This window comes from Mirounga leonina, unplaced genomic scaffold (genome assembly GCF_011800145.1).
Source record: "Mirounga leonina isolate KUSES-001 unplaced genomic scaffold, KU_Mleo_1.0 Mir_177, whole genome shotgun sequence".
Taxonomy (NCBI): Eukaryota; Metazoa; Chordata; class Mammalia; order Carnivora; family Phocidae; genus Mirounga; species Mirounga leonina.
In genome coordinates, this window is record NW_023270459.1 from 6,183,616 (window position 1) to 6,243,179 (window position 59,564).

At 54.6% G+C, this 59,564-nt stretch overlaps 1 protein-coding gene and 2 long non-coding RNA genes across 6 annotated transcripts; all 3 read left to right on the top strand.

The window, feature by feature from the left end:
* The first annotated feature begins 16,511 nt into the window (after positions 1-16,511).
* On the top strand, positions 16,512-19,101 carry CEBPA (CCAAT enhancer binding protein alpha). The gene has a single exon (XM_035023502.1). The coding sequence runs from the start codon at positions 16,652-16,654 to the stop codon at positions 17,720-17,722; it is 1,071 nt and encodes a 356-aa protein (XP_034879393.1). The 5' UTR covers positions 16,512-16,651; the 3' UTR covers positions 17,723-19,101.
* Positions 19,102-21,172: 2,071 nt separating this feature from the next.
* On the top strand, positions 21,173-24,917 carry LOC118022729. Its single transcript, XR_004682557.1, has 3 exons — positions 21,173-21,255; positions 22,982-23,259; positions 23,548-24,917. It is a non-coding gene; the product is annotated as an uncharacterized LOC118022729 (long non-coding RNA).
* Positions 24,918-32,993: 8,076 nt separating this feature from the next.
* On the top strand, positions 32,994-52,865 carry LOC118022728. Of its 4 annotated transcripts, none has more exons than XR_004682555.1 (3): positions 32,994-33,139; positions 44,701-44,807; positions 47,862-52,865. It is a non-coding gene; the product is annotated as an uncharacterized LOC118022728 (long non-coding RNA). The 4 variants fall into 4 exon arrangements; XR_004682553.1 differs by lacking the exon at positions 32,994-33,139 and adding an exon at positions 36,555-36,803; XR_004682556.1 differs by lacking the exon at positions 32,994-33,139 and adding an exon at positions 39,342-39,590.
* Positions 52,866-59,564: the final 6,699 nt, after the last annotated feature.

A 59,564-nucleotide genomic window follows, 5' to 3' on the forward strand; every position in this document is an offset into this window, starting at 1 on the left:
AGTGGTTAAGAGTCTGCCTTTGGCTCAGGTCATGATCCCAGGGTCCTGGGATCAAGTCCCACACGGGGCTCCGTGCTCATGCAGGGAGTCTGCTTCTCCCTCTTCCTCTGCCCCTCCCCCTGCTCGTGCACATTCTCTCTCTCTCAAATAAATAAATAAAATCTTTAAAAAAATATTCTTTTTTTTTTTAAAGATTTTGTTTATTTATTTGAGAGAGAGAGCACATGAGAGGGGGGAGGGTCAGAGGGAGAAGCAGACTCCCCGCTGAGCAGGGAGCCCGACGCGGGACTCGATCCCGGGACTCCAGGATCATGACCTGAGCTGAAGGCAGTCGGTTAACCAACTGAGCCACCCAGGCACCCTAAAAAAATATTCATGCTAACACTTACTATCTGCCTTTTTGATTATAGCCATCCTAATGGTTTTAGGATCTGATTTCTCATCTAGGTTTTTATTTGTATTTCTTTGGTAATTAATAATATTGAACATCTTTTCACATACACATTGGCCATTTGTATACCTTTTATAGAGAAATGTTTATTCAGTTCACTAGCCCATTTTTAATGTATTAATTTATTGAGTTCTAAGAGGTTTTTTTAATATATTCTAGATACAAGTCCCTTATCAGATACTGATCTGCACATATTTTCTCCATCATGTAAGTTGTCTTTTCACTTTTTTTTTTTTAAGATTTTATTTATTTGACAGAGAGACACAGTGAGAGAGGGAACACAAGCAGGGGGAGTGGGGGAGGGAGAAGCAGGCTTCCCGCTGAGCAGGGAGCCAGATGTGGGGCTTGATCCCAGGACCCTGGGACCATGACCTGAGCCAAAGGCAGACACTTAACGACTGAGCCACCCAGGCGCCCCTCTTTTCACTTTCTTTTTTTTTTTTTTAAAGATTTTATTTATTTGAGAGAGAGAGAGCACATGAGAGGGGGGAGGGTCAGAGGGAGAAGCAGACTCCGGGCTGAGCAGGGAACCTGACGCGGGACTCGACTTTCTTAATAGTGTCATTTAAAGCACAATTTTTAAAACTTTGATGAAGTCAAATTTATCAATTTTTTATTTTGTTGCTTGTGCTTTTAGTGCCATATCTGAGAAATCATTGCCTAATCCAAGGTCATGAAGATTCACGCCTGTGGGTTTTTTTTTCATTTTTTATAGTTTTTGCTCTTTCATTTAGGTGTTGGATCTGTTCTGAGTTAATATTTGTATATGGTATGAGGTTGGGGTATAACTTCATTCTTTTGCATATAGATATCCAACTGTCCCACCATTTGTTGAAGAGACTATTCTTTCCCCCACTGAATAGTCTTGTCACCCTTGTCAAAAAATCAATTTTCCGGGCACCTGGGTGGCTCAGTTGGTTAAGCGACTGCCTTCGGCTCAGGTCATGATCCTGGAGTCCCGGGATCGAGTCCCGCATCAGGCCCTGCTCAGCAGGGAGCCTGCTTCTCCCTCTGACCCTCCCCCCTCTCATGTGCTCTCTCTCATTCTCTCTCTCTCAAATAAATAAATAAAATCTTTAAAAAAAAAACAAAACAATTTTCCACAGATACATGGGCTTTTTACTGGGCTCTCAATTTTATTTTATTAATCTATCAATCCTCATGCCAGGACCACACTGTCTCAATTACTTTTGCTTTATAGTAAGTTTTGAAATCAGACAATGTAAGTCTTCTAAATATTATTTTTCTTTTCAAGATTGTTTTGGCTACTCTCGGTTCCTTAAGTTTCAGATAAATTTTAGGATCAGTGCATCAACTTCTACAAAGAAGCCAGCTGAGATTCTGATAGGGGTTGTATTGAATAAAACAAACTTTAAATGGTATATTAATTACTATGTTGTTATTAATATTTTATGGGAAATGGGAATAAAGTAGCATTCACCAAGAGGCTTCATAACACAACTTTGAGAGTTAATAGATGTCAGTGTGTGTCATTATCTGGATCCAGAATTGCCAAATTCTCACTGTATTGCTTCTGAAGGAACCTTTCAAAACAATACTTTCTTCTCCATCTATGTTCTGCTCTCCCAGTTTAGGCCCCTAGCATTTCTAGTCTGCATTACTGAAGGATCATCCAGAAGTTACTCTGCCCTTACTCTGGTCTCCTCTAACCCATCCTCCAGTGTGAAGTCAGAATCATCTGTCTGAAACTCAAATGTGATCCTCATGATCCTCTTTCCTCCTTTTTTTTTTCTCTTGGTTCTCTCCTTTTTGAAAACACCTCAGTGACAATCCATGGCCATCAAGATAAAGCTCAAATTCCTTAACATACTTATAAGGCTCTTCTAAGTCTGGCTTCTACTCATCGGCTGCTTATCTTTTATCCCTCCTCAGTAATACCAACCCAACTCTATATTTCAGGCATGCCAAAAATCTATGGTCCCAGAATACACCAGGCGCTCTTACACCTCCCTGCGCTGGCACATACATGACCTTTGTCTGGAATGCCTTTCCCTCTCATCTCTCTGGAAATCTCTGATGATGGTGATGATGATGCTAGAACAGGCATGTATTTGGTATTAAAATTTAAACCACAAGAAGTATATAAAACTGAAATTTAAAAAATCCCCTACCCTCAACCTCCAGTCACATCCTTTTGTTCTATCAAGTTTTACTTTATGTATTTTGAGGCTCTATTTTCAGGCACATACACATTTATGATAATCATATCTTCATAATGTATTGACCTTTATATCATATGGAACATCTTTTCTGATCATACTCTTTGCCTTTAATACTATTTTATTGATGTTTTTATAATCACTCTAACCATCTTATGTTTAAGGTTCTTACATGATATATCTTTTCCCGTCCATTGATTTTTCAACCTGTTTGAGTCTTTATATTTACAGTGCTTTGCTTCTAGACAGCATATAATTGGGCCTTGCATTTTTATCCATTCTGACAGCCTCTGCCTTTTAATTAGAATACTAATCCTTTTTATTTAATATAATTATTTATATAGTTAGATTTAGGCCTATAATTTTACTATTTGTTTTCTGTTCACCCCTTCTGTTTCTTTTCCTGTTTCTGTTCCTTCCTTTTGAGTAACTGAATATATTTTAGAATTCCATTTTCACTTGTTTCATAGCTATATCTCTTTGCTTTGTTTTTTAGTTATTGCTCTAGGATTACAATATATATCCTTAATTTTTCATAGTCTGCTAAGAGTTTATATTGCACCACTTCACATAAAATGTAGAAAGCTTGCAATCATATAGGTCCATTTATAGCCCTTAAACTTTATGCTCTAATTGTTATAATTATTACATCCACATACATTATAAACTCCATAATACCATGTTACTTTTTTTTTTGCTTTAAACAATTATTTATATTTTAAAGAAACTGAGGACAAAAACTGTATTTTATAGTTCTCCATGTATTTATCATTTCCAATGATGTTCATTTCATCTTACAGATCTGGGTTTCCATCTGGTTTCACTTTCCTTCAGTGTGACAAACTTTCTTTACCATTTCTTATAGTACAGGTCGGCTGCTGACAAATTCTCTTAGCTTTCCTTTAATCTAAAAATATCTTTATTTCACCTTTATTCTTGAAGGATATATTCATCGGATATAGATTTCTGGGTTGACTTTTTTTGCTTTCCAGTACTTTAAAGATATTGTTCCACTGCCTTCCATACTCCTTCGTTTCTGATAGAAGTCCCAGGTTATTTGAATGTTTGCTCCCCTGTATGAAATGTGTCATCTTATCTGACTACTTTCAAGATTTTGTTTTCATCCAGTTTTCAGCAATTTGACTACAATGTCCTAGGTATGTTGTTGTTTTCAAGATCCCGCTTTGGAGTTTTCTGAGCTTTTTGAATCTGGAAATTTATGCCTTTATCAAATCTAGCCATTTCTTTTCTTTTTTTTTTTTTAAAGATTTTATTTATTTATTTGACAGAGAGAGACACAGCGAGAGAGGGAACACAAGCAGGGGGAGTGGGAGAGGGAGAAGCAGGCTTCCCACGGAACAGGGAGCCTGATGCGGGGCTCAATCCCAGGACCCTGGGATCATGACCTGAGTTGAAGGCAGATGCTTAATGACTGAGCCACCCAGGCACCCCAAATCTAGCCATTTCTTTAAACTATTTCTTCAAACATTTTCTGTCCCATTTTTTTCTCTCCTTCTAGGACTCCAGTTACATGTATGTTAAATCTTCTGGTATTGTCCCACAGGTCTTTGAGGCGCTGCTCATTTTTTCCCAGTCTTTTTAAAAAATGTGATCTTCAGGATGGATAACTTCTATTGATTTTTCTTTAATTTCACTGAATATTTCCTTTGTCATTCCTTTTCTTCTCTTAAAGCCATCAAGTGGATTTTAAAATTTCTGATGTTGAAATTTTCATTTCTAATATTGGCTTTTTTATTTCTAGAATTTCTATTTGGTCCTTCTTTATAATTTATATTCTATTGAAATTTTCTATTATTCTATTTATAGCAAACATGTTTCCTATATAGCCTTGGGCATAGTTATAATAGCCACCTTAAAATATTTGTCTGTTGTTCCAGGGGTGACTGGATGGTTCAGTTGGGTAAGCCTCCACCTCTTGATCTCAACTCAGGTCTTGATCTCAGGGTCGTGAGTTCAAGCCCTGTGCTGGGAGTGGAGCCTATTTTTAAAAAAATAAATAAAAATAATAAATAATAAATATAAAAATAAAATCCTTGTCTGCTATTCCAGTATCTGAAACATGTTGGAGTTGGTCTCCATTGGTTGTCTTTTTTTTTTTTTTAATGAGTGATGTTTTCTTGTTTTTTGGTATGTTAGAGAATTTTGATTATATCTTAGACATTGTGAATGACACCCATTGTAGAATCTCTGGATTCTGTTATATTCCTCTGAAAAAAATTGATTTAGATTTTAGCTTGTGGTAAATTTGACTAAATTCACACTAAATTTTGTCTCCCCTGTGGTGTGTGGCCTTAGCTGGGTGCTTGGTGTCTGTCCCATGCATGTGGAGCTTAGGAGTCAATCAGAGATTTGGGTAGAGTTTATGCACAGAATTTGGGCACCACCCCTCCTTTCTTGGATCCCTTTCCCCACTTTCCAGTGACTGTTGTTGTCCTAAACTGTGTCCTCAGTTCATCAAGCCAATAATATTGCAGGTTTCCTATCAGAATTTAGCTGCCCTGCATGCACAGACTGGGGCCTGCCTTTAAGCTTCCTTAAAAGAAAGAAACTCTCTCTGTGATGTTCTTTTCTTCTAAGTGTCAACCTTCCTCCAGCATCTGCCTGCTTTTTTCATTCTCTAGTATCTCTGGTAGTTGATTTCTTATCTCCAGTAGTTGATTTTTAGATTTTGTCCAGAGCTTATAGTTGGATATATCTTCTTATTTTTGTTGACTGATTCTAAAGAGGTCCATGGCCAGAAAAAAAAAAAAAATGCTAGGAATCCCTGATCTTATTGTGAAAGGGATTTTGATTTTTAGTACTTATAATAAGAACTTTTCTAACATCCCACATTAGTCTGATTTTGTACCCTTACTGGGAAAGTTGATCCTCAACAGTTAAGCGCTCTTAATGGCTTATTGTATAACTCCTCTGTCGGGCCAAGATGGCTTTATTACCCCATTTTAGAGATGATAAAACTGAGCAATAAAGGTTAAGCTGCTTGTCAAAGTCACTGTGCATGGATGGCATTCAAACCAGCCACTTATTCCACATTGTCTTTCTTCATCTGGCTATGAGACATGGCTTGGAAAGAGGGCAAGGTACCAGGACCAAGCCATAGCTGGAAGAGAGAAGGTGGAAAGAGCCATCTGCGACTTGGTCTTGGCCCAGTTCTCGTTAGTCATCCAAGGCAGAGACTTATCCCAGCTGGGCATAACCAACAGAATCCATGCTAACTAGCTAAAGAGAATGAAATTAAAGAAGAGTTCAAGAAAATGTTAGGAAGTTGGCAACATCTCTAGTAGGACCAGAGGATCCAGAATAGAAGCTGTGTGATCAGCTTCCATGCCCATTGCCCCCCAGACACTCTTGGTCACACCCTCCCAGAGTGAGGTCCAGCAGCACCCATTCCTTCACACCCCTCAGTCATGCCATTGGCTCTCATCAGTGTGTATGTTGTCAACTCTTCTTCACAGGCCTCATCCCAGCTGTGAGAGGGCGGTTCTGGCTTCTGCGTGGGGAGGTGGGACATCCCCGGATGTTGGAAGGGTGTTCAAATGGTGCTGAGCAACCAAAGAATTCAATCAATGTGCACATTCCATGTCAGTGAGCCATTGGGCAGATCCCGTGTGACCTGCTTTTCTTATAATAATTTCTCCCAGTAAGAGGCCAGAACAACCCCTTTCTATGCTGCCTGACTTTGAGTTTCCCTCGTTTAGAGAAAAGCCAAACTCTGTAAGCAGACAGTTTTATAGGAGTATGACTCATGCTGGTTTTTGTTTAACTGTTATTGCACCTTGACTATGATAAAATGACTGCATTTGGAATGTAAGCTGGATTTTCTGATCAATTATAATAAAAAATCAAGTTCTAAAGATATACTTGTTGAAACTCTCCATTTGTTCAGGGTCACCTCCAATTATTGACCAACTGGACAAGGCTTGGTAACAGCATTCCCCTGGTTCCCAAGACTCTGCGCTGGGATCTGGGCCGCGGGGGGTTATCTAGCCAAAAAGGAGTGTCCGGACAGCTTAGTGGGTTATGTGCTTTCTAAGTGACCTTTGGAATTTTGACTGAAAATGGCAGAGACAGAACCAATTGGAGGGATAGGAAGGTATAACCTGGCCCCGCCCGCAGTCCCTGAACTGCTTAAATCAATATGGACAGGAAGCTCAGTCCCATATTTGGGGTAAATGAGTTCATGTTGCATGAAAGAACTTTACTGTAACTTACTGGTTTATAGATTTTCTTGGGGGAAAAAAGCTCTTGTTTGAGAGCTCTTGTTTAGTTCTGTTCAATTATGTAAAAGCTAAATTAAACTTCCTTCTTATTATCCCAAAACTAATGTTTTTAGGGAATATTCAGCAATCATGTTTTGCAATTTTTGGAGCAATCCCAATTCCTTATTATGTAATTATTGTTTAATTCTTTTATATTTCTTAATGTATAATAAAAATTTCTCACCCACTTGCAAGTCCTTCTCTAGTTTCCCTGTTTACGTGTCCTTCCTGAGACGTTCTAGGCTGAGATAAGCATGTAGGTAGACCCTCCCCCTTCTTTTTACACAAATGGAGATATACCCATTCTCTGCACTGTATATGTAAATGTATATATTCATATTCATATGTGCGTATGTGTATTTTATATGGATCTATTATGTATGCCCATATGTATTTTATGTATATGTATTATATGTATGTATAAATGAATGTATCAGCGTTTTCCCATATGTGTTCATATAGATTTTCATCCTTTTTAACAGAGACACAGGATAATTAGCCAGCTGTCTGTGGTTACTTAACCAGTCTCCTGTTATTTTTTTTTTTTAAGATTTATTTATTTATTTTAGAGAAAGAGGGAGAAAGAGAGCGAGCATGAGCAGGGGGAGGGGTAGGGGGAGAGGGAAAGAAATCCTCAAGCAAACTTCCCACTGAGTGCAGAGCCCTGACATGGGGCTGGATCCCAGAACCCTGAGATCAAGAGTCGGACGCTTAACTGACTGAGCCACCCAGGTGCCCCTAACCAGTCTCCTGTTAATAGACAGACATTCTGTTGTTTCCAGCCTTTTGCAATTATAAACAGTGTTTTGGTCAATATCCATGTAGGTACATATGAGAGTTTATGGGATTAAATTTCTATAAGTGGAATTGTTAAGTGAAAGGAAATGACACTTTCAAATTAGATAGGCATTTTTAAACCGTCCTCCAAAGAGGCTGGATCAATAGATCATCCTACCTGTTTGCTCCATGTATCTGCACAGCGCATTATCAAGCGTTTTTCTCTTTACCCAACTGACTGGTGTAGCTTTAATTTGTATATCTTTTATTCAGAAAATTAGTATTTTTAAACACATTTAAAATGCATTTGCTTTTTTTAATTTATAAACTCTCTGTATATGCCCATTTTCTTTTGGATTGGATTCTTCATCACATGGATTTATAGAAGTTCTTTATATACAAATACGTGCGCTTTTCTCATTTAAGATAAATCTGACTTGTGAAAAATAGAACTAAATGTGATTTGGGGTCTGTGACTAGGTATGGTTCTCCCTATGAGCAAAGTCACAGATCAGACCATAATTTATGCTTAGAGCACATGTCCGGATTTCTCAATTTGGAAAATAGGGCCATTAAAAAGCATTTTGATGGTATTTACAAAACTCTGCAATCCATTATGGCATTATATATTTGTAGAGCAAATTAAGATGACTTTAAAACATTTTATAGTTTATAAAACTATAAAAATTATAAAACTGTAAAATTAAGGTGACTTAAAATATTTTTATAGTTTATAAAACTATAAAAGTAATAAATACATACTCCTTTGTTTAAAAAGTCCCATATACACAAGTGTATAAACGAAAAAGAACAAGTTCTCTCCCGTGTTCTACTAAGGCAACACCACTGTTAACAGCTTGGTGTGTATTTCTCCTAACGTCTTCCTTCTTTCTGTACACTGACTACGTATGGATATTTAAATAATTTTTTCCCCCAGAGAAGGGGAAGCTGCATGCTGTCCCCCACCTTGCTTTTTTTTCAGGTAAGGATTAATCCTGGGTGTCAACAAGGGTAATCTTTGCAACTTCTTCTTTAACTCTGGAAGCGGACAGTACGTCACCACAGCGTGAGCAGGGCCTGATCATGGCTTCCTTGGGGAATCATCTAGTGGGCTAGGATGGATGGGGCCTTTGGAGACACTGGGTAGCCCCACCATGTGCAACTTGCTTCTCCTGTTAATTCAGTGTCAGTTTTGCCCACAGTGCGGAGAGGCTCAGACCTGGGGGGAGCAGAGTAATAACCATAAGGAAAGAGGACTAGAATTGAAGCCTTCATGAGCCAGCACCTACAATCTCTGGCTTTGATTTTCAAAAGATTTGGTGTCTCACCTCATGTAAGTGTTTGTCTGTTTGTTTGTGTTTAGAAATGCACCTTGAAGCTGATCCTTGGAACCAGCAAGCAGAAGGAGCGGGGTCAAAGAGGTAGGTGCATGGGAGTGCGAGGGAAGTGTACCCCATCTCCTGAGCATTGCGGTTCCGCCAGATCTACACGCCGAAGTAGCCCCTGTCTTCCATGTGAGCCTGCAGGGGGGAAGGCCTGTTTTCCCAGGTGGATCTGATGTCCAGTCATGCCCAAGGATGAAGCCTTGCTCTCCTGGGTCACCCACCCCACAGTGCCCTACAGACGGAGAGTGCTCTGGAGCCAAGGTGGAGGGGTGCCCCAGGGCTGTCTTGCAGGGCTGAGCGCTTGCACTACACAGACGAGCCCAATCCAGGAGGCCTCCATGCACCAAGCCTTGTGTCCTGGCTGGGCTGCATCTCTCCAGAGAAATGGGCCCTTTTCCCTCCTGGCAAAGGTACTTTCTGCTCAGCCAAGCCCCTGGGGGCCACATCTGCCTGAGGGGGTTTCTTTTGAGTTAGCCCAGAGGCACTATGCAGACTCTCCAGGCCCTGGCAGTCTTGCCTGGCACGGCTTCAGGAGGATCTGGATGGGTCTGTCCTGGGGGAGCCCTGACTTAGGGGGTTGGGTCTTCCCAAGTATCTTTGGGGGCCACCCTCGAGCTGCCCTCCTAGTCTTGGGAATGAACCGATTTCTGGGAGGGTGGCCGCGTAGCAGTTTTCTTGAATAGAATCCATTCTGTGTTCATTCGACAAATATTTGAGGCTCTCCCATATGCCAAGGCCTGTTCTAGCTCTGGAAATAGGCAGAACAGGACAGACAAGGTCCTGTCTTTGTGGAGCTGGCATTCTAGTGGGGGGGGAAGCCAGACAGGGAACAAGTAAAATAAGTAAACAAGACCATTTTCCAGAGAGTGCGAGGAGGAAATGAGAATGCACAGTGGCCTTGGGAGGGACGTGGGTGGGGGGGCGGGTAGGGCTTGGCTCTGGGTCACTCTCCATACCTCAGAGGAATCTCTTGGAGAAGGTGAGACTCGGATGACAGGAAAGGAGTTGCTCCAACATTGGGAAGAAGCTTCCAGGGAGCCAGGAGAGCAAAGTGCAATGCCCGGAGGCTGGGAGATGCTCAGCTTGGCAAACAGCGCAGTGGGGAGCCAGGGGGAGCCCGAGGCATGAGGAGAGGAGGTGAGAGCCAATTTCTGCAGGGCCTTGCGGCCAGGTTGAGACATTCATTGCCTGTCTTCTCCCACATGCAGTGGGCAGGCACAGGGGTTGACCAAGGTGAGTGACATGAACCAAGTGCCTGTCTAATGGGGAATTCAGGCTGCTTTGGGTGGGGGGAGTTAGGGGTCAAGGAAGCATGGAGGGCAGCAGGGAGATCAGTTAGAGGCTACCTCGGTGGGGACGAGTGTGGAACCAGGATAATCTGAGGACGGAAGGAAGGGATGAACTGGGGACACGGGTTTGGAATTATTGCTGACATGTCTTCCCCCAGAAGCAGGGCCGGGGGTCTCCAGACAAGGCCGCACGCACTGGGGTCACTGCCCTCCTGCTCACATGGAAGGAGTGTGGCCTCACCATGGTGCTGGGACTACCACTCTTAGACTCAGGAAAGAGGGCCCCGCTCATGCCCTCCTCTTGCTGCTCCCTTCCCTCGGGGTGAGAAGGCTACTGGGCCAAGAAATGCTCTGCCCACTGAGCCGAGAGCCAGCTGCCTGAGCCCACTTGGGCTGCTTCACCAGGCACTTGGCAGTGGGCATGCCCCTCATCCAATGGGTGACAGGAGGGCAGCGATTTTCAGGGGGTACGGGCAGGGTTGGAGCCTGTGTTGGGAACCTACTCCCACACAGTGAAGGACCCTTCCAGTGGGGGATGGCACAGAGGGTGGGAAGAGAAGGGGATGGTTGGTTCTCCTGGCACTATCATGTCCCAGGGTCAAATTCTAAATTTAATCCCGGTCTTCTAGGACAGGACAGAGATTTATTTGTCAAGCCAAAAAGGTAGAACATATTTGATCAAACAGTTCGTTCGTCTGACTGATAACTTTTAGTGTTTAAACAGATGGTATGAGGGCTACCAATCGTATTCTTGTCCCGAATCCCACAAAAACGTGGAGTGGGCCGGCCTACATCATCCACTGCTTGCTTTCTGGAGTGTTCTCCGAATGCTGGATGGGGAGGTCTGGGGTCCATCATCTACCAAAGGCGTTTTCTAACAAAACAGAATACGAGACTTTGCCCGATTTGCTAAACAGCACTAAGATAATGGATAGAATTCTCTGAATTTTAAATTTCGGCTCAGTTTTCTCTTTCTAAAATGTTTGGTATCAGTCAGCAGTGGCAAGCAAATGAGATAAACAAACAAGGGGAAAAAAAAAAAACCCATACACATATCACAGTCGATGAAAATTAAGAGAAAACTGGAAACCAGTTGATTCTCCAAACCTGACAGTATGGATCTTTTACGGATCTGAATCCTCATGGTTATGATTTCATATGGTGTACATATAATACAGTTACATTTCCTAATAGCTCAATAATTTCTGGCTCATGCTGATACAGTCAATTCTGCCTTGTGTGACTTCTGTGTGCTTTGCCCTAGAACAAGCTGAGAAATGCACAACAATGAATTATTGTCCCCTGTGTACAGAAAAGAAGACGGAGGCTCAGAGACATTCAACTTGCCCAAGGTCACCCAGCTAAATGATGAAGGAGGGGTTTTAACAGGTCTGAAGGATCCCCCATATCACTAGGGACAGGGGGGACAGGATGTATAATCTAATGAGGGATAAAGATGCCTTCTCCAAGTTGCCCAAACGCTGTTGGTAAGAAACACTAGACCCTTGGTTGACTGTCCGTTGAGTTCATACACTGTACCTGCCAATATCTAAAACAAAATGACTTAGTGTAAAACTCATTAACCCCGTGCGTTTGTCATAAAGAGTTACTCGGGTTTTGTTTTGCGTGTGTCTACGTTTTAGGAAGATCTTTGGGGTTATTTTATTGAATCACTGTGTTAGACATATTGTATGAGATACTCATGGCCCCTAGTCAGAGCACAAAGCTTTCGATAAAAGTAATCAGAAGGGTTGGTTCCAGTCTTGCTCTTCAGAATTTGATTAAGTTTCACACTTACATATGAATTCTTTTTTGTGTGCTGCATTAGGAAGGTTGACTCGGAGTCAAACAAAAACTTCGCAGGGCTCTGGTTGTCTTCTCAGAATGCTCAGCGCTGTGAATGACCCTGGACTCGGGCTCCGTCCCAGAGCACCCAAAACTCGGTACCACACTATGCATGGAGGGAGGGCTCCTCTCTTCCCACCTGGCCCTACCTCCCCCAGCTGGGCAGAGCCTCCTCTTCTGACCTGCCGGGAGCACAATTCACACCTACGAAAAAGGCATTTTCCCCTCTGCTGCTGATTTCCTCCTTTGTAAAAAGGAGAGCCAGAGCCAGAGAATGCCTCTTCTCTCCTCTGGCCCCTGCGGTGGCAGAAGTCAGGCCAGGCGAGCCTGCCGAGCCTGCCGCCGGTCCCATTTGGGCTGGGTCCCTGTCCCCCGGCCCTGCCTGCTGAGCATATCCAGGCCAAAGCACACTGGAGAGTTCTCCCTCGGGTTTCTCCTCAGGAGCTGCCAAGTGTCATCGATTAAGACAAAAAAGAATAGTAAAGAATGGTCTGAGGATTTAGGGGCGGCTCTGTCTCCATTGTGCCTGAGCCACGCAGCCATCTCCCTCCCCAGGGATTCCAGCCAAATGCTGACTGCGCACTCGTCCTATCAGGCCCCAAACCCCTGCCAGCCGTGGGCACCTCCCGTGCAAAGCGGCTCCGCCAGCCCTGGGGTCTCACCCCGCAGCGGCAGCCAGTTCTTGAGTCAGGGCTTGGACAGCTCCAAGACTCTCCCGCTCCAGGCTCCTGCACGCTCCCACACCTCAGCCCCGCAGACCACAGCTGGCTTCCTCCTATCCCCACGTGTTCTCTTAGACCTCAAAGGGAAAACTAGAATATGGCAGGTAGACGCTGGAGGCCGTTCTTGGGCGACTGTCCCCTTCTCCAGAGCCACAAAGCAGACAGGCAGGTGTCCTGCAGAAGATGAGACCCTGTGACCCCGAGGGGCTTTGGAGCAGACCCTCTATGTTCCCTGCATTACATATGTTGGGGGATGGTACTCCCAGCCAGAAGCCAGGCCTTCAGCCTCCACCCAGATTCTAAGTCTTGACATTCAAATCCATCCCTGTCCTCTACCCTCCCCTGGGGCCTCCCGTCTCCGTTGTTTTTCATGTGGTCCACCCTCCTCTCTCCAGCCCCTACTACAGTGGCCTTTCAGGAACCCAAACTGGATCACAGTGCTCACCTGCTAAGAGCTGGACAGCAAAAGCCTTTGAGATAGGTTCTGTCCTTACCAGGAGCGGCCTTGGCCGTGAACCCAGCCCTGTCTGTGGATCCAGTCTTATCTAGGCCCCTCCCCAGCAATCCCTGCACTCCAGCCCGCCACACATTTTGTCCTTTGTTACCAGAACATGCCATGCACTCGCAGCCTCTCCACCTTTGCACCTGCCGTTCTGTCTGCCCATCCTTCCAGCAAATTCCTGCTCATCCTTCAAGGTGCAGCTCAAAGGTCTACTCCTGCATGAAGCCCTCTCTAACCCACCTGTCTTAGCTCAGGCTGCCATCACCAAATACCACAGACAGGAGGACTTAAACAACAGACATTAATTTTCTCACGGTTCTGGAGGCTGGAAGTCTGGGATCAGGGTGCCAGCACGGTCAGGTTCTGGTGGGAGCTCTCTTCCTGGCTTACACCCTCTGCCTTCTCCCTGCCCTCACATGGCAGAGGGAGGAAGGGAGGCAGTGGGGGACAGAGAGAGAGAGAGAGAGAAAGAAATATCTCCTTCTTTTCCTCTTCTTATAAGGCCATGACTCCTATCAGATTAGGACCCCAACCTTACGACCTCCTAAAAACCGCATCTCAGAATACAGTCATACTGTATGAATGAATTTGGGGGGGGCACAATTTAGCCCAGGGTACCTCCCCAGACAAAGGTGGTTGCTGCCTCCCCTCAGAGCCCTGTATTCACCAGGGGAGGGTGTCCCTTTCTTAGAGCACCCGCATTCCTCATCCCCATTTGTGTCTCCTGAACTAAAGGACCAAGTGCTCTCTGCCCCGTCCCATCCCCTGCTCTTTTGGGGTCACCCCCTCTGTGGGAAGGCCACTGTCTCCTAGCAGACTTTGTGTGCTGACCTGTCCGTCTCCCCAGCTGTGCCCAGAGCTCTGAGAGGGCAGGGCCCCCTCTCACTCATCTGTGGGCGCTGAGCAGGCCTCATGTGGAGAATTCTGGTTCCACTGTGGGAGAACCCATGGGGTGCTGGGTGTGGGTCCCACTTGGTGCCTCTGCCCACCCCCCACCACCACCACACTCCCTTATTACAGAGGCCTTATTCCTCCCTAGCCCCAGAGCCTCTGCAGCGTCCTCCTGTCCTAAGAGGAGACATTCTGGCTGCCTGTCCTGGCAACAGCAGCCCTGGGGGGCAGACCAGGTGTGCATACAGGCACGGGACACCTTCAGGAGCCTCTGCTTTCTTAATACCCTGCGACGGGGCCGTTAGTTTTTGCATCGCAGGGAAAAAATGAAAATTCCACTGAGCGTTTACGGGTTTCCCTCCAGGTCCCCACGGGGGCATGGCGCAGAAATGAGTCCTGCCTCTGGCCCAGAGAGCGGCTCTGGGCACACAAAAGTTATTTATTTAATATATTTACTTTTACTCCCAGGCCAAAAGCTTAAAATATCTCGCGTATGAGCTCTGGACCAAAAAAAAAAAAAAAAAAAGAAGAAAAAGAAGAAGAAGAAGCAGTTGGGCCATTAATCATTGAGAATATTTTGAATAGGAACTTGATTAAAGCACAGTATGTGTTCCCCAGCCGAAGTTGCTTCTTTGCAGTGACCACAGTGGAAGCCCGGCCTCCCGGGGCCGGCTGTGCCTTTGCGGGGCGCCTCTTCGAGGGCTCCCGGGCGGGCTCTGGCGCCTTGCCAGGCTTGGGACGGCCGCAGGCCGGGAGGGGGTCTTGACCTGTGCAGCCCGGCTTTTCTCAAGCAGGCACACCTCCCACCGGCACCCAGGCGGTGTCGGGCTTCAGCGCACAAAGTCGAAAGGGGCGGTGGGGGCGACCTGCGGGCCCGGGAGGCCCCACGGGAGCCCGGCGGCGGCCCCCAGCCCCCACCCGCGATCCCGGGATAGAACCGCGAGGCGCCACGTGGCTGGGGAGACGCGCTGCCTTAAACCCCTTCCCCCGGCGGCAGTGAATGCGGAGGCGGCGGCCAAGGGGCACCCGGGCCTGGCCACCTTGTTCCCCAAGATCCCGGGAACCAAGAGCCCTTCGAACCATCGGCAGGGTTCTCCCAGTAGGTGCTCGGATTCTGGGACGCCCCGGCTCCCTTGGCACCCCCGTTCCCACCAGAATGGGCGGGGAGTGGGGGGAGACGGTGGATCCTGGTCCCGTTGACCGCCAACCCCGCTTTGGGATCGCCGTCCCGAGTCAAGTTCGCCCCCTCCCTCTATGCGCCCCACCTCGCCCCGGTACCCCAGCCCTGGAATCCAGCTGGGCCCGTCCCGCAGGAAAGAATTGGCGGCCCAGGGCCGGGTGGCAGCGCCAGCCCCGCGCGCCTAGCAGCCCTAGCGCTACGGCTAGGAGAAGTAATCAAAAAGAAAAAGTTTTCCAGCCCAAGCGGATGGACCGGCCGGGTGCTCCAAGCTCCCCCGCCGCAGCCGCCTCCCATTCCCTCCGCTCCTCGCAGGGTCCTAGCGCCCGGCGGTGCAGAGCCCGCGGGACCCCAGAGGACTGTGAGAGGCGGAGCGGGGGAGAGGTACTTCTGCGAGGAATCAGTGGGGTCGCCTGGAGATCAGAGATAAAGACGCAAAATCACCGCGCTCCAGCACGCTTCCCTCGGCCTCTCCGTGCCGCTGTGTGCACTGGGCCACACGTCCCAAACTGTTCCCTGCCTCCCACCCCCGGCTCCGGCCCCTTCTGCACGCCACCGCCTAGCAGAGACGCGGCTCCCGAACAGGACTAGTTCTAGCTTTTAAAGCGAGTCCGCGCCGCAGTAGCTCAGAGACCAAGACTGGCCCTCCACCAGCCCCCCGCCAGCTCGTCCCCCCCGGCCCCGCCCCGCCCCGCGCAGCGTCTGGGTGCTCCCGGACTCCCCGACCGTTGGCTGGAAGTGGGTGCCTTGGGGAAGCTAGAGGAGGGGGCCCAGTCACCGACCACGTGTGTGCGGGGGCGACAGCCCGGCCCAGGGTGGGGCATCGCGCGCGCGTCCGGGTCCGGCTGGCGGGGCAGGGGGTTAGTGGGCGTTGCGCCGGGGCCTCTCGCGGCCCGCGCCGCGCTCCGGCCCCACTCACCACCCCCTCCGGAAGGCAGGCGCTAAGACCCAGGAGGCGCCGCTCCGCCGTCGGACTCTAAAGGGCGACGCCCCCGGTATAAATGCTGGGCCCGCGCGGGCCTGGCCATTCGCGACCTGGAGCTGCGCGGGCGCGAGGGAGTTGGGGCTCCGGGTGGGCGGTGGCAGCATTGGCACCCCGCGCAGGCTGGAGGCCGCCGAGGCTCGCCATGCCGGGAGGACTGTAGCTCCCCCATGGAGTCGGCCGACTTCTACGAGGCGGAGCCGCGGCCCCCGATGAGCAGCCACCTCCAGAGTCCCCCGCACGCGCCCAGCAGCGCCGCCTTCGGCTTTCCCCGGGGCGCGGGCTCCGCGCAACCCCCCGCCCCACCTGCCGCCCCGGAGCCGCTGGGCGGCATCTGCGAACACGAGACGTCCATCGACATCAGCGCCTACATCGACCCGGCCGCCTTCAACGACGAGTTCCTGGCCGACCTGTTCCAGCACAGCCGGCAGCAGGAGAAGGCCAAGGCGGCCGCGGCCCCCGCAGGAGCCGGCGGCGGCGACTTTGACTACGCGGGCGCCCCCGGGGGCCCCGGCGGCGCCGTGATGCCCGGAGGGGCGCACGGGCCCCCTCCTGGCTACGGCTGCGCGGCGGCCGGCTACCTGGACGGCAGGCTGGAGCCCCTGTACGAGCGCGTCGGGGCGCCGGCGCTGCGGCCGCTGGTGATCAAGCAGGAGCCGCGCGAGGAGGACGAGGCGAAGCAGCTGGCGCTGGCCGGCCTCTTCCCCTACCAGCCGCCGCCGCCGCCGCCCCCGCCGCACCCGCACCCGCACCCGCCGCCCGCGCACCTGGCCGCCCCGCACCTGCAGTTCCAGATCGCGCACTGCGGCCAGACCACCATGCACCTGCAGCCCGGCCACCCCACGCCGCCGCCCACGCCCGTGCCCAGCCCTCACCCAGCGCCGGCTCTCGGCCCCGCTGGCTTGCCAGGCCCTGGCGGCGCGCTCAAGGGGCTCGCCGCTGCGCACCCCGACCTCCGCGCGGGCGGCGGCGGCGCGGGCAAAGTCAAGAAGTCGGTGGACAAGAACAGCAACGAGTACCGGGTGCGGCGCGAGCGCAACAACATCGCCGTGCGCAAGAGCCGGGACAAGGCCAAGCAGCGCAACGTGGAGACACAGCAGAAGGTGCTGGAGCTGACCAGTGACAATGACCGCCTGCGCAAGCGGGTGGAACAGCTGAGCCGCGAACTGGACACGCTGCGGGGTATATTCCGCCAGCTGCCCGAGAGCTCCCTGGTCAAGGCCATGGGCAACTGCGCGTGAGGCGCGGGGCGGCGGGACCGCCCTGGGCCGGCCGCCGGCTGCGACCCAGGGAATGGTTTCGGGTCTCCGGATCTCAAGACTGGCCCAGCGGCGCAAGCCGGGACTAGGGGATTCCGGTGCCGCCAGAAAGCCTGGCCTACCGCGCGCGCCCCTTGCCTTCCTCCGCGCCAGATTCGGTGCGTCTAAGATGAGGGGTCAGGCGATGGTTTCTCCCTGCAGGAGAGGAGAAGTGCTGTGGGGCTGAGCCGGGAGCCCCGGCAACTCTAGTATTAAGGAATAACCTTGTGCCTTGGAAACGCAAACTCACCGCTCCGATTCCTACCGAGTAGGGGGAGCAAATATGTGCCTTGTCATTTTATCTGGAGGGTTCCTGCCTCATTTCTGAGGCTGCAGGCCCCCAGGAGAGAAGGCAATGTGCAGGCCCACGGCAGGAGGAAGGTTCAGGGAGCAGAGATCCCGACAAGCCAGCCCTAGCCGCTCCTCCAGCGCCTGTCCTTGGAAGGGAGGAAATACAGGGACTTGGAAGGTTGTTCCCCCAGTTCTACACGAAGGTGGAGGGTCCCTAGTTCCTTGCTTCTAATCTCCCAGCCTGCAACAGGGAGGCACTTAGATGGGGGTCACTGGGTGACCGGTGGGAGCCCCCTGCCCCCAGTCAGACCAGAAAGCTAGGACAGGGGTTAGTTCTCCGGACATGTGTTCATGGGAGTGGCGGCCTGGTGGCGCAGGGACACCTAGAGCTCTGGTCCAGGGGGGGGGGGGGGGGGGTGAAGGGACCCTGGGACCATCAGCCTTGTACTGTATGTTGCCAGCATTGCCATACAAACATGAAGCACAATCTGTCCATCCCAGAGGGACCGAAGTTATGAGAAGCTTTCCAAATATTTTGCTTTATCAGCCGATATCAACACTTGTATCTGGCCTCTCTGTCCCAGCGGTGCCTTGTGCAATGTGAATGTGCACGTCTATGTTAAACCACCATTTTATTTGGTTTTTGTTTTGTTTTGGTTTTGCTCAGATACTTGCCAAAATGAGACTCTTTGTCAGCAGCTGCAGGGAGGGTCTGCGGCTCTCTTTCCTTTTGGTTTTGGGGGATTGCTTTTGCTCCCAGGGGAACCAAAGAGGTGAGGTGGGCTTCCTCTTTCCCTGGGGGGTGGGGGGGCTGTGGGCCTCGGTGCCCTCCGGCCTGGGCCGCCCACAGGCCTGTCCCCCAGAGGCCCTGGCTCCTGGTCTGGAAGGGAGGCGGCCTCCAGCCAGCATGCATAGATTGCTGGGGCTGGGAGCAGGGAAGGACAGCTTGGTTCTCTCCTTTGGGGAGAACGTAGAGTTTCATGCTAGATGTTTTATGTATTATATCTATAATATAAACATATCAAAGTAAATTTTGGTGTCTTTTTAAAACCAGAAAAGCTACTTCCAATGTTTTCTGTGGGCCAGGTCACATTTGTAAATAATCACTGCGTATTCTCTGGCTGAGATCCTGACTTTCATTAGCTCTCCCATCCTGAGCCCCTCTTTACATTAAGGGGGTGACTTCTCCCAACCAAGGCAAATAAACGGCAGAAGGAGGGCAGGCTCCAAGCTGAGAAAGCCCAAAGCCTGAGGCAAGAGTGTCCCGGGGGGCGAGTTTGAGGGGGGTTCACAGGGCCTTGGTGTGGCCTCTCCTGGGCCCCTGAGAGGAGCAGAGGGACTCAGAGAAGGACCCCTCTGCCTGACCTTGCCACGGGCTCTCTGGGACTTGAACAGGTCTGGCTGGTGGCTCCAGGCTCCGGGGGCCCTTCGGCCACGTTTGCTTCTAGATCACTCACAGCTCTAGCTCTGTAGAAGCCTTGCTCATACCCGCCCTGCCTTCCCCACCAGCAGGACCCTGGGAGAGCAGGGGGAGGCCTCAAGCAGGAGGCCTCTCTGCCCCTCCCCACTTGCTCTGGGTTGTATGGCTGTAGCCTACCCCAGCAGGGCCCCGAAGGGCAGCCTGAAGGCCGAGCACCCCTCCGCCCCACCTTCCATGCCTGCCCTGCCCCAGCCAACCCCCCGGAAGGGGACCCGCATTGAGTATGTGGTCCTTGACCCATACCACCTGGCAAGGAGCCAGCACCAGTACGCACTCTCCCCACTGTGCCCACCCTGGACCACGTCCCCACTCAGACGACTGCCCTAGGAGGACAGGCACCCCGGCAACCCCTCAGCAGCAGTGATAGCCAACCAGAGGGGCCCACACTCACGCCTGATAGAATCAGGCCTGGCAGGAAGTAGCACAGGAGGCTGGCTGGGCTTTCAGAGTTTACTCTCGCTGAGGGTAAAAGGCAGACACTCTTTAGCTTCTATTTTCACCCCGGGAGGATTCACTGGAGCAGCTTACCACGTATGCCAATGTGGGCTGAGACAGTTTCAAGAAATTACACACTCCTTTTCGACTCTGAAAACTTTAGTTTTTCCTGCCCCGTGTGGTTAACAGGGGTACCTTGCCCCCTTCCCGCCCCGGCCCCCGCCCTCTCTGTCCTGTGTCTTGCTGCCTCCTTGCCCATGGCCGCTCTTGGCCGAGGAAAGGCCACGAGCCCAGTGTGGAGGCAGCTGCCTGCCCCACCGCCCTGGGAACCAAAGAGGCAGAGCCCCACTGCCTGCCTAAGGCCTAGGGCAGGCCACGGCTTGCTAGGCCCCAGCAAACCCTCTCTGAGTTCAGTGCTAATTCCAGTTTTTCTTGTTTGAGGGGGCCAAACCTCAGCCTCCCCCTTTGCCCCCAGAACAGATCCCAGGATGAGCAGGGGAGGGCCACCCCTCCTGCCTGCCCTCCTCCCTCTCCCCTCCCACTGCCTCATCTCCCGGGTTTCCTCTTTCAAAGCTGTCAGCCTACAAAGGGGCACCCCTCCTACTGTAGACCCTGAGGTCCAGGGCAGACTTTGTTGGGGACAAGACACATCCAACCAAAGCCAACCCTAGGGAAGGTATGGGGCCAGCAGGGGCCCCCAGGGGACAGAGCAATTGGCCAAGGGGAGGGGGCAGTGTGGGGTGAACCTACCCGGCATGTGCTCTGTGCCTGGCCAGAGGGGCCCCCGGGGAAGAGCTGCTCCTTGCCACCCACTGCTTCCTGCAGGGCCCCCATGGTTCCCCTCCTGACTGCAGCCTTTGTGAAGAACCACTCCAAGAGCCTGGCACTGAACACACCCCAAGTATTTATTGGAAGTCTACTGGGTGCCAGGGCCTGTGCCAAGGATGGGTCACTCAGCTGGAGACAAACAGACTTGGCTCCTACTCTCCGTAGCTCACAGTCTTGTGGTCCCAAGATGTAGTTTAAGGGTGACAAGTGCAATAAAGGGAAGCTCAAAGTGTGTCTAGACGCCACCAGGGAAGGCTTCCTGGAGGCAGCGGTCTGATCCAAGACCTGGTCATGGACCCAGTCCAACATGCCTGGATGCCTCTGCCTTGTACTCTCTCAGGAGAGGTAGGAGGGACCTCGCCCCCTCGGTGGGCCACCTGAGCCTGGTGGCCCCTGAGATCAGCGCTGCTCAGAGGAGCCAGCCTCCAGGGAAGAAGCAAAGGTAAAAGGGAGAGAGGGAGGTTCTCCTTTGCTGCCAGATGCCTCCTGATGGTTTAGCACCGTCACGGATGTCACCCTTATCTCCTGGATCTCCTGGGAATTTGTGAACATGGGGTTTGGCCCTGACACCTGTGATGAGCCACTGGGACTGGTGAGGAGTGTCTGCCCCTCCCAGGTCTCCCGCCCCCTCCTTCCCAGGCAGGAACCTGCCAGGCCTCCTCCAGAAGCTGCTGATTTCATGGGAGGAGAGAGGGCAGTGGGGAGAGAAAGGGAAGCCAGTCAAGGGAGAGCAGAAACCCTGACCTTGCTCATCCGTGAGGCCTGTCCTTCCAGGCACCCACAGCCCTTCTGCAGACACGGGGTAGGGTCCTTGCCTGGACGGTGGCTCTGTCCCATCTGTTTATTTCCTATATTGGCGGGTGGGGAAGGCCTTTCTCGTCTTTTCCTTAAATAGAATTAAACCACCAGCACCTTTGAAAGATCTTTCTTGTCTCTGTGAAAGATGATACTCTCTCTCTTCTCTTGATGCCCCCCCCCCACTTCTCCCCTCCCTCAGCCCCTCTCTGTGCATGGAGCATTTGACGTAAGCAGAGACATAGGAAAGATACCAATTCACTATCAAAGCATCCTAGCCCCATCCCAGAGCAATTAAAAAGCCAGATGGAATCTCTGGGAAAACGGCATTAATAACGCGAACAATCTGTGTAGGCCGGCAGGGACCCAGGAGCTGCAGGCGGGGGCAGGGGGGGAAGCTGCGATGCAGGAGCGTGAGCTCGCACCAATGCTTCAGCCTTGCTGTGGCCAGCCGGGGATGGGGCCATCTCAGGGGGATGCCTAGATCTGGCTACAGCTGGGCTCTCCCCGCCAGCCTCCTGCAGGGCCCACTGTGCATCCTGAATCCCGGTCACTGCAGATGGAGCCAGACAAATGTGGAACCCATTACTCATGCAGTCACAGCCTCAGCCAGCCCCATTCTGGCACCCAAGAGCTTTGCTTCCCTTCACTTTTGTTTTTATTTATTATTTTTCTAGCCTTCTGGCCCCACCCACTAGGAACAGGCCTCCCTACGCGATACCTTCCAAAGATCCCCTTTCTCTTCCTTCGCCGTGCCCAAGCCCACCGCCCTTGCCGGGGAACAGCAGAAGATGGTGTTGGCACCCCATGGGGCCTGAACCCTAGAGGTCCCCCTTTGACTGCAGAGTGGGTGGGCGCTCAGGGCAAGGAGGCCAGCTGGGCTCTCAGAAGCAGACATGATTGGTAGGGGAGCAGGGCACGGGGGTTCACACTACCTGGCTACCCTCAGGGGCCCCCAGGGGCTGGACAAAGACTACAGGAAAAGGATCTGCTATTGCTCTGAAGCCCTCTCTGGGCAGAGCCAAGAAGTAGGACCCTTTTATTTTTCTTTAGGGAATGGAAGTAGTCCTGTTTATTTTACTTTATTTTATTTTACTTTTTTATTTATTTTATTTTATTTTATTTTATTTTATTTTATTTTATTTTAGACCCTTCCTTATCCCCATTCTTCAGACCATGGTTGGAGGCCCACCTGAGGCCAGCTGAAAGATACATAGTTTTCTTAGAGCGATCAAGGTGGGATAGAAAGTGGTTTTTTTTTAAACATCCTTTGTGCTTTTTATGTACCCAGAGAGCCACTTTCTGACCTTCATCTTCCCTGTCCCCACCCTCCACCTTCACCCTCACCCTGTCTGGAAACTGTTCTCCCCAAGGTCACCATGAACTCCTGGAGCCAAATGACATGAACTTGCCTGGGATCCTGCCTTTCTTGGCTTCCTGCTGAATTTGGCCTGCGTCTGGCCTACGGCAAGCCTTCAACACATGTGTCTGAATGCATGGCTCTCTCTGCAACTCCCCTCTCTCCTTGCTTAAGAAACATCCTCATTCCCTCCTTTCCACACAAGGGTCCACTGGGTTGGCCTGAGGTCCTCCCGAGGGGCTCGAGGGATCAGGGTTCACCATTATGGGAGCAACGAAAGGCCTAAGAAAGGTAATCTATCTGGTTCTAGATAATCCTCAACACCTCTGTGTGATTAGTTTAGCACCAGAAGCAGGGGCTAGCCAGGCCCCAGGAGATGGTCAGCTCCATAGGGAGGGTGGACAGGAGGAGGCGGGCTTTCCGGAAGAGAAGAGAGGGCTGGGGACGGGCAGTACAGGATGCCCCAAGCTTGCCAAAGCTGCTCAGACATATGGGCAGCTGGGATCACGGCGTTTCTGCTGTGAAGGTCTAAACCTCAAAGACGGTTTCTTTGTATCTCTCCTCTTGTCCCCACTCCAGGATGACCGGCAAAGTCAATATTGAGGGACCGAGGACAGGATCACCAGTGGCCCAACCCGGTGGCCTAGGGCCAGGGCATGTCACCCAGTGATCCAGACAGGGCCTCAAAGAAGCCATCACAGCCGGTCCCAAGCCTTCTACATCTGATGGTATTTCTGCGCCTTGGCCAGTAGCCGCCAGCCTCTCACCAGAAAGAAAGCCTCTCCTCCCTGAGCAGCCTTTGTCCCTTTCTTGCCCAGCCACGGAGGCCTCAGGGAGCACCCCCCACCTCCCTCCCGAGCCAACCGGAGCGCTCTCCCGGTGCCCTCCAGGACACCGTGCTGGTGAGGAAACTCGGCTGATTATGGCGGCCCTTCTCTCGGGTCCGTTGGGCAATGGTCTCGACTGGACGTGCGGCATAACCCCTGCCCGGAGAGCAAGGTGGCATCAGAGGTGTCTGCCTGCCCCCAGAGAGGTGCTGTGACCTTCGATGTCAGGTTTGGACCCGTCTGAAGTAGCCTCCCGGAGTGATTTACAATTTGCAAACACGTTTTATTTGATTCCTCAGTTTTGCTAGAGCAATTACAGTGACTAAGCATGACAAATCACTCCCATCACGGTGTCTACTCGCTGTTAGGAAATGTGTCCGCTTCACTATTTTGCCTGGTGCGGCAACATTTTAAAAATAGACTCATTCACTGTACTTGAAGGCAATTTGTTCCCAATTTTCCCACTAATTTGATTTTAATCTGATATTTAAAATTCGTGTGACCACATTCCCACTGATTTATAGGGAATAAGCCCTACCTGGCAGCAGTTTAATTGGCCTTAACCCATAAGTCCACAGGACAAAGGATTTATCCCAGAACAATTTGAAGACACTGGTGTCGGCGATGCTTCAATGTACGTCTAAGTCAGCATATGGCAAGTGCCACTGGCCTGGGGCCACTAACAGCGGGTGTGGGCTGAGGGCCTCTGCCACTCTCCTTCAGGACCCTGGCACATAGTAGGCCAACAGTCCTCGCTGAGCAGATGCATGGAGCCCAGATGTCCTGGCCCGGTGCGTGCCTGACCAATGCATAGTCGGGTTCTGGGGGAAAGCCCTTTGTTACTAGAAGTTTCCTCTTTCTCCCATCCCGTGATCAGGTTGGGTCCTGGGAGGAGGGCCCTGCAGCTCTCGCACCAGCTGAGTCCTGGCTTTGCCTGCTCCTGACAGTGTGGCCCTCACCGCAGCTCTTGATTTCTCAGAGCTTCGGTCTCCTTTTAGGCAAAATGTATGCAAAACGAGCACCCCCGTCAGTCATCCAGTTGTTGTGAAAGGTTAACAGGCAAAGCTTGTGAGACACTTGGCTCAAGGTAATGAGATTACTGTGCGTTAGGGCAGGAGGCAGGGGGCGTTGGGGAAGGCACGCCTTGGTCCCTGAAAAAGCCCCGTGGAAGGAGACAGTCGTCGGAATAATGAGGGCAAAATCCTTGCATCCGGAGTAACCAAGTTCCTGAAGTCATTTTGATCTGGCTTCGATTTTTTTTTTCCCCCAGGGATGCCTTTTATTTGCTTAGAAGGCAAATAAATTTATTTGCTTAGAAGGCTTAATGAGATTCTCCCCGGCGCAGAGCCCTCCTGCGGGTGACCCTGCAGCCTGAGCACGGTGGTCAAACTCTCCTTCACGGACAGCACTGGGACCAGCAAGGGTGTCATGGGAGAAGATTCTTGATCCAAGGGCAGAATCCTCAGTGACGACTTCTGGTCATTGAGAGCGTTCTCACTGGGGCATCAGCCTCCCCAAATCCTGAAAGACCACCCCCCACCCCACCTGCCAACACTACAGGCCTCCCGTTAACTCCATTCTATTTGGAAAGCTGGGACCTCAGTGAGTGCGGTGGCCCTGGCGTTCCCTTGCTGGTGGCAGGAGAGCAGAAGGATGTGCTATGGGGGGAGACACCTCCTGCCCCTTTGCCCACCCTCCATTCCCCACTGGGTCATCTCAACCCTTGGCCAAACAGTTGGTTCCCGTTTGCCCGAGCTAGCTCGAGCCCAGGAAGTGAGGTGGGAGGCTGCCCTCCACCCTGTGGGGAGGCCTGATTGGGATCCCGGAGGGGTGAGGAGGGGCCACAGAAGCAGGTGGGAGGCGGCCTGGGCCACACTCACGCTCCCTTAGAGATGGGGCCACCAGCTGGAAAGAGCTCTGGAAACCGGCCTTGCTTTTCCCCTCGCTGCCAGGAAGGCCAACATGAGAGTAACACAAATTAATGAGCAAACTCCTCAGGCAAGGAAGGCAGGCAGCTCTCGGGCACCCCCGTCTCCCTGCTCAAGCACAAGACAGCAGTTGGATGCCCCTGGCCGAACCAAGGGAGGGCAGCAGGTATGGAGAGAGGCCAGGAGGCCTTAAATCATCGGTCGGCCGGGCTGGGTGCAGGGCCTCAGCAGGAGGGAGGGCAGCCATGGGATGCGGGCGACTCCCCGGGGAGAGTGGTGCCGTGTGGGCATGGGCATGGGTGCAGGGGTGTGCGGGGTGCGTTCGAACCTGGAGCTGATTTGGAGCCTTGGGCTGGAGGAGTGTCCATGCCCAGGAGGGGTGAAGGGTCCTCCCAAGAGCAATTCCCAAGTTCACCAAAGCTGGACCTCTATTTGAGGAGCCGTCTCACCTGGGAGAGGTGGAGGCCTGTGAGTCACGGGCCAGGCCCCTGAGCCCAGGGGAGGTGGGGATGATGGCTCCCAGCCCGAAATGTGTCAGAAGCACGATGAGCATCTTGAGTGATGCGCAGTCTATGTAATTATGTGGGGCAGTGCTGCTCGGGGTGTGTGTGAACCAAACGAGAAAGGAGAGCAGCCTCGTGCCCGGGTCTTCTACCTCCCTGGCTGCACCCCAGGCTCGGAGAGAAGCCCTGGGTCTCAGGACCCGTGACAAGACAGGGCAGGGGCGGGATCAGCACCTGGGCTCCTACACATGTCGACCAGGGGGGAATAGTTTGACCCTCTCCACCCACAAATCCACCCAGGGGAGTGAAACACTCATGTTTTCCTAAGACTCTCTTCTCTGGCTTTAGTTCACGACACCCTCCCCCTCCCCCGCCTCCACCCAGCATTCCTCAACTTAATTTACTTTAGTTTTTTTTAATTTTTAAAATTAAATCAACTGCATATTGTTTGGAACATCTTGGAGATTTTCAGAAATTGGAATGGCATGTCAGAGACATTGCAGAGCCAGGTTTGGGGTCCCACATGACCCACCCCCCATCTTCATGCATCAGGGGATGGGAGACGGCTGCCATTGGCGGTCTCTTGCTGCTTTCCTTATGAGACAAGCCTCTGCGACTGGTACCCCCAAAGCACAATGGTTTGGAGGCACCTGCTGCTGGGCGTGGGGGAATCTGGCGCCTGCCAGAGAGCCAGGGTGGGACTGGGGCCTCAGTGAGCCTCCACTGTGGAACTGCTCCCAGAACTCAGGTCCCAATGCTAGTTACACAAGGGCTTGGCCTGCATTCCCACCCACCGGGGGCGTGAGACCGTGTGTGTCCTGGCCTCGCCACACACCTGCTGTGTGACCAGGCGCAGGTTTGGCAGCCTCTCTGTTTGAGCATGTCTGAGAGGTGTGCCAGGATCCCCAGAGGCAAGATGATGAATGGGTGTCCCTTCAGAACAGAGCAACCACAAGAACCTGATCCCAGGACGAGTCACACCGAGGAGGACCAGGACCAGGCCTCCTGGAAGCCGAGAGGGGAACATGAGTCAGAAACAAAGTAACCCGCCTGCCAGCCAGGTCACTCTCCTGCCCAAGAGAGCTTAGGGGTGGGAGCCAGAGGACTGTAGGACCCAGGCTTGGGTGATTTCTCTCCTATCTCTGGATCCCAGCTTCTAGATGCTTGCCATCCAGGTCATAGGTGGTGCTGGTGGGCTGGACAGTGAGGGACATTAGTGCTCCTTGGCCCATGTTGGAGGACCCCAAGGTGGTGCGGGCATCATCAAGCCTTCTTCAGCTATGGCAAAGGGACATTCTAGGACATCCCCTCCTCCTTAAGTCCTCCTACCCCAGCCAGGACTAGACTGTATCAGCCAGCTGGTCAATGAGTCTCCCCCAAGTACCCTTGAGAGCCCAGACTGGAGACCAGCCATAGAACAGGGAGACTGGGGTCAGAGGAGAGAAGAGGTACAGTATCTAGGAAGAGGATGTCTCCATCAGTACTGAATCAGGGAGGGACAGAGGCCTCCCTCACCCCACCCAGCCATGCCACTATACCCCCAGTTGACTATGGAGGGACCTGGGGAATGGCATTCTGCTCTCTCCCGGTGACTGGGCAGTAAGGCCTGTGGGAGAAAGAAGGAACAGGAGGATGCAGCTGGGGGTGAGCTGCAGAGGCAGAGACAGGCAAGAGTTGATTTTTTCACCCTTTTCTTGTGTCCTTTGCTACATTGAACTTGGTATTGTATGGCAGCATGGCCCTTGGCCAAGAACAGACTGGGTCCACAATATCCCATTGGTATCTTTTGAGCTCTAGGTTGTCTGAAACATGGAGTTCTATCACCAAAGGATAACTGACCACTAAATGGTTCAATGCATCCCTTCATGTATTCATTCATTGGTTCCAGAAAATTCTTACCTGTTAACACTTAAAACACTGCCTCTACTCCATTTCCCCTCTCTCTCGCCTCCCTCAGGGGTAACATTAAACATGTTAGACCCTCTCTTCCTCCTTAGCTCATGTCGTCTCTTCCATACTCTCCTTTTGTCTCTATGTGCTACATTTATGATAATTTCTTCTGACTTCTCTAATTCCCTAATTTCTTTCTCAGCTGTGTTAACTCTGCTGCTAAATCCATCCATTGGGTTTTTGACTTTGGTCATTGTAGTTTTCATTTCTAGAGATTCAGCTTGATTCTGTTTTCAGATCTGCGATGTCACTTTTTACACATTCCCATCTCCTGCAAGTTATTTTTAAGTATGTCTTATTTCTTTAAACATTATTTGCATAGTTCTTTTTTTTATTTTTTTTATTTTTAAAGATTTTATTTATTTATTTGACAGGGAGAGACACAGTGACAGAGGGAACACAAGCAGGGGGAGTGGGAGAGGGAGAAGCAGGCTTCCTGCGGAGCAGGGAGCCCGATGCGGGGCTCGATCCCAGGACCCTGGGACCATGACCTGAGCCGAAGGCAGAAGCTTAATGACTGAGCCACTCAGGCGCCCCTTGCATAGTTCTTTTATAGTCAATAATTTGAAGTCTTAAGGGTCTACTTCTGTTTTCTGTGGGTTCTTCTTCTTCTTTGAACTCAGTGTCTTATTTTTCTTATGTGTCTGATCATCTTTGACTGTGTGCTGGTCATCGTTTTAGAAAAGGAAATGTTTGAAAGAAAAATTTGAGATTTAGGACAAAAGCACCTTCCACCAGAGAACACTTTTACTTGCTCCTGCCAAACACTGAGGAATACTGCTAGTCCAGAACCACCTTAATCAACCTGAAGGCTTGAGTTTCCCTGGCCCATCCAGATGAGAACTTAGATTGCAAGATCATATGAGGGCTGGTCTACTTCTGGTTCACCCTTATCCTGAGGGTGTAGCCCTTTGGAGTCCCACATCAATGTGGGATGGGATCTTATTATATGCCCCACCTGTGTGTGCCCTGGGGTTTGATATCTATCTCTTTCATTCCATGAGACTGTCAAAATAGAATTCAGTTTCACTGGAATCAGAAAACACATCAAGAAAAAAAAGTGGCTTTTCTTTCTGCCTACCTGTCTGGATTCCGCCCCCCCCACCCCACCCCATTTTGGCCTGGCAATTCCCTTTTATACTGTCAAGCCTTCAGTGCTTAGAGTTTTTTTTTTTTTAATTTATGCAGCATTTTTTAGCTGATTTTAGTGCAAGGTAGGCCCAAATAACCTAGTCTGCCATCACTGGTAGCTGGAAGTTCTCCCTTTAGTCGCTCAGTGAGTATTTTGGAGTGCCTACTATGTGCCAGGCAACGTGCTGAGGTGGAGAAGGAAACCAGACAAAGTGGGCTCTTGGGGCACTCACAGACTCTCTGGGGAGACAGACTATAAACAGACAGTTACTCAATTGATTAGTTCATTCCAGTTGTGACGCACACTGTGAAGTAAGGAAGTTCAGGGGTGATGAGAAGGAGCCTTTGCCTGCTTTGTGGACTCCGGGAAGTTGTTCTTGGGAATGTGACTTTTAAGCTGAGATCTGAAGGTCCTGTGGGGATTTGAAAGTCATTGGGTGGGTGCCTGGGTGGCTCAGTCATTAAGCGTCTGCCTTTGGCTCAGGTCATGGTCCCAGGGTCCTGGGATCGAGTCCCACATCGGGCTCCCTGCTCTGCGGGAAGCCTGCTTCTCCCTCTCCCACTCCCCCTTCTTGTGTTCCCTCTCTTGCTGTCTCTTTCTGTCAAATAAATAAAATCTTTTAAAAAAAAAAAGAAAGAAAGAAAGTCATTGGGTGTTGGGTCGAGAGAATCCAGGCAGAGGGAGCAACGAACACAAACCTCGGAAGTGGGAGGGAACATGACATTCTAGGTACTGAAAAGTGTCCAATGTGGTCACAGTACATGGAGCAGGGTAGGGGTTGGAGGAGAAGAGGTGAGGCTGGAGGTCAGGTGCGTCAGAGTATCAGGCTCTCACAAGCAGGGTTTCAGACTTTGGTCAACATCCCAAGAGCAACAGTGGTCACAAGGGCGTTGGGGTTGGGCTTGCTTATTAGGATCACTGCGGGGAAGTGTGGCAAGTGGATTACAGCGGGCAACAGAGCATTTGTGAGGCCCGTGAGGGGGCTTAGTGGCATGGAGGTGAATGGATTCAAGAGATGTTTACAGGGTAAGAAGATTCACCACCAAGCTTGACCACAGAATTGTCCCAGAATGCCTTACCCAACCATGCTGATTATTCTTCATTTGCCCCCTGGATCCACACTGTACCTAGTCTCTGCCCTAGGAGTCTGGCTTGGGTGGGCCACGCCAAGGGCCTCCTGTGCCTCTAGCCCCCTGTTGGATTTGGCCAATGGTAGGCACCAAAGACCAGAGGGAGGAGAAGGGAGAGATCGGGTGTTCCTTCTCTACTCGCTGCTTGCCTTAGCACCCCAACTACATGACCCCCAAGGCTACAGTCTCTGTTGGTTAGCCTGTCCTCTGCCCTCCGTGGGCCCACTTCTCATGGGGCTCTGACAACCCTAGTGCCTTGCTTTGCCCCTTGAGCCCCATAGTGGTGACAGTTGCTGCTGGGGCTAGTCTCCGGGGACCTCAACATCCCTTCTTGATTCCCTCAACCCTCATCATACCCCCACATATGGTTCCTTTGTTAACATCCCTTCACTGGAACCATCAGGGGTGAGTTTGGTTTTCTGCCAGGACCCTGAGTGATCACTAAACTCAGGGGGGGTTTTTTGTTTTTTGGTTTTTTTTTTTTTTTGCTTTAAAGAATCCGCGAGGCAAATCTGTCTGAGAACCCTGGAGGGGGGCCAGTCCCTCGTGGCAGCCAAAGGGGTGGTGTCAGAGCCCACATGAAGGCCCCGCTGCCGTCTGTGTTCCGTAAACAAACACCCACGTGTGTGCACAGTGAGCCGGAGCCAAATGACAAACATGGCTGTGATGATTTTATAGAGCCCCAGTATCAGAAAGGACAGAGGTAATTAGGAAAATTATAAACATAGCTGGTGTCTTCTGTCCGGCCACACAATCTGGGCATGTGTCTGCTGGGGTGCTGCTCAGCACCCGCCTTCAAATTCTGGTTCCAGGCATGTCTTAGAAGATGTGTCCGTGTGACTGAGGCCGAGGGCATCTGATCTCTTGGGTGCCCGGTGCCGCACATGGTGCTGGGAAGGACCCCAACTTGGCTTGGCTGCCAAGCTCCATTCCCTCCCTCTCCTCTGTCTTTCGCTTCCCCACCTCCTGAGAGGAAGTTCGCTTCCCTTCACTTTCACTTTGGAGATGTGAGCTGCGAATACAAGCATCTACTTGGGGGTTGACAGATGCCAGAGATTTGTGTTCCCAGAGCCCATGGGTTCATTCCCTCTCACTCCCTGCCTGCCTCTGGGCTGGGGCCTCCGATGCAGAGCTGAGTTCAGGGAGGAAAATGGAACTTGACCCAATGGCTGAAGTTACCTGGGTGGGTAGGTGGTTGGTCAGGGAAGGCCCCCCGAGGAGGCAGTGCTCAGTGGAGACCAAGGTGTCGAGAAAGATCCAGGCACTCAAAGGGCTTCTCCAGGTAGAGAAACAGAGCAAGGTCCCAGGGGAAGGATGGAGTGGCTGGGGGGAGGGAAGGGCAGAGACCAGCTCCTGGTTTGCTTGAGACAGTCCTGGTTTACTCCCACTGTTTCAGCAGAATCGTTGATAACATCCCTTTTGAGCCTCAGAAAAGTCTCTGATGGCTTAATAAATGACACGGTTACCCTACTTCTAGGGCACAGGAAGAAATCTAGTTTTCATATATTTCAACTGCAATGGGAAGCCATTGGAGAATTCCAATCAGGGGAGTGAGAATACCAGACTTTTTCCTTCATTCAGCAAATATTGACTGAGTGCTGGTGTCTCCTTGGCTCCAGGACATAGCAGTGAGCCACACTCAGCCCCTCTGCCCTCGGGAGCTTACATTCCAGCGCTAAAAATGCCGACAAACACCAAACAAAATTAACCGATTCTCTGCCGTTCTCGGTGCCCTCGACAGGTCAGGGTGCCCCGTGAGACAGAGAGAGAGAGACGAAGGCAAAAGAATGCCATGCTGGCTCGTTTTCTAAATTTAATCATCGGAACATCATAAGCTACTTCTCATGAGGTCCGCTCCCAAATTCACCCTCGAGGGTGATCTCCTCAGGGAGCCACATAGAGCGTGGGTCTCACCCACATGCGCAGGCTTCGGTGGTCAGTGAACCCAGCTGTGTGCCGGCTGCTCTGACTGGGTCCTCCTGCCAGGCCAGGCCTCGGCTCTAGCTCACCAGTCACCATGCTTGTAGAATCCCAGCTCCAATGGCCTGAGCAGACAGGGGCACGTGAAGCTGGCACATCTCACCAAAACTCCTGCCTCTGTGCCCAGGACTCAGGCATAGAGCTGAGTGCAGTCGGGAAGACAAACCATGAAGGGGTGTGGCTTCAGGCATGGCTGGATCCATCAGCCAGACTATGTCATCGAGAGTCCTCTGTCACCCCTGCCATCCTTCGTGCCAGCTCAGTCTCCTGTTGGAGGTTGCCAGTAACTCAAGGCCTCCAAACTGACACCCAGCAACCCAGAACAGAGCTCCAGTCTCTGAACGGTTCCATCTAAAGTCCTGGAATTGGATTCTGTTGGACCATAGGCTCCTCACTGAACTAGCCACTGTACCCAGGAGGATGGAGGAGGCAAACTGGCCAATCCTGAGTCATGTCCTTGCCAGCCCCCATCCCCAACAAACAGTTTGGAAGAGGGTCAGCCCCACCCACAATGCATGGAATGAAAGTGGGGGAGGGGAGGTTCTCCAAGGAAAATCTGGGTGCTGTGGCTGGAATGAGAGAAGATGAGGCAGGCAAAGCAGCTAGGGTCCACTGTGCTGGCCACTCGCCCTGGGAAGACATGGAACCCATGCAGAGTGAACCTTCTTTACCATTGCTTCCAAAGGAAAAAGCAAGTCCACGATCCTGGGGGAGGAAAGTGGTAAGTTTCTGGAATCGGCCAATGTGATTCCGATCCCACATTTGGTCCTGACTTCTGCCCTGCCCCAGGCGGCCAGCAGTCTCTCCCAACGGGCAACATCAGTCCCCTGGGCCCCAGGCTGTCCATGGGATCTGTAACTCCAGCCCGAGGAGGTGGGGCTGCGGGGGACACGGAAGAGACTGCAGAGGGGATCTAGGCAGAGCCTCTCCCTCCTGGTCCCACCCAACACCTGCCTGGGAAGAGATAAGGCCTCGGAAGCCAGGGCCCTGCTCCTCGTGGGCCCCTGGACCTCCATGGCCCTAGCCCTTCTGAGTCCTTCAGCCCTTGGGGTGGGGATTCTGCCTCCTGATCCCTGGGACAGAGCTGGGGGGAGTAGTCCTGGGTGGGGGGTGGGGCTTGCTGGCCACAGGGGAGGTTAGGAGAGGACTCCTGCCCTTCTGGCCTTGGGGAAGGCTTCCAAAGGAACAGGTTGCCCCTCGTGCCCCTCATCACCTATACTCAAGGATCCTGCTTGATGGTGGGGAAGGAGAGCCTCCCACGGAGCACCAATGGCAGGCATATGCTCTCTTAAGTCTTTCCTTGTATCCCGTCAGCTGCTCCGCGGCTGGTCCCACACCAGCCAGTCCATCGGATGTGGGGTGGGAGGCTCTCCGAGGACCTTTGGCCCTTACCCAGATTCTCAGACTGTGAATGGCATTGGCGGGCGAGGGCACGACCCACCATGAGGCCACCACCTTTCACAGCCTCACTCCGGGCCCCGCCTAAAAGAATGGGCAGTGAGGTTAGGGAAGGAGAAAGGAGAGGCCTAGGAGGTGAGCAGCAAGGCCTCTTCTGGGAGGCTGACAGGGAGCTGCAGCGGCCCAGGCTGGTGAGCAGGGAGCCCCGCCAGGGCCCAGGAGGAGGGCTCCCTCTCAGTGTCTTCATGCCACAAGATGTAAAATAATCCCCTCGGCTCAGAAAAACACAATTTTATGGCTGTCTGACTCATTTCCCACAAAGCTAGGTTCACCCCCCCACCCTACCCCACGTGTAGAGCTTTTGTTTTGAAAAATAAAAAATATGTTGAAAATTTCAAGATGACTTTTAGCCATAAATAGTTCCCTTCCTCACCCTAGTCCCAGGCCCCCCTCACCTAATTTCCCAAACACTGGCTGCCAGAGCCTTGAGGGCGACCCAGTCCAAGTGGGTGTGAGATGACTCCGGGCAACACAACCCCCAGGGCCGGGCCAGCAGATGCCCGCTGGGCACCGAGATGGGCCAAGGGGCCCTCTGGGGAGGGAGACCTCCCTGGCATCTGCTGCCATGCCCCAGATTCTTCAGTTTTGGGGTCCCAGCTGGGCCCCAACAGCACCACTACCAACTCCTAGCCTTGTAGTCTCTCCAGGTCTGGGTCCCTTTCCATAGTTTCCAAGACGCAGGTAATGTCCGCTCGTGGCTCTCCATCCTGACACTCTAGGCGCTGGGGGTTCCACCGGGTGACCTCAGACACCCAGCTGGGACGTACCCCCAGCTCCTGCTGCTGCATTGCTCCTCCCCAGGTCGGTGAGGCGTAGCACCAAGTCTCACTACCCCTGGAACCCCACAAGGGAAGCATAGGGGTCCTCCAGTCCCCCAGATACATCAGGATTTTTGATTGCCTGCCACATACTGGGGCTTGTCCTCCTAGCTGCCCCCGACTCTGCCATTCCTTTAATTTCCCAACAATCCATGGGTACTGGCAGCCCCGTTTCTCAGGCAGGGAACAGCGGCAGACAGCACATGACCCGTGTCAGCTGAGGGAAGCCTCATGCTTCCTGCTGACTCCCCGACCGCCCAGGAAGAGCACCCATGTCAGAAGCCCAGGGCTCGGATGCAGGGCCATCCCAGGAGGCCCCGGGTTTCTGGCACGTGGCATGGACACACCTGGAGGACACACTGGCCTCAGAGCTAGCCTCCCCTCCCCGCTATGCAACTGCTGCAACTTGGTGCATTCAAGGCCCTCCACGCTCCGCCCAGGTGGTCCACACGCATCACCACCCCACCCCCCATCTTCCCAGACAGCAGCCTCTGGAAGCCTCCTAAGGTGGAGGAGCCAGGCAGGGGCACCAATCAACACCAGCATGCATTGACCTGGGAGCCCCAGCCAGGCAGGAACCTGCTACTCCTGAGCCAGGCACCCCAGCCCATGGACTCAGGCTCTTCAGATCCGGGATGAGACAGAGGCCCTATCCCTGACTGCAGTGAGCCCCACTGAGGCCCATGACAATGAGCCTGTGGGCCTCTAGAGCAGGGCCTCCAGAGAGCTGTCCAGGCTGTAGGTCTGCCCACGGTCCGCTCTGGGGTGCACCCCAGGTTCCTGGCTCCCCAGGGCTCCGGACTCCCACCTAGAAGCAGGAAGTAGCTGCAGGAAGAACAGCAGGAGGGCGGGGGCGTCTTACTGTCAGGGGCTCTGCCAGGAGGACCCTGGGGGGAGCTAGGGACGGACATGGGGGGGTTGACGGACATTGGGGTCCCCCAGGCTGGCTGGGCCATGGGCATCAGGGGAAGGGCCAGAGGTGATCTGGACTTCCTTAACCACGAGAAAAATGACTCAGCTAAATTGAGGAAGATTTCCGTTTCGGCAGACTACTTTTTCCACTATGGTAAGAGCTTTTACCCACAAGCTCCAGAGGAGCTGGGTACCCCAGAGAAGGGTTTGGGGAGTTTCGATTTGAATAGTCAATGCTGATTCTTAATCATTATTTTGAAAAGATAGCTCTTGGTTTTCCAGCAGGTGGCTGGGTCCTGGGGAGCGAAGCCAGTTTGTGTGTGTGTGTGTGTGTGTGTGTTTGCAAGCAAGTGCATATTTGTGCCTTGAGGACGCTGGGGCCCAGGAAGAGGGAGATTTACAGGAGCATTTCCCTTTGTTGGCAGGCCTTGCCCAGGTCTGCAGAAATGACCTGGATTCTCCAGCCCTCTGAGCCTGTTGGCCTGAACAGGGCTATGGACTGCCCTGACTGAGGGCTAAGTGTGTGCCACGCAGCAGGCTGGGCACTTACCCACATTACCCCACAGCTCTGGGAGCTGAGGCCCACTCCAGATATTAGCGGAGAGTCCAAGAGGAAAAGCCCCCATCAGACACCTGGCCAGATGTGAACCCAAGCAGCCTGTCACTGCTGTAGATGGATCGTTGTCTGCCCTCCCCCCTTCCCCCCTCTGCCGCCACCCTCTTTCCAGCTCCTGGCATCTCCTGACACTGCCCAGAGTCACCTGCTGTAGCAGCCAGCAGCCCTGGACACAGCGAGGGCCAAAGACTTCTTTCTAGGGGCCTGGCTCAAACCCCAGCCCATCAGTGATCAGAGGCTGGGCCTGGCCCCGGTTGGGGCATCTCCACTGCAGCCCTAGTTCCCACTGTGCAGCCCAGCCCCTCGGCCAAGGCAGGCTGGGTGGCAATGGGTCCTTCCAAGAGTGGAGGGTCCAGCCCTGTCCCTGCAACTTCCAACCTAAGGAGGATGAAGGCCAGTGGCTTTGGGCTCCCCTCACTTCTGGTCCAGCCCAGGAGAACTTCCTGGAGGCAGGTGCCAGCAGGCTTTGGCCAGGATGGCAGCAGTGAGCTCAGCGAGGGCCCCTGGCACAGTGACTGCCCTGCTGGAAGGTGCTTCTCCCATCCCACTGGATGGAGGCCCTTGTGTCTGCTTCCACTCTGGTAAGATCCGCATATATGAAATGCTCCCTGTTTCTTGCTCCCCCTTATGGGGCAGGCTCTTCCCTGAGGCCTCACTGAGGGGATGACAGGATGTGGGGTTTCTCTTCCCACTGCACTGCTGGCTGGACCTGGCTTCTCCTGGGGGCCCCTCCACATCCTGCTTCACCCTGACTCCTGCTCTGAGTGGTGCTCAGTTGCCCTGGGAGGGGGGGTGAGGAGGAGCCTGGCCCCAAGCTCCAGGGATTTCAGGGAACAGAGCTGGGCCTGACCAGTGTGGCCCTGCGGCTGGGGCAAGGGTTCTGCCTGGGGCCAGGACACGTGTCCTGGCTCCGTGGCCTCCCCACGGCCCAGCCGTCTGGCCAGTCTCCAGCCAAGCAGCAGGGGCTGCGGCAGCTGGGGGAGGAGGCAAGGCCTGCAGCCCCCCTGGGTTGCTGGCAGTTCCAGGGCAAAGGGCGAGAGGGCTGTGGCCAGAGTGGGGAAGCAGGGCAGGGAGCAGCTTAAGATGAGGGCCCAGTGGATGACCGCGGGGCTTGAGCTCTAGGGCCTGGCCCCTTTCTCGGGTGCCCCTTCCAGGAGACAAAATGAAAGCATTAGAGAGAGGAGAGGCCGGGAGGCAGAAATGGGGAAGGGGCTGAAACAACCCACGGCCAAGGCAGGGAAAGGAAGAGGAACAGAGAAAGAGAGCAGCAGAAGAGCCGCCTGGCAAGAGCTCCTACCCAGCTGGTCCCGCTGCTGGTGTAGAAGGCAGAGGCCCAGGGGTCAGGCAGGACCTTGGAGGTGGGGTTCCCTACGTATTACCCCTACTCCCTGCCCACACAGAGGGCCCCTACCTTCCCCACCCTAGAGCTCACAGCAGATAGTGATCTGAGAGCGTGTCACGTTTGTGCCGTGTGTAAGCATGTGCGTGTGTGTCCTCGTGTAAGAACGGTACATACCGTGTCTGAAGCCCCCTGCCTCTGGGACTCACGACTGCCACAGTAGACGCAGCTGAACACCAGGACGAGGCCCTTCCCCGAGCCCAGCTCCATGAGGCCCATGAGGCCAGCCCTCCTTGGGGGCCCTAGGGAGCTTCAGTGGGGCTGAGTCTCTGCTCCTCCAGAGGCCCAGGTGTCCTGCCCACCCTATGGTGGAGCAGAGGAGGTGACCCCTTCTCCTCGGGTCATCCTCGCCCAGTGGTCCTTGGGCTCCCAGGAACCACGCAGTCCCAGGTAGACAGAGGGCCCAACTGACAGAGACTCCTGACTCGCAAGTGTGCAGAACCAGCTCCAGGCCTCCGCAGGGGGCAGACACTCAAAGGGCTCCCACAGTGGGCCACAGAATGTTTCTTGCATGCAAAACTCAGTGTGTGTGTGTGTGTGTGCACATGCAAGCACAAACATTCACATTCGCCCCCTTGTTGGTGAGGTCTGGCCTGTCCGCCTCAACCATTTCCCTACCATCTCCTCATCCAAAACCCTCAGTGGCTCCCCAGGGCCCAAGCTCTCTGCCTGACACCACCTGGCCTGGCCCAACCCTTCCCCGCCTTCTCCCCCCACCCCCCCACCCCCACACTCACTAACTCCGCCCTTGAGCCCCTCACTGCAGCCAGGCTGGCTTCCGTACCAGCCCTGTTTTTCAATTTTTCATTCCCGTTTTCTGTGCCCATGTGGAGCAGTCTGGGTACCTGCTGCTACTGTGTGTGTGTGTGTGCGTGTGTGTGTGTGATCTTCTTTCTGTGGTCTGAGTACAGTGTGATAAAGTGTGAATGAAGGAAAAAACCCATCGAGTGCCGCTTGGAGCAGGAAAGGCACGTAACAGCTCTTGTGATGGAAAAGCCCGGGGTGGTACCAACTTCAAGCACTGCTCGATCCCACTTGTGGAAATCCATGCTCATGTATCAGCTCTGCTTTCCCTTCTGTCCCTTTGCCTTCCCTGAAGGCTCCCAACAAAGTAACCACAAGGCTCACATTCCCCTGCATTGCCTTAGGAAAAAGAAAACCATTTTTCCCCGGTATTTCCAGCAAAAGTCTCAGGGCTGACATCCATTGGCTGTGCCCAGGGGCACGTGACCCACTTCCAGAGAGGGAGAGGGCTGGTTCCCCAAAGGAACACCAGGACGGCCCCAGAGGAAGGAAGTGGAGGCTCGGCAGCCAGGAACGCGGGGGCCCACCCGATGACTGTCCATGAGTCCCTGGGGTGGGCTGGGACGTGTGTTGTTCCTGTCCTCGGTCACCCCAAATGGGGTCCAGAATCCTGGAGCCGGCAAGCCCTGGATAACTGTGCCATTTTTTTAAATTGTACAGATGGGGAAACTGAGGCCCAGATGGTCAGGGCCCTGGCTAAGGGTCACACAGCCAGTTAGGGCAGAGGTGGAGCTAGAACATGGACTTTTTTTTTTTTTTTAAAGATTTATTTATTTGACAGAGAGAGAGACAGTGAGAGAGGGAACACAAGCAGGGGGAGCGGGAGAGGGAGAAGCAGGCCTCCCGCTGAGCAGGGAGCCCGATGCTGGGCTTGATCCCAGGACCCTGGGATCATGACCTGAGCCGAAGGAAGACGCTTAACGACTGAGCCATCCAGGCGCCCCTAGAATATGGACCTTTGACGGGTGATCCTGACCCCTTAGCTGGTCTGCCCCCCAGAGTCTGACCCGTCACACATATCCCAGACTTCAGAGTCTACAAGAGTGACAGCAAGTCCCACTCCAGCCACAGAGGTTCAGCATCCATGTGCTGCGCTGAGCCCCCGGATGACACACTCCATCGTGAACCCCCATCCAAGAAGAGGTGCTGGTGCCCAAGGCTGGAGGTGGGAGACGCGTACAGAGGGACTTGGGGCTGGGGCGGGAATGGAGATAGGCTGAGCCGGGGCAGGCCTCCGAGAGGCCCAAACGTCCAGACCACTGGTCATTGCTCCAGCTCCGCAATGAGGAGGGGGGAGGAGGCCTGGACCACAAGGCCAGAAAAGGTCAAGGGGCAGAGAGGCCATGAGGGGCCCAGCGGGCTCCAGCAGGCTGCAGGACGCTTGGCCAGCAAGGCCTGTTTACTCAGAGGCCCATGAGGTCAAGGCCCAGGCCCAGGGTTAATTATTAACGGCCTTGTGGCTGCCCAGCGTGGTGTGGCCAGAGCCCGGAGCCCGGTACCGCCCCCCGCCGCTGCCGCCCCAGAGCGCTCCCTTGGCCTGGGTTTCCCAAAGCACTGACTCCCTGCAGCCCCCAGGGACTCTTGTACCCTCCTCCCCAACTCAAGGCAGGCCTGTGCCCGAATCCTGGGGGCCCCCTGAAGCGGGCAAAGTGGGGACCCCCAAGGTTCCTGTTCATCTCCCACAGCCCAGCTTCTGGGTTACCACGCGCCACAGGGTCGGGGTGGGGGGGAGGGCAGAGGAAACCTCTTTCAGAAGGAGGATCAAACTGGACATGAGCAGTCAGGAGGAAGCCTGTTTTTCTGGCAGGGGACAGACTTGGCAGCAGTGCCCTTGGGGACAGGCACCCTAGGCCCGAGCTCATGGGGGCCCCAGACTTGAGGTTCTCTGGGGACCCCCGTGGGCACCCTGCTCAGGGACAGCTGAGTTCCGCGTCGTGGGCCTGGTTCCCACCACCTCCCAGGAGAGCAGGCCCACCAGCTCCCGTGCCCTGGGGAGAGCTCCGGCCCTGTCCCGGGAGCTGGTGCTGACAGACGCGCTGTAGCGCATTAGCAGGCTTGGGCTGCAAATCCCCACTTTGTCCTGCAGATTAGGCTCTCACCGCAGGCAGGCTGGCTGCCCACCTTCTCCAGCCTCCTGCGCGCCGCCCCCTCAGCATCCCGGGCCTGGGGACAGCCTCGCCCTCAGCCTGACCCGAGCCGGGGCCTCCGGGATGGGGGAAGGCTGGGGGTGTTGGGTTCAGGGGCTCCTCAAGGGGACGGGGCTGAGGGCCCGGTGCAGACTCCACCAGTCCACATGGCCCAGGACTCTGCATTTCTCACGAGCACCTGCTGGGTCCTCGTGGAAGAGCCCGGGCTTCAGATGGCCTCCGCAGGACGGAGCTCTCCTCGGACTTTTCACTCACTCTTAGACTGACACTGTCAGCCCGGAAGATTTTCACGTTATCTGTTGAGGCTTTGGGGGGATGGGGCCCGTGGACGGGTAAAGGGCAGGAAGGACCAGATAACCTGGGCTGGTCCGGTGGGGGAAGAGGGGCAGCCGGTGCCTGGGGAGGTTGGAGGACAACCTTCGCTTAAGCCTCGATCTCTGCGGGGAGTGCTGGCCTCCCCTTCACAGCTATAAAGGGGGCTCCAGGCCCAGCCCCCCACCCCCCAGCAGAGAGCTACGTGGCTCCAGCCGGGGAACGTTTGGGAAGGGCTTCAGGGCATGGCCTGTGGGTTTGCTCCTGGGGACAGCCTTTCTGTCTGGCCTCTGGAAGCCCAGCCTAGGCAGGTACGTGGCGTGGTGGCCTTGGACACCGTGGGGCACGGCACAACCCAGGCCCTTCAGCGTCCACTTAGGACCCGACTGTTCCCTTTTCAAGGCACCACTTCTACCCAACCAGGAAATCCTGAAAGAAGGCTGCCCATCCCTCCCTGAGTCAACACTTGCTGCGAAGGAGGGGAAGGAGGGGCGGGGAGTAGGAAAACAGGCCATGGGACTCTGCTCCAGGAGTGCAGGCCACACGCACACACACACTCACCAGCACAGATAATGCACACAGGTGCACGCACATGCACACACACGGGCAGATGCACACGCACATACTCACAGCCCCCCCACGCCGCTCACGGTCACACGCACGCACACGTACACATTCAGAGTCACACACGACCACTCGGACCCATGCACACCCAGGCCTTCCTGCCCCCAGGAACCACTCTGAAGCCCCCACCCGGGCTCGCAGACACGGACCCACCTGCACGCACACTGTTGGCGCCCTCCCCCTTCGGCACCAGCGAAGCCGCGCCCAGGAGCCTACTCCCGGCACCCCCAGAAGCCCGAGACCAGGAGTGGGTACTCAAAGCTCATGCAAGGTTCTGTCTTCGGGGCCACATGCTGCCCAGGGTGGCCTGGGGCCCCTGGAAAACGGGGGCCAGGAGAAGGAGAGGAAGCAGCTGACTGTGGAGGGGTAAAGGGCTGGGGTTGGAGGTGCGGGGGGCCCTGCTGCCGGGGGGGTTTGGGGGCACTGGACCCAAGGCAGATGCCCATTTCCTATAGATCTGCAAGGCTAGACAGACCCTGTGGCCCAGGGCTGGGGCTACGCACCGTGGGCCCTCAATACGGAGTGGTTAGATGACACAGCAATGGCCTGGTGAGGGTGAGAAGCGCTCTGTCCCCAGGTTGGCGGGGCCCAGGGAGGTCCCTGCCACCCTACGCCCGCCTCGCCTTCTCGTAGCTGAGAGCCGGGCCCAGGTGAGCCAGCCTGCCTGTGGTTCCAACCTCCGGGAGGTGGGCAGGCAGCCCCGGGACGTGCCCACACATGGCTCCCCCGCGGCCGCACGCCAAGCCAAAGCCAGAGTCAGGCCAAGAGCAGCTGTCTCAGGGCCTGCCCACCGCCCACGGCCTGCCCAGCCTTCCGCGCCTGCTCCGGCAGGAGACCCAGCCCTTGTCTCCCCGGCAGGACCCAGACTCCCGTCCATCCGCTGCCCTCCCCGGAGCCTCCTGTGGGGTCCCGCGTGGCCTGGCCACCCTCCCCACCTCCACGCCCATCACTCTGCCCCTTTCTCGGGGCTGTCGCTCAATCGGCTTGCTCCTGTTCTGGGACTTGGCACCACGTGCCCTCTGGACCTCTGTGTGGCTGGGCCCTACCGCTACCTCCCTAGGGAGGCTCTCTGGAAGCAGCCCCCAGTCACTGCCCAGGCACACTGCCCTCTGCTACGTAACCAGTTCCTCACGCTCTTCAAAATGGCCCTGCTCTTGGCCTCGTGGGCGTACCCATCATTCTGCTTCTTTGTTAGTTCCACAAGTCGGGAACCTTGTCCGTGCCATCCACAGCCTGCACAGGGTCTGACAGGCAGGTCGCTGGTGGTCCACCAATGTTTGTTGGGTGAATGACTGACTGAGAGGGAAGGCCACCTGTCAGAGGTGGGGGCAGGCCTCTACAAGGCACGTTGGGGCCTCCTGGGGCCCATGGGTTCACTCGCATCATCCAGGCAGGCCCCACTGAGTGGGTTAGGGCTAGGGTTAGGACTCGGACTCACCCCGCTTTGCTCTCCATGAGATTAGGCTTGGCCCTGGCTTCTGTCAGCGGGGACAGAGAGGAGATCCTTGTCTCTAGTTCCTGGACTTACTGTGGTCCCACACTCTGGCAACTCCTACCTCTGCACCTTTGTCTAGAACATTCTGATGCCTGGAATGTGTCTTCTGGCTGCCCTGATAATCTTTCCATTGCCCTAAGGTACAGCCAGGTCCCCCCCCACCAGCCCCAAAGCCCCCACACCACACAGCCCTGAGGTGGCACCCTGCTCTCCAGCCAGGCCACACCCTTAGCCTGGCAGTAATGAGTGCCCGTGAGTGGCTTCTAGGCACTCCGTGGGTTTCTCTGGAGGTCCTCACCACCTTGGGCTGCTTGGGGGTTGATGAGGGACTGGTCAGAAGTCAGGAAGGTGGGGATTGGGCAAGAGGTCAATGAGACAGGTCAGAGGACAAGGAGTCAGTCAGGTCTAAAGAAGCCCAGAGATGGGAAGGGGTAACTCCAAACCCAAGAGCTAAAGGCTTAGTTAACTGGTGAGTTGGTTAGATAGCAGGTTAGTTAGCCCCCTCCTTTGTTTGCCCCCTTCATTTGTTGAGCATACACCGCGTTTGAAGTGGGGGCCCCAAGGAGGACTGACCAGGCCTGTCTCAGGCAGGGTGGGGAAAGCATCCTCGGTTCTCACCCTGGACCACAGGTCCCAGACCGAAGCAGGCTTGCCACCGGGCTTTGTGCAGCCAGGGGGAGGTAACGTTGGTTTTTACATTGTTTTAATGGTGAGAACAAGTCAAAAGAAGGATCATATTTCATGACACGTGAAAATAATGTGAAATTTGTCAGGATGCTTGTGCTCTGTGATGGCAGGTGATGGTCACAACAGTGCCCGAGTGGCTGAGAGTGGGGTGAAGAGCCCTTCAGAAAACGGGGGTGAGGATTTGGGGGGCGGTTACAGTCTGTCACTGGGTGCCATGGCTGTCCCCTTCTCGCTCACTTGTCATCCTTAATTACCATAAGTAGGAACCGAGCACTTACTCTGTGCCAGGCATGGGGCTGCCCTGATTCCCCAAGACCTGTTCTCAAGGGCCACACACCCAGGGTCACGGAGACCATTGGGGGTGGGGGGAGCAGAGTCCAGAGAGCACAGAGGAGGGACAGGAAACCTGGCCTGGAGTGCATAGAAGCCTCTCTGGGAGGAGTGAAGCCCCAGCGACATCTTAACATTTCAGTAGAAATTTGCTGAGAAGAAAGGAGCAGGGAAAAGCATTGAAGGTGGAAGGAACAGCTTTCACAAAGGTGAGAATGACAGGCCTAGACCCGGTGAGGATAGAGGGGAGCCAGGTAATGGGGGGCTTTGGGCAATCAGAGGTCACCCCTCGTCACCAGCCCCACCTCATCCCAGCCTGGGTTTGGCTCCAGGCTGGCAATGGTGCCTGCCAAGGGAAGGATGCCAGGATCTGGCATGAGAGGTGGGGCACCAAGGGCAGAGGAGGGGACATCCTTAGGACCTCACTCTTAGCACCCTGCCCACCCCCGGGGGGTACCACTGCAACGGGAAGAGGCAGCTGGTGGGTGAGGTGTGGGGGCTCAGCCCAGGAGGGTGGGGGCTGCCAGGGCTGGGGCCACCTGGTCCTGCCCCCAGCCCAGGGGAGTCCAAGGACCAGGCAGGCTGCCATGGGGCGGGGGGTTGGGGGGGGAGTTGGCAACAAAGGCCTATTCTTCAGAGTTTAAAAAAGTCTTAAAACCCGTCCAACTTTCTTTTGTTAGATGCTCCGGGACGTTTCCCCTTTGGAGGCTCCTCGAGATACCTGGCTGATAAAGGGCTGATTTGTGGAGACTTAATTATGGCCCCAAGCCCTCGGTGTAAACAATCGGTGAGTGTTTATTCGACTGCCTCCCCTCAGTGCTAATGCGGAGCACAAACCAGGTGCCGAGTAGTGGGACTTGGTGACCCCGGATTCTTGGGTTCCCTAAGCTGTCTCCCCTGTGGGAGGAAGGCAGTCGGGCCCAGAGTTTGGTGTGCACCCCCGTAGTTTGGCTGCCCAGTTTGGGGTCCTGGCACCATAGACTCCTGACAACTTGCTGCCCACCTGAGAGGGACCAGGATGGTCATCTGGCATTAAAGGGGAAGTCTGCCACACGACAAGTGCTCAGGAAATGCCGGACAGCCGTGCTGGGGAGGTGGCACTGTCCCGACTTTGACCCTGGCTGCATCCCCTGGGAGGAAGCATCTGGATCCTCAGGTCCATCCCAGGCCAGCTGGATGAGCAGTGAGGTGGTGTGAGTTGAGGTTCTCAGCAGCCCTGCCCACATCTGCCCCCACGCCCCATCCCCAGACCACCCAGGGGTGTTCACGAGGTGCCGAGGCCTGCATATGGCTGTCCTTTTTATAGGCCTTACGTCCCCCGGGGATCAAGGTGGGTCCTAGTTGGCAAGTTTGAGGACTGTCCTGTGTACCTTCCCTGGCACACCCCAGCCTATCCTGCCTCCCACGCCCTGGGCCCTGTGCAAGCCTGGGCCCCACACCCACCTGAGGCACCCCCTAAGAAGTCACCAGGGTCAGGTAAGCTCATTCCCTCACCCTGTGCCCCCAAGGATGGACTCAGGGACTCGGCAAGACACAGCTTAGCTTCATTTAAAGGACAAACTCTGCTCAGGGCACTGGTCAGAAGGAGAGAGAGAGAGCGGGTCCCTCTAGACATGCACAAAAGCATACTCACCCAGAGAGACCCACACACTCGCAGACACGTGCATATTCCACAGGATCCCACACACACTCCCCAGGGTATGCACACACCCGGGCACTCCCCAGGCCAGGCCCCCACTGCAGCTCTGCTCCTGGTGGGGCCACGGCTGCGTCTGTGTGAGCAGGTGCACCATGGACCAACGTGGTGCTGCCCATGAGCGCCTGTATCAAGTTCCAGTACGTCTGGGAGGAAGCAGGAAGGAGAGGGCAAGAGATCCTCCTGGTCGTCTGTCTGAGGCAGGAAGGGGATACAGTGGCTGCTCAAGGTCAGTCCAGCAGGATCCAGCCCACCTTGGCCTTGAGCAGCACTCACACCAGAGGCTGCATCCAACGAGCTGGAGAAGTTTGTTCAGGGAGAACTCTGGGAAGGGCCAGCTCACACTTCAGTGGCCGCACCACATCCAGGTGTGCAGAGCCCCTCTTCCCCTCCCTCTCTAGCTATCTCTTGGGCTGGGGTGACCAGCCCCCCACTGGGCCTCCAACTGAGACCAGCAAGCCATTTTGAACCATGATGAGAAGAGGAAGTTCCTGTGGCCCCAAAACAGAAACAGGAAGCTGGGAGGGGGCATATGGATAGGGAACGGGAAGGGGGGACACAGGCACCCAGCAGATGTACCCAGAGCACCCCAGCCTTCCTGGGCCCGGCATGCGCAGCCGTGTCTGGGCATCTCTGCCCGACCCCCGCACGACCATCCCCGTCTGCGCGTAGCTGACATCCACCCAAAGGGAGGATTCACTGAGGTTTTCTCAGATGCTGGCTAATTGTCCACCTGCCTGTGTTCAATTGTCCATGCCTATCTGGGTCTATTGAGAGGGCTCCGTGCATCCGCTGGAATCTTCCTTGTCCACCCAAGCGTTTGTATCTAGCCATGCACCTCTCCCTGGCCCCTGAGTGTTGCCTGGAGGACTCCCTGCAGGGCCGGCCTGACTCTCCTCCACCCACCATGTCCGTGTGATCACCGGACCACTCCCCCGACTGAGCACGCGCCTGTCTGTCTCCCTGGCCGCGAGTCGGGTGACTCCTAGCCCCGGCTCTGTTTCCCCAGCTGCCCTGTCCCCAGCCCTACCCTCACTTGGTAACTGCACGCAGGACTGTCCCAGCCCTCTCAGCAGAGGCAGGAAGCTGGGGCTCTGTCCCATACACACCACTGCCTCGCACTCCCTCCTGGAGCAAGAATGTCTCCTCTGTGCTCTGTGGGGTGGGAAATGGAGTGTCTGAGAAACATGCAGGGGCCCCAGCCCACCGTAGTCCTGAACAGAGGGACGGCAGGGTGTAGAATCACACCAACCACCAGAAATGGGGAGTGTCCTGCCCACACAGGGCCCAGTCTGGGGTGGGTGGGGGTGTGGAAGGCAAGAAAGCAGGGCTCACTCCGAGAGGACATGGCATGTGGTTCCTCCCAGGTCTGGAGGCTCCTGCAGGAAGACTCGGGGGGTGAGTGGGCGGGGGCCGGAGCCAAGGGGCCAGAGAGGCAGATGTCACCAATTTCAGTTCTGCCCCAGCTGGCCTGAGGGCGCTTGGGACTTCCCAGGGTGGAAGGACAAGCTGGGGGGCCAGGCCACTCGGAGGCAGGGCTGGGCTTGAGGACCCCTTCCCCGGCCCAGCTGGGTGCTATCTGCGGGGGAGGCATCGGAAGTTCTAGGGATCCCTGGTGGGCAGGGTGTGCCCCCCTCGGGTCCCTCCTCTCTCCCTGAACCCCCAGAGTATTGCTGCTAGTCAGCTCCAGCCTAAGAGTATGGCAGCAGAAGAATTTCTTGGCCTTTTTGTCCCCACAAAGGAAGGCTTTAAGGGTACCGCTGCCCCAGGGGCATCTGAGAAACATTTCCAGAATGGGAGTGAGAGAGGCCAAGTGGCTACCTCATCAGATGCCACAGCCTGAGGCAGAAACCACAAGAATCCCCCAACATGGCTCATCTTCAAGCTCCTTGAGCTCATCCCTCACAGAAGGAAAGTGGGGAGCAGGTGGGGCAGGCGGGTGAAGCCCCTTGCCTCTGCCTCAGCCCTCCCCTCTGGACCCGGCCAGGCAGGCGGTCAGCACCAGATCCAGCAGGGAACTGGGCCCCCGGGCGGGGAGCGCATCTGACTGGACCATGTTCTTGGGAGATCAGTTGTGAAACTTGCTTCAAACCCCCAAACCACAAAAACGGCCGATTTTCCCAGCCCTGTTCTCACGTTTCTCAGATCAGCCGAGGACTCTTCAGCATTTCCATCCAAGAGACGCCCGGCCAGCCGCCAGCCCCCTGTGGGGGGACAAGAAAATGGTGCAAGGAGACTTGAGCACCATGGAAACCCCTCCCACGTTCACGGGAAGCACGCGGCGCTCACCCGGGTGTCTGTAAACGTGGGGTCCGGGGAAAGGGCGAGGCGTGGGCCTGATCACAAAAGCTGGAAATCAGGACAGAGGGACCCTAGAAGCTGCTAGGGCTGCCTTGGAAGGAATATTCGAGAACACCTTTCACAGGGGAAGACGGTACCTGGCTGGTGGAGGGTCAGAAGCCAGGGAACTGGGCAAACGCCCTTCAGTTTCAAAAAAGGTCACAGAGGCGTCCCCTCGTGTCTTCCCCCCAGCGCCTGGCGGACAGCGGGCGCACCGGGCCCTGGTTCTCCTCGTTCGGGGCCAGTGAGAGCAGAAAAGCAGGCTCTTGCCAAGCGAACACTGGTCAGGGGACCCCCAGAGATGAACAGAACCCCAAGGAGGGACTCACTGCTTTTCTCAGCTGGGTGGTAATGACAGTAAAAACCATCTTAGAAAAAGAGAAGCTGTTGGCAGGTGCTTGGGATGACAAGCTGCCTCAAAGCTTCCGAGCCCCATTCCCGCTGCCCGAAAAGCAGGCCACCTCGTCTGTCTTGCCCGGCCGGACGCCCGTCCACCTGGCCCCGGATGGAGCCAGGTGAGGCCCCTCCGTGTGCCGCCTGTGGGCCCTGCCCCGCCGCCCGCCTGCCTCCCGTCCTCACCAGCCACTCTGCCTGAGGGCCTGTCCTCTCCAGAGCCCGCTGTCCTCACCCTCCCCAGGCCCTGCTCCTCGCCCTCGTCAGCCACCACGGCTGCCTGTGCCCAGCCGGAACCTCCCTGTGGCTGGGACAGAAACCCTGACTCACATTCACTTTGGCGGCGATTCCAGAAGCCAGAGGTTGCTGGGAAAGACAGCCAGCTTTATGGTGCCTGCTCGTCCGGCCCGTCCCCTGAGCTATCGCGTTTCTTTCAAATGTCATACAAGGGGCGTCGGACGCGGCACCGCTGTGCCCGGCCTCGTGCGAGCTGCGGCTGCCCGTGGCGCCCGGTGTTGGGCCCGGAAGCCACTTCCCGCTGGAGAATCCTGCCCGGGAGCCTGGGAGCTGGGACTAGTTCTCCGAGGCCAAGGCCAGGGCAACCGAGGCCGGGAGGCCGGCACTGAGAGTGGATCCTACCTGAGGGCCAGGGGTGGGCGCCCACCAGCTGGTGAGGTGCCCGGGAGACAGCAGGTGTGCGTGCGTGTGTGTGTGTGCGTGTGTGCGTGTGTGTGCGTGTGCTCACATCTTCCTGTCTGTGAGTCTGCCTGAGCGTCCATGTGAGAGTTTCTGTGCATGGTCTGCAGATAGGTTTGTGTGTTTCTGTGTGCACACCTGGGTGTCCATGTCTCTGAGTGTGTCTAGCGTGGCCAGGTCCAGGCCAGATACTGGACAGGTGGCGGAGGCCGTGGTTTCAGCCTCATTGCCCACAGTCTGGAGGGAGTTGGCCGGGGAGCACGGAGTCCCTCCCGGAAGAGTGTAGTCTCTGCGGGGACAGGAAAACCCGAGCGGTGAGGGCAGAGCATGAGGGGCCAGGGCCCCGGAGACAAGGGACCTGATGGGGGACCCTCGATGCTCTGAGGAGGTAACATGAAAGCTGGGTGAGCAGAGGTGTGTGCGTGTCGGCCAGGTGGGAGGCAGGAGAAATTTTTCCAGGCAGAGGGAACAGCATGTGCAGAAGCTGGAGCGATAAGGGGTAGTAAGGAGACCTCGGTCACAGGATAATGACAGCTGAGGGGCCGAGGGGCGGTGGCAGGAGCTAGACACACAGGCCTGGAGGCCACAGCGACAATGGTGGGCCGGTCCTTGGAACCTCCAGACGGCTTGGTTAGGAAAATGGCCAGTTCCGTGGCTGTTTAACGGGGACCCTTGGTCTGCTGAGAGCAGGGCTGCAGGGTGCCCGGGATGAGACCCGAGCAGAGCAGTCACCCAGTGAGGAGTGACAGCGACCAGTGCCCAGGGATGGGCTTGCAAAGGCAAGGCAAGGATGAGGTACAAAGCTTGGTGATGGGTGGGGTATGTGAGCCAGCGTGCAAGAGGCTCCCCTGTGTGTGCGTGCCTGTGAGTGTGTGTGCATACGCCTGCAGAGGGCTGAGGGCCAGGCCCTCTCTAGCCTCATGCCTGTGTCCCCACAGCCTTATAGCGGAGCGGACATGACAGTGACGGTAAGAAGGGCCCGGTGTTGCAACTGCATTTCCTCTCGAACCCAGGGCCACCAGAGATTAGCTGAGAGCCCTGTGTGTACTGGGTGATAACACCCCCACTCCCCCGTTTCCTAATCTCTGATTCATTTCCAACTGATAACAGGATGAGGGCCCATGGGCAGCTAAGAAATGCCCCAGCAGGGTCCTGCCAAGCGTGGAGCCGAGCCGCCTGCGGGGGGTGGGGGGGTCTGAACCACAAAGACAGGAAGATCAGGGACAGGGTGAGCGTGGGGGGAGACGGGGCAGAGGGACAGGAGAGCCGGAGAGACAGGGAGACAGGGAGACAGAAACAGACACAGAAGAGCCGGGGTCAGGGTAGGGTGATGAGGAAGAAAGATAAGGAGGGAGAGAAACATGGACAGCAACAGCCAGACGGACAGATGTATAAATAGAGAGAGAGGAGTTGAGGGTCCAGGGGCTGGAGGAACTTAGTGAAGAGAAAGAAAAACAGAAGAGACAGTGTGAGAGACAGAGAAACAGGGAAGAGGTGACCCAAGGTCCAGAGAGAAGGGGAGAGTAAAAGGAGGGGGCAAAGGTAGAACGAGAACATGGGGGCCGGGGTGGGGGAGAGCTGGGCTGACCTGGCCCTCCCTGAGCACAACCCAGGCCTGAGCACAGTGGGGCAGGGCAGGGTGCTGGTCTTGCTGACTTGACCTGCCAGGCACAGGCCGCAGCTGGGACCTGGGAGGCAGGAGCAGTAGCTCTCTCCCCTACACCCCACCACACCCCCTCCCTCACCTTCCAGGGAGCCCTGTCCTCTGAGACCCTCAGGAAGAGAGGAGGAGCATGCTGGGGCTGTAGGCTGCACAGCTGGGGAGTTGATGAAGCTATGCTCCCGTCTGTGGGGCTCAGCCAGGACGAAAGGGACAGGGTAACCCCCATGCCCAGTGTTTATTTGTATCCTGATGGGGTCTGGTGGGTCCGGAGTGAAGCCGGAAAGTCAAGGTGGGGTGGACGGGACTCAATCCAGAGGAAGATGGCAGGGACTAGCAAGCAGGGGACTAGCAGCCCTCCTTGCTGAGCCTGGTGGGGAGCCAGTCACCCCTCTGTTCCCCTCCCAGACCAGGCACTCCTCTGGGCTCAGCACCTGGGCTCATGCTCTGCAATGCTCAGAGGAAGGAAGGTGGCCTCCAGGGACTGTGGAGTCCTGGCCATGTCTCTCGAAACTCAGCCCCTGTGCTAGTCCCCTCCCTAACAAGGGACAGAAGGTACAGACAAGTGCCCACGTGAGGGGCACGAGGGCCACAGAGCAGGCTACTGGGCTCAGGCCTTCCTTCTGGGAAGGATGGGGTCCCCCCACCAGACCGGGGGCGGACAGCTTCCCAGAGCAGAAGGGGCAGTGGGCCTCCCCTCAGCATCTAGAGCCAGGCAGAAAGAATGGGTGTGTGGACAGGACGGGCAGCGTCTAGAGATAATGAGAGGCAGGGAGCAAATCACCAAGTCCCGGTGGGCAGAAAGGAGCTCTGGGAGGCTCCCCAACAGGGGGCCCACGATCCCATGGTGTTTCAGGAAGTCCCTCCATCCCCAGGACCCCCAGCCCAGACGGGTGAAGGACAATAGCAGACCGTGCCCCCGCCCCGGTCCTCCTCGCCTGCCCGGGGCCTACGGCCCAGGGAAGGCTCACCTCGCCTCCTCCCGGGGTAGGGCAGCCACCCCTCTGATTTGCCGTGCCCGCCCTGATGCCCCGACTGCAGCGACCACAGGAAGTGCTGCCCCAGCTCAGCACTTCCCTTTTCTGAAATCTGCCCCCAGCAGCCTGGTGGCCAGGGAAGGCAGACTTCCCGCTGCCCCCACCCCGGGGCTCTTTCCACCAGTCACAAGTGGTTTGTTCCTGAGCTTCCCTGGGCAGAGGTGACCTTCTTGCCTCAACCACAGATCAGTTATTTATCAGAACAGGAAAGATGGCACCAGAGATATATCCTTACCCACCCCAGGAGGGCCTGGCCTGCTCCAACGACCGCACGCCTGCTCCCCACATCACACGGGGCCTGCTCCCCACATCACACTGGAGAGTGTGGCCAGCGCGTGCAGGCTGCATGGGGGAGGGAGCCAAGCGGGAGGCCTCGGGGGCAGGTAGGGCACAGTGTGTGATGGACCCCAGCTCCAGGTCCAGGGGAGGTCTGTGTGTGAGCTGGGAGCAGTCTGGGCCTCTGGTGCCCTTCAGGTCCCATAAGACCCACCCCTGCCACAGATGCATTCTCAGCCTGTGGCGGGCCCCAGGGCTCCTCTGTCCCCCCAGCTGGGAATACCTTGGGCCTTGGGTCTCAGGCTGCTCCCCTGCCCCTTCATCCCGTAGCGAATACAGGGCTCATCCCCTGAGGATTCAGGATCCACTTGTGAGAAAGGGTGGAAGAAGCTTTCAAGTTTCTTCAACAGCAGTACTATTGATGTTCTAGGCTGGATAACTGATTCGGTGTGGTTAGGGTTGTTCCAGGCATTAGAGAATCTTTAGTGCCAACCCCGGCCTCTATTCACTAAATGGCAGGAATATTCCCCTGCCACCACCACCGTTACCGGTCACAACAATCAAAATTGTCTTCGGACGTTGCCAAATATTCCCTGGGAGGACAGAATTGTCCCACGTCAAGAACCACTGATCTAGGTACAATGGAAGGCCCAAGCTGCCCCGTGGCTAGAACGTGTCAGGGCTCAACTGGCCTGTCTTATAGTTTTGTGCTAGAAGGTCATGGGCTGAAGCGACAGTAACTGGTCAGAGTCTGGGGTTCTTGGAAGCTGGAGGGTGTGTCTGAGGAATCTGTGCTTCAGGGCTCCCTCTGGGGTTCTGGGCATAATCGTGCCAAAGAAACAGGGGCTGGAAAGGGGAGCCCCTGGGACTGGAAAGGAGGTGGTGAAGCTGGGAGGTTTCATTGAAGGGGAGGTCAAGATGTACTATGGGGGGGGGGGTATGAACTGAGTTGCCTCAGGGCCATGGGCCATTTAGAGGGTAGGACAGAAAGACTGGGAGAGACTTCAGAATCAGGGCAGGAGACGAGGATAGGATACGTGTCCTGGACTCCCTGAGGTGGTGAGCTGGAGTTGACCCCCTTCCATAAAGCCCAGGGCTGAAAAGACTGTCCCATGCAAAGGGGACTCGCAAAGCTGACCCAAGAAAGTGTAATGAAGCTTTCCATCCTCTGGGGTGGGAAAAAGTCGTCACTTTTGAGAAACCAAAACCCTAGCCAGAGCCATGAATAAAGGTGGGATTCAAATCATGCAATCCAGGCCTTATAGAACCCCAAATCTAGAAAATAACATAAAAAATGATGTAGGACCATAAAGAAACTTACTTCCACTGACTTTGTATGGGCACTTCCACAGCCCAGGAAAATGACCATGGTGGTGGTGGGGGGGGAATTATTCCCAATAAAGATGAGCTCACGGGCGCCTGGGTGGCTCAGATGGTTAAGCGTCTGCCTTCGGCTCAGGTCATGATCCCAGAGTCCTGGGATCGAGTCCCGCATCGGGCTCCCGGCTCAGCGGGGAGTCTGCTTCTCCCTCTGACCCTCTCCCCTCTCATGCTGTTTCTCTCTCGCTCACTCTCTAAAAAATAAATAAAATCTTAAAAAAAAAAAAAAAGATGAGCTCACAATAAAAAGAAGTCATGAATGACCCAAAAAAGCAAATCGCTATGTCAGCAGGAGATCTTAGATCTAAAGATATTAGTACAATTTGAAAAAGACTACGTAATACATATATTTTAAATTATCAAGGAGATAGAAGAGGGAGTAGGAAACATAATAAAAGTATTACCTAAAAATAAAGGGCAGCTAGATTTCTAAGGAAATTAAATAGTCATCGAAGTGTAAAATAAAAACTCAGTGGATGGATTCATCACAAACTAGTTGTGGTGGGGGAGGGGATTGGAAAACTGGGACAGTACGTCTGAGGAAATGTCATGAAATGCAGCACAGAGACATAAAAACAAAGGAAAATGAGACTGTAAGGCTCTTGGAGGAAAAAGTCAAATGGTCCAAAAAAGTTCAACATACATACAATAGGAATTCCAGAGGGTGAAAACAGGAAAAATTCAAGATGTAATGATTGAGAAATTTCCAGAACTAAGGAATGAATCTTCACATTGGACCCTAAGAAGGAGAAGTAAAAATAAATTCACACCAGAGTAAAACTACAGAACACTAAAAACAAAAAGGTAATCTTAAAAGTAGAGGCCATACCTCAGAGATATTGTGGTATATTGCAATAAAGCAAATACTGCAATAGAGTGAGTCAAATGACTTTTTTTGGTTTCCCAATTCATATAAAAGTATGTTTACACTGTACTACAGCCTGTTAAGTGTGCAACAGTATTTTGTCTTTAAAAATGTACATATCTTAGGGGCACCTGGGTGGCTCAGTCGTTAAGCGTCTGCCTTCGGCTCAGGTCATGCTCTCAGGGTCTTGGGATCGAGCCCCGCATCGGGCTCCCTGCTCGGTGGGAAGCCGGCTTCTCCCTCTCCCACTACCCCCTGCTTGTGTTCCCTCTCTCGCTGTGTCTCTCTCTGTCAAATAAATAAATAAAATCTTTAAAAAAAATGGACATATCTTAATTAAGAAAATAATTTACTGCTAAAAAATGTGTACTATCATCTGAGCTTTCAGTAAGTCGTAATCACTAATCACCATAACAAACATAATAATAATGAAAAAGTTTGAAACATTACAAAAATCACCAAAGTGTGACATAAAGATAGACACAAAGTGAGCAAATGCTGTTGGAAAATGGCACCGACAGGCTCGCTCAACACAGGGTTGCCCCAAACCTTCAATTTATTAAAAAAAAAAAAAAAACACAGTATCTCCAAAGTGCAGTAAAGTGAAGCACAATAAAATGAGGTACGCTTGCGGATGAGGAAGAAATGAGGGATTATGCCAAAGGAACGACATTTAGACTGATAACAGACTTCTCATCCACAATAATGGATGTCAGCAAACTAGAGAGCGATGTTTTCCAGGTGCTCAAGGAAATCACTTTCCACCAAGAACCCTATACTCCACTAAACTAGAATGGCATAAAGAATTGGATGCAAAGAAGTGGGCTTGAGGTAGGATCTGTGGTGAGAAGGAGTAGGGAGTCCTACTCCTGTCGGGAGTAGGACTGATGGTCTTCAAACCAGGTAGGTCATGGGTGGTGGTGCAGAGTGGGAAAGGTGGGTCATTCTGGTTTTTTGGAGGGTGGCTTCGATTTCCCTAGATAGGTCAGAGACTGAGATCTAGTCCAGAGAAGAACAACATAAAGTGGCAAGAGAAGCCCAGGATCTGGCAAGGTCATGAGGGTAGGGTCAAAATCTACGAGTGACCCTTTTCAGCCTGGAGCCATGCTGGCTTCTAGGGATAGCCACGCCTTCCCTAATCTCCACGTGACCCATTCTTGAGATGGGTCCACTTAGATGCTATCCTCTTTGGTGTGTTTTCCCCTCACCAGATACACTGTCTCTCCCTGTGAACTCCCCTATGAACTGTCTTAGATAATATCCATCTGGACTTCTATGTTCTCTTTCGCTATGAGACACCCACCCTGGATCCTGGGAAACTCACCTGTGCTCCCCACACAAGCTTCTCTGGCTCCCTTTCCCTGGTGGGCCGGCAGGAAGTGCGCACTCACTATTCAGTATCAGAGGCTGTCCATAGGATCAGCCACGCTCCAGCTGCCTTTGGTCAGAGGAAAGCTTCCGTGGAGCCAGAGAACCAGAATGCCTACAACTACCCCAGGAGCGCTCTGAGAAGCTCCCATCTCAGTGCCTGAGACATGGGGTCAGAAGGTCCTCTGGGTTGCCCTGGAGGACAGAGAGTAACGGGTCAGCCACCCACTGTGGCCTAGGCCAGCTGTCATCACTTCCTATTGTCCCCAGCCTGTCCTCGGGGAAGATGTGGGGGGTAAGTCCCGGTTGTACAACATACCAATCCTTGGATGCAGAAACTGTCCATTCACTGCAAGGTCCAGCACACCTTTCCTGACTGGAGTTGGAAGTGACAACATAGGCCTAAGGACGGACACCCACCCCACTTAGATCTGGGGACTCAGACGGCTCAGGTCCTCTGGTTGGTGTGGCCTACGTCTTGGAATCACTGTTACCTGGCTCCTGTCTGGTCCTCAGACGCTGCAAACGTGTCCCTGCCATAGGGCCTTTGCACTGGCTATCCCCTCTCTTGATACGCACTTCCCCCCCTTACATGGACTTGGTCAGCTCCTTCCTCTCATTCGAGTCTTGGCTCAAGTATCACCTCTCAGGGCTGGGCCTCACCCTCCTTACAATTGGTTCCTTGGCTAAAACAGTCCCAAGTTCAAGTCTTGGCAGTGCCAGGGATTGGCTGTAGGACCCTGAGCAGACCTCTGGGCCTTGGCTTCCTCATCTGTAACCTAGCCCTGCCTGGCAGGGATCCTGGGGCGATTAATTAGAACAAAGAGCAGATGCCTTCGGCAGAGTTAGGTTCCTAAGGGGGCCCCTTAAGTGGGGAGGGTCAGGAGGCAGCTGCAGACTGACGGGGACCCCAGGCTGGAGTGCAGACCTTTGAGTGGGCCTTGTGGGGTCCAGCTAGAGAGCGCACAGTGCTACCCAGAGGCTGGACGCAAGGTTCCCAGCAGCCGTTGGCGGGTGACTCAGGCCCTCCAGGAGCAGCCACCCCCACACCCGCCTGGCCCTGGAGACCACTTCCTATTTGCATCCCATCCTGGCTGCGAACGTAACTCCTGCGCAGACAGGCTGACCTCCACAAGGGCCAAAGCTCGGGGTTTGCAGCTGCCCAGGAAGGGGGCCTAGCGCCAATCTGACCCACGCATGGCGGCTTCCGAAGAGAAGGGCTCCTCGCCTTCAGCACCCCTTGGGGCTGCATCCCCTCCTGGACTCTGTACCTGGCAGGGGGCTCCCCTCAGGCACCCTGAAGGCCTATCTTTGTGTGTCTGGCTCCTTCCTCTAAGGACCTAGGGGCTACCACCCCTGCCATCGCTTATCCCCTGCTCTGCCAGGTGGGCGGGGAGACCAGCCCGAGAAACATGGCATTAGCTGAAGCCCGGCATCCGCTCCACCTTTTGTAAGTCTGGGCCCCAGGCAAGGAGGGGAGAGCAGGCTCGATGCTTCAGAACCCCACCGCCCACCATGCCTGACCTCTGGGACGACCCCCACGGGACTAATGCAAACCAGCTCCTGGGAACCAGCCCACAGCAAGCCCCACTTGCCTTCAGCAACCCCGGCCTCTTCAGCTCATTCACATATGGCCCTTGAGGCATTCACATTGTAATGGAGCCTTGGGTAAATTGCGGCAGAAGAATCTGGCTCCAGTGGTGGAATGTCAGGCAGCGACAGTGGGTCAGAGGTCCCTGGGGCCCTGCTGTCTCCACCAGCTCAGGGTCAGGGACCCAAGGCTGGCTTGGCCCCGGGGTCTGGGAAAGGCCCTCTTGCTGTCCTGGAGCAGAGGGTGGATCTTTGCCCAGACCCCTTGTTCTGAGCACAAGACGTGGGGACTCCTCCATCTGAACTCCTATGTTCCACTCCAGGTCAGCAGGGTGGTGGCCCTCGAGACCACCTCAGATCAGCCATGAAAAAGTATGTGGAGAATCCAAGATTGGGGCCTTTTTGGTGCCTACCCATCCCCCAGTGGGGTGGAGAGAGGTATTTGGCCCTGGAGGGGGCAAGAGGCCCCTCAAGGCAGTCCCAAGGAGGTGACAGCCCCCCTCCGAAGGATGCAGGGGACACAGGGACAGCCCCTCGCTCCAGGCCTCAGCACCCAGCTGTCTACCCCCGAAGTGCACCCTAGGCCCGTGACAACCGCCCTCCACACGCCGCAGGACGTCCTTCCCGGAAGCACCCACTTCCCCTCTGAACGTCCCCTGTCAGGGCTTCGGCTCAGGACACCCTGTCCTCCCTGAGCTCCAGGTTCTGCCAAGCGGAGGCTGAGGAACCTCCGGGCCGAGGGCAGGCCTGCGTGGCCCCAGGGCTGCTGCAGGGTGACTGGGCTGTCTCAGGCTGTGTGACGGACGTGGGCAGTCAGAGCTCGGGCTCTGTGGGTCTGGGGGCCGCGTCAGGGTATGGGGTGTCGGTGTGCGTGTGCGTGTGAGTGTGCGTGCGGTGTATATGTTGGTAATTGCAGCACGCGGTGTGTCCGTGGTCTGTGTCAACGTGGTGCGTGTGATGTGGGCGCTGTGTGGCGTCTGTCGGATGCGTCAGTGTGTGATGTGCGGGGGTCTGTGTGCAGTGGGCATGTCAACGTGTGGTGTGTATCTGTGTGTGTGAGTGTGTGCATAGAGCAGAGTGCGGGGTCGACCATCCGGCCTGGGTGTCTTGTACCAACACGGGGACTCCACAGGGAGCACCAGGGGCCCCAGGGGTGCTTGTTAGGAGGAGGAAGAGCTTAGGTTCCCCATGCAGCCCCTGAGTCCCCCATCCTTACGTCCTCATGGGGGTGCAGGGCAGGACGGGCGCGCCTCAGTGGCCAGGGCTTGGCACTGTCTGCACCCACTCTTCTTCTGTCCTCATGTTGGCCAAAGCCCCAGGGGCCCAGCGAGCCACACGTGTCCCCTCCGCAGGCCAGTCCTGGGCGCCGAGCAGGGAGAAGAGCATGGCTCACACCCAGGTCCCAGCCCATGACCCTCCACCCTCATGGCTCCGTCTGCTCTTTCGGCAGGATTTTCAACTCCCAGCCTCGGGTTCAAGTCCAGCTCCATCTCCCCGGGGATCGGTCACTCCTTCCTCAGAGGCTTCGATCCCTGGGCCTGGGTGGGGTCACCAGGAAGCAGGCTGAGCCCAAGGCAGGCAAGGAGGGGTTGCTCGCCACAGGGGACCTCTACTCTTGTTTTTCCCAACCTGAGTCCTGCACCCCAGGCTATTCCCACCTGCCCGGCCCAGGTCCCAAGGACGGAAGAAACAAGGCCCCCAGACAGCCCAGAAAACTGTCTGGGGGGTGTGTGTGTCAAGGGGGTGGCAGCAGGTTGGCCAAAGGCCTCAGAATGCAGTGCTGGGGCCTTCCGGATGCCCTGACCCCACCCGCTGACCTCAGGGCTTGCTGCCCACACACCCACACGGCCTGGGCCAGCCCGACCAGCCTTCCGCCTCAGGCCTGGCCCTCCCTCCTGGCTCCTGAGCATGGCCCAGGGTCCCCGCGGAGGGGGTCAGAATTCCCCCTGGGGACACCTCCCGGAGGCCTAAGGGGAGGCCGATGGAGTCAGGAGAGAAGTGAGGACTCCCCGACCCTGGCTACTCCCCTTACGTGCCTGTCTGAGCCTCAGGTTCCTGTCTGTGGTGTGTCCCCACACCTCCAGGTGCTCCTCGGCTGCCTTCCCATCTTAGGGGGCAGACCCTGTCCATCGTGCTTCTCTGTTCTTCTCCCCTCACCCACCTTCTTCCTCACCTTGGTGGCTGTGAGGGGGGGGCGGGGGGGGGTGTCTCATCACTGGAGCTTCTGGGCCATTGCCTCTCCC

What these genes read in the sequence shown, in the direction of transcription:
- CEBPA (XM_035023502.1), top strand. Translation starts at nt 16,652, where the DNA reads ATGGAGTCGGCCGACTTCTACGAGGCGGAGCCGCGGCCCCCGATGAGC.